Source organism: Barbus barbus (assembly GCF_936440315.1).
Source record: "Barbus barbus genome assembly, chromosome: 7".
Taxonomy (NCBI): domain Eukaryota; kingdom Metazoa; phylum Chordata; class Actinopteri; order Cypriniformes; family Cyprinidae; genus Barbus; species Barbus barbus.
The window spans coordinates 38473113-38545201 of NC_136735.1; the positions used below are offsets into that span (position 1 = coordinate 38473113).

The following is a 72089-nucleotide window of genomic DNA, read 5'->3' on the forward strand; positions in this document are numbered from 1 at the left end:
GGGGGAATTGGTGATCCTCTTGCCATCTTGACTTCTGAGAGACACTGCCACTCTGAGAGGCTCTTTTTATACCCAATCATGTTGCCAATTGACCTAATAAGTTGCAAATTGGTCCTCCAGCTGTTCCTTATATGTACATTTAACTTTTCCGGCCTCTTATTGCTACCTGTCCCAACTTTTTTGGAATGTGTAGCTCTCATGAAATCCAAAATGAGCCAATATTTGGCATGACATTTCAAAATGTCTCACTTTCAACATTTGATATGTTATCTATATTCTATTGTGAATAAAATATAAGTTTATGAGATTTGTAAATTATTGCATTCCTTTTTTATTCGTAATTTGTACAGTGTCCCAACTTTTTTGGAATCGGGTTTGTATTTATATATTGCAGAACCTTAATATGTTTAACTTATGGCAAGATTTGGTAATTCTGTATGTTGTCTGAGCGTTGGCATCCTCTGAGGTCCTCTGAGGGGTTGGCATCATCTTTTCTCAGGTGTTCGGTCATCTCAGATCATTTAAGGGTTGGATCCAGACTGAAGCTTCTGTCATTCCTAGTTACCACGGGATGTTAATCAACAGAGAAACAAATAGAGACATAATTAGCGTAGCTGCTGTTCCATCTAAGCAAAAATGATTTGTTCAACCCAAGCTAAAGAATAATAATAATGTACATTTGATCAGATATAACTGCAGTACAAGATTATAAGATGCATTATGTGAATGCTTGGCTAAAGAGATGTGTCTTTAATCTAGATTTAAACAGAGAGAGTGTGTCTGAACCCCGAACGTTATCAGGAAGGCTATTCCAGAGTTTGGGAGCCAAATGTGAAAAAGCTCTACCTCCTTTAGTGGACTTTGCTATCCTAGGTACTACCAAAAGTCCAGAGTTTTGTGACCTTAGAGAGCGGGTTGGATCGTAGCGTGGTAGAAGACAAGTTAGATACGCAGGTGCTAAACCATTTAGGGCCTTATAGGCAAGTAATAATATTTTGTAAATGATACAAAACTGAATAGGTAGCCAGTGCAGAGACTGTAAAATTGGGGTAATATGATCATATATCATATCATATCTGGTAAGAACTCTAGCCGCTGCATTTTGGACTATCTGTAGCTTGTTTATTGAAGATGCAGGACAACCAGCTAGCAGTGCATTACAATAGTCCAGTCTAGAGGTCATGAATGCATGAACTAGCTTTTCTGCATCAGAAACAGGTCGCATGTTTCGAAGCTTGGCAATGTTTCTAAGATGGAAGAATGCTGTTTTTGTAACATGGGAAATATGATTTTCAAAGGACAAGTTGCTGTCTAATATAACACCCAGATTTTTGACTTTAGAGGACATAACAGTGCATCCGTCTAGTTGCAAATTATAATCCAAGAGATTCTGTGTCCTGTTTTTTGGTCCAATAAGTAATATCTCTGTCTTATCTGAATTTAATAGGAGGAAATTATTGGTCATCCAATCTTTTACATTTTTTACACAATCTATTAGCTTAGTTTAGAAGTTTCATCTGGTCTTGTTGAGATATATAGTTGAGTATCATCAGCATAACAATGAAAACTAATCCCGTATTTTCTAATAATATTACCAAGAGGCAACATGTATATTGAAAATAGCAGAGGACCTAGGACAGATCCTTGTGGTACTCCATACTTTACTGGTGATAATTGTGATGACTCTCCATTTAAATGAACAAAGTGGTAGCGATCGGACAGGTAGGATCTAAACCATCTTAAAGCCTGCCCTTGAATACAGTATAGTTTTGTAATCGATCTATGAGTATATCATGGTCTATAGTGTCGAACGCAGCACTAAGGTCAAGTAATACTAGCAATGAGATGCAGCCTTGATCTGAAGCAAGAAGCAAGTCATTTGTAATTTTAACAAGTGCTGTTTCTGTGCTATGGTGAGGCCTGAAACCTGACTGAAATTCTTCATAGAGATCTTTTTTGCAAGAAGGAGCACAATTGAGCAGACACAACTTTTTCTAAAATTTTAGACATAAATGGAAGATTTGAAATGGGTCTGTAATTTGCCAGTTCATTTGAATCTAGTTGTGGTTTCTTAATAAGAGGCTTAATAACCGCCAGCTTGAATGGTTTTGGGACGTGACCTAAAGATAACGATGAGTTAATAATATTGAGAAGCGGTTCTTCTGCTACAGGTAACAACTCTTTCAGTAGTTTAGTAGGTACAGGATCTAATAAACACGTTGTTGGTTTAGATGTACTGATAAGTTTATTTAGCTCTTCCTGTCCTATAGTTGTAAAGCACTGCAGTTTTTCTTTGGGTGCGATGAATGAAGCTGAAATACTAGACGCAGTAGAATCTACATTTGATATTGTATTTCTGATGTTATCTATTTTATCAGTAAAGAAATTCATAAAGTCATTACTATTAAACTGTGAGGGAATATTTAGATCGGGCGGTGTCTGTTTATTTGTTAGTCTAGCCACTGTGCTAAATAAGAACCTTGGATTGTTTTGGTTATTATCTATGAGTTTGTGGATATGCTCTGCCCTGGCAGCTTTTAGAGCCTGTCTATAGCTGGACATACTGTTTTTCCACTCCCAGACTAATGTGATTTACTGCCTCATTCACAGAGTAATTCCTTACAGAAACAAATTATAGCACTGAGCGGCTGAGAGCGTGACATACACACACCATCACTCTTACTCACTCACTCTCACACACACACACACACACTCACACACACACGTTGGTTTTTGTGGTTTATGGGGACTCTCCATAGGTGTAATGGTTTTTATACTGAACAAACTGTGTGTGCTATTGCCCTACACCAACCCTACACCTAAACTTAGCCCTCACAGGAGACTTTGCATTTCTACTTTCCCAAAAAAACTCACTCTGTATGATTTATAAGTGTTTTGAAAAGTGGGGACATGGGTCAATGTCCTCATAAATCACCTTCACCTTGTAATACCTGTCATACCTGTGTTATTATACACATTTATGTCCTCATTTGTCACAAAAACGCACACACTCTCTCTCTCTCTCTCTCTCTCTCTCTCTCTCTCTCTCTCACACACACACACACACACACACTCTCTCTCTCTCTCTCTCTCTCTCTCTCACTCGCACACACACTCTCTCTCTCTCTCTCACACACACACACACACACACACACTCTCTCTCTCTCTCTCTCACACACACACACACACACTTCACTGCGCTCACTGAACTCTAACCAGATCCAGTAGAGAAGCCGAGGTGGGAAAGTGTGTCTTTACTTTCTCTCTGAGAACGACCATCTCATCTGAGGTCAGAGGTCAAACCACAACTTCCTCTGATCCCCGTTACTTCCTCAAATACTTTTACATTCATGCATTTGGTGGATGCTTTTATTCAAAACAACGTACACTAAATCATAGACATACATTTTATTAGTTCATGCCTTCCCTGGGAATCGAACCCATGGCTTTAGTGTTGCAAGCAGCAGGAGTGACTACATACATACAGATGTGTTTAAATTCATAACTGCATCTAATTCTACTAAATTATAAAATATATAATAAATAATGACATTTTATACAATAAAATTATAAAATAATAAAATGATAAATGTTTAAATTTTAATAAATTATCAAATTATAAAATAATTTTAATTAGTGTCCCTGCAGCACAAAAGCAGTCATGAGTAACACAGGTATATCTGAAGCAATAGCCAACAATACATTGTATGGATCAAAATTATACATTTCTCTTTTATGACAAAAATCATTAGGATATTAAGATCATGTTCCATCAAGATATTTTGTAAATTTCCTACCGTAAATATATAAAAACTTCATTTCTGATTAGTAATATGCATTGCTAAGAACTTCATTTGAACAACTTTAAAGGAGATTTTCTCAATATTTAGATTTTTTTGCTCCCTCAGATTCCAGATTTTCTAATAGTTGTATCTCAGACAAATATTGTCCGATCATAACAAACCATACATCAATGGAAAGATTATTTATTCAGCTTCAGATGTATAATGTATAATTTCACAAGTAATTTTTAATGTTTTTTTAAACAGCAAGAAATCAACTGTAGACTATCTACAAACAATAAATATAAACATGCATTAATAAATATAGAATGTCTGCAATAAACTGCTAATACTCTACAGCTGGTTGCTTGCTGTTAATGAAAAATCACAATAAACCAGACGTATTAATATTATATAAGGTCTTGAAATCGACGCGTGACATTATATCATCATCATAAGCCGCACCTATATGTATCTGGCTGGTATTAATGTAGTTTCAACAGCATTATAATAACACTCAAACGGACATGTTTTAATATTAACGTATATTATTAATACACACTTTATATTAAGAATAAACAGAATGAGTCATCATCACATGACTCCAAGTGGGCGGGGCTAAAGCGCTGTCATCACATGACTGGAACATTCTGCCTCATGACGCCGTGACTCCGCTGCAGACACCGAACAAACACCGGTTTATCACGGACACACGCGCATATAAACAGCACAGATCTGCTGGACTCGAAGCATGAGGGTCAAACGGAGCTCCGCGGCAGGGGTCTGCTGGACTCTACTGATGGGTAAGTCATCATAACTCAGACAAATCATCATTAAACATCAGAAACTAGTCTGTACGCCTCGCTAACGGCAGCTATTTTACTCCGTTTGGTGTGTTTTAGTCAGACTGCGTGTTTGTTTCAGTCACGTACTGCTTCAGGTCGTTTTTTACTAGTTTAATGACGTGGTCAGTGTGTGTTTTTCTTTCCTTTGCGTTGTTTTGGACGCGCTGGGTGACGTCACGCGATCAGCACAATACGCGCGCGTACAGCAGTGCTTGGGTCCAGATCATACTGCGTGCTGATTGGCTGGATTTATCTCACTTCCTCGAGAGCAGCATCGAGCTGGTCATTTCAATGCATGTTGCTCGGCTGGAGCAGGTCCTCTGGAGGCATGTGACCAATCAGCTGATCCGTAGATGTCACGTGACTAGTCGATCGCTGTATACAGCGTGTGTTGGAAGTACACTGCAATTATTTTCTCAATAGGATAATTGATTTTTAACAACTTATTTTATAGTTTAACAGAGGAATATTTGATGGAAAAACTACATTATTCATGATTCTGCACAAAATTCCACCTGCGACAAACAAATAGTGCCATAAGCTTTAATGCTTTAGCTCCGCCCACTCCGCTAATGATGTAATCCTATATTTAAACTAAGTATTATATTATATTTTGCAATAAACAAACTGTATTGTTTATTAGGGCTGTCAAAATAGCTGAAAAACTAAACTGAAATGTTACACTTAAATATTATCGATATTGGAATTTAAAAGGCATAATTTCAGTAGGGGGGGGCTTTGTCTTCTCTCTTGAGGCCACAAGAGGCGCATCCAGCAGAATATTACTAATGCACATTTCTTCAAAGCAATAAATAACACGACTATTTGTGAAAAAGTACATAATGTTAATAAACCAAATATAATTATGTTGCTTAAACAATTAGAAACAAAACCGCATCATGCATGCATAGTTTAATACAAAGTGATGAAAGCCAATCACACAGAGTGCTTTTCATTTAAAAACGTGAGATGGGGAAAAAATGACATGTTTTTTAAAAGTTGCATTAATTTTGCATGGTTTTCTAAGCATGCAGATCTCTTGTGCGAGACGTGAGAGCAACGCTGATGGGTATCTCTCTAGAAAATGTGATAAATATGTGTTCTGTGTGAACGGCTTCGTTTCAGTTTTGATGTAGTCTTCTCCGCACTTGTTCTGTTTTTCTGCAATATTTTGAATGAACAAAGGACCAGCGCCGCATCTAGTGGCTTCAACTGAACGAGCAACGATACTTACATCGTCGTTGTATTTCGCCTGACGCACACCTAAAATACAATTCTGAATTTTAAAATTGAATCGAATGTGGATTTTTATTTGACAGCCCTATTGTTTATTAATAATCAGCATCTTTAGATGTTTTTTATTTGGATAATGTCATTGGTAGTGCTTCATGGGATTGTAAGTTCACAGTCCTGTCCAATTTTCTAATACGTTTTTGCTTCAAATCAAAGTTTGTAATGTTGTGGTTCGCATCGTAGCTGCGTGGTTTGGTTCATGAATACGGTCAAATGAAGAATAAATAAAATGCCAAAAAAATAAAAGCAGTCTCTTGCGGAAGCAGGAGCCGTTAGATCTAATTACACATTTTTGCTCTCCAAAACATCTACTATAATATGAAATGTTGGCTTTTTGAGTGCTGTCCCTTTATAGCACTGTGGGTAGCGGTAACACCTAAACCAGGCTCCCCAGCAGCGCCTTGACCTCCTCTGCGGTTCTGCACACTCGATCTGTGAAACACAGAGGATCAGTGAATGTAGTGCACTGCTCTGATCACTAGTGTTACTGCAGACTCCTGTGAGCGGCTGCAGATGTTCATCATCTCACGCATGATTCACGAGGAACCGTGTGAGGTGTCTTCTGCTCTGAAGCTGCTTCAGATGATCATTGCACAGCAGAATCAGGTGCTGCCAGGCTCTAGTGATTGAGCTCATGCTAAAGGAACTCTGCTCAGAGTTATCTATCGTTGGCTTATTTTTCTCTTATATCAGAGTTAATCTGTGGGAGTGTGTGTGTACTAGTTTATACTTGTTAGGCAATGCAAGGAAGTTTATTTATATAGCACATTTCATACACAATGGCAATTCAAAGTGCTTTATATTAAAGGGAAGTAAAATAATAAGCACATCTGATCTCTTCTGGAAGCTGGTTCCAACTGCGGGCAGCATAATAGCTAAAAGCAGACTCCCCTTGTTTTGTGTGAACCCTTGGTATTTCTAACTGACTCGATCCTAATGATCTGAGTGGTCTGTTCGGTTTATATTCAGTGAGCATATCAGCAATATATTTAGGTCCTGGGCCATTGAGTGACTTATAAACAAGTAAAAGTACTTTAAAATCAATCCTAAATGTAACTGGAAGCCAGTGTAAGGACCTGAGGACTGGTGTGATATGCTCAGATGTTCTGGTTCTAGTCAGAATCCTGGCAGCAGTGTTCTGGATGAGCTGTAGCTGTCTAATGGTCTTCTTGGGAAGGCCGGTGAGGAGACCATTACAGTAATCCACCCTGCTGGTGATAAAGGCATGCACAAGTTTCTCCAAGTCTTGACTGGAAACAACACATCTAATTCTTGCAAAATTTTTACATGACTACTGAAACTAAGGTCTGTCTCCAGAATCACCCCAAGATTTCTGACTTGATTTTTAGTTTTGACCCCTAGAGTCAAGGTATGCATTCACCTTGAGAACTTCATCTTTCTTTCCAAATGCAATGACTTCAGCTTTCTCCTTGTTTAACTGAAGAAAGTTCTGGCACATCCAACTGTTAATTTCATCAATGCATTGGCAGAGGGAGTCAATGGGGCTGTAGTCATTTGGAGATAAGGCTAGGTAAATCTGGGTATCATCAGCATAGCTGTGGTTTGCCAATTAGGGCCAAATGTCCTCACTTATATAGTGAAATAATATACCAACCCACTAGGGGTTTGGTTAGATAGGGAATAGAAAATATAATTAACCTGATAGAAAATCAGTGGAAGTCTATACAATGTCCTCACTAAGATAACCGTGTGTGTGTGTGTGTGTGTGTGTGTGTGTGTGTGTGTGGTCAAACACTTCATGATTTCACAAACTCCTTCAGTCATGCTGGGATTTCACAAGAGTTCCTCTTCACAGTTATTTACTCTGCTTCAACTGCAGTTTACAGCAAAATCATGACACAGTTGAGAAAAGATAAATAAAAGGGATGTAACGGTATTATCAATATCATCTGGATATTATCGTGGTCACGTGACGATATGAAACGATAGGTCTTTCGGGCGAAAAGTGTCGTTTTTAAAATAAATATAAATTTCTTATTCTAACATAAGTTGTGTTTTGGGTCATTATGGTTTCAAACGAACTCAAACTGAAAGCACAATTTAATCTCTTCATCAAGTCTGTTTTGACGGAGTGTTTTAAAGCGAAGCTGCACTTGTTTCAGACGATCAGCTGGTGATCCGGTGTTTCCTGCGTCTCAGAACGGCTCGGTTCACACTGAATGAATGCAGTTTATTACACGTTCTGTGAGTTTAGCACACGTTTGGGAACAACAGCCACCAGTTCTGCTTTATTTCAGCGGTAGATGATTACAGCGTTTCACTAGATTTGTAGCGAGACGTGTTTTTGTGCCTGTTTTCACTGAAGCTGGAGCTTTCCTTCAAAATAAAAGCTTAAAGTGCTGCATGAATTACTGACAGCTAGCGGTTTAAATGCAGTCTAAATTAAAAATATCTGTTTCAAGTGGGGCTGGGACGCGGTTTATCACACTATGACTTTTGATCAAGAACGCATGCAGCTTGTAAATGAACATGGACATGAATAATAATAAAGTAGTCATTATTAAAACAGCAAATTATATTAACATAAAATAATATTTATTTCTATAACTTTGTTGTTTTTCTGATCTGTTTTGAGTTTAATAGGAATTATGGAACAGTCTTTGTCATCATTTGTAACCCATTCTTTGTACAATAAATGATTAAAAGAATAACAACCTGAGAAAGCTGCAGAAAGAACAAGCCGAGCTCAGCATGCTCCAGCATTGCTTAGTTCTGCTGAGTTGTGCTAAACTTTGATTCCTATTTCTTTAAACATTGTTTCTCAGGTAAGAGTCCGTGGATATAAACGCACTGGTCCAAACGCAACTTAAAACTTCTGAATAATTCATCGTTTGTAACAGCAAATTATCATTAATATTATTTAACTATTAATTGGGCTACATTTATAATAACAACCTTTTTTAAAGGGCAACGTAAGAGTGTTTTATTCTGATTTGCAACATTAAAAGGGAACATCAGGCTGTACAAGCTTATATTCCACACCCGCTCCTGCTATATATTCACTCTGTTCAGCCGCTGTTCGCTTAGAATAATTCTCTTCCTGACCCGACCGTTCCTGCTCAATGCAGATCTAGTTTCAGTAGTTCCACTCTCTTTCAGTAGTCACATCCACTGACGACGACGATGATGATGATGATGATGATGATGGTTGTGTTTCAGGGAGTGTGTTTGCAGCTCATGCGCTGACGTTTGAGGTGATGGATGGAAACTCCACCTGCATTAAAGCAGATCTCAACGCCAGCTTCAGCATCAGCTACAACACCACCAATGGAACGGTACAATACACACACACACACACACACACTCACGCACACATACTCATTCATACACGCGCGCACACACACACACTCACGCACACATACTCATTCATACACGCGCGCACACACACACACTCACGCACACATACTCATTCATACACGCGCGCACACACACACTCACACACACACTCATTCATACACGCGCACACTCACACACACACACACTCATTCATACGCGCGCGCACACACACACACACACACACTCATTCATACACGCGCACACACACTCACACACACTCATTCATATGCGCGCACACACACACACACACTCATTCATATGCGCGCACACACACTCATTCATACACGCGCGCACACACACACATACGCGCACACACACACTCACACACACACTCATTCATACACGCGCACACTCACACACACACACTCATTCATACGCGCGCACACACACACACACTCATCATAAAATAGACTTTTTATATAAAACAATTTGCATATAAATTCACTATATTTCCATAAGGTTTAAAGTTCAATGTAATAAGTATGCAAAAACTGTAATCTCCTAGAGACTTATAGACCATTATGTTTTTTATCTTAATTTTAATGTTATTGACAATATATTATTCAAGTTGTCAGACATATATGTCAGACTGCATATGGGTCACTATATTATTTATATATTTGCATAATAATCCTTACATAAAAACTCAATTCATTTACTTGAAAAGAGACAAGTTGTATAACTACATGATCTACACAAGCCAATAGTGCTTGAATCTCGATGATCGGCTGAAGTTAAACTGCGTTGTTCTAATTACCTTCAGTGACAGTGACAGGGCTTAAATAATAATCAGGAAAAACAATAAAACTTGCATCGCATTCTGATCTCCATGATCTGTATTTGTATTTTATTTTTTTCTTCATTTGAATGCCTTGTGAAAGGTTTTTTTGTAAAGTTAAAATCGAATTTACTTTCATCTCGGAAGAGAGTTTGTGTCTATTTGACAGTCGAGAACAGTCCAATCACATGAGGCCAAAATATATAAAAAATGATATTGATTCGCTAAGATCTAAAGTGTCTGAGGACAATCTGAAACAAGCCAATTAGAGCTCAGCCTCAAGTCACATGTGTTTCAGAAGTTTACAGACCTAATAGACACCCATTAGTCAGGCACACAAACAAAATGGTTTTGATGATTTTTTTTTTTTTTAATAGGTGCTAGCATGATTACCAGTCGAATAGTACAAATAAACAAAGCAATTTCATGATTAATTTGCAATATATATTTAACTTATTTTAAACATGTTGAAGTCTGCTTCTTCCCTGGCTAACTTGATGATGGGGGCGGCACCCCAGCGTCCCCTATTGACCAGCCGCCACTGCACACACACACACACACACACACACACACACACATACTCAGACACACACACACATACTCAGAAGCAACCACACGCACAACCACACCCGCGCACACACATTCATTCACGCACGCACACATACACTCATACACAAACCACCAACGGAAGGATACAGTACACACACACACACACACACCAATGAAACTACCCCTCACACACTCATACAGACATACATATACACATATATATATATATATATATATATATATATATATATATATATATATATTAGGATGTATTTGTTTTTTTTATTTAGTCTTAGTCCTGTGTCACATGACTTATTTAGTTTGTGTTTTGGTTAAGTTTTAGTTGACTAAAAGTCTGGGAATTTAGTCATGCTTTATAAAGGTTACACTGATAATCAACATTTTGTTCAAAATTGTGATTACTGATTATTGTTGTTGTCATTGAGAGACTATTATATTTATTTACACTAGTTTAGTTTCCTGATTTATTATATGTGACCCTGCAGCACAGAAGCAGTCATGAGTAACACAGGTATATTTGTAGCAATAACCAACAATACATTGTATGGATCAAAATTATACATTTCTCTTTTATGACAAAAATCATTAGGATATTAAGATCATGTTCCATGAAGATATTTAGTAAATTTCTTACCGTAAATATATCAAAACCTAATTTTTGATTAGTAATATGCATTGCTAAGAACTTCATTTGAACAACTTTAAAGGGGATTTTCTCAATATTTAGATTTTTTTGCTCCCTCAGATTCCAGATTTTCTAATATTGTCCTATCATAACAAACCATACATCAATGGAAAGATTATTTATTCATGATGATGTATAAATCTCAATTTCATCAAAAAATCCAGGGTCACAAATGATCTTGTACATTAACAGACTCTCTTCTTTATTAATAAAATGGTAAAGCTCAAAAGCTAAAACAGATGAAGTAAAACACTCTGTCCTTCTAAAAGAAAAGCTCTTATTGGGGGATTTGATACTTTGACATCTGGCAACCTCAAGCATGAAAAACAACCTATACTATTTTTTCCCTTTTTGTTAAAGAAACCATGAAGGTATTTTGATGAAGTTTGGTGAAAAAGTTTTTATTTTTTAAACTTCTTTGTCAACAGTTTTGCAGGTTGATATAGTAAAGTTTCTCAGCATGGTGTTTGTGTGTTTGCTGTGTCAGAGCGCGGCGAGGTTTGCGCTGCCGTCCTCAGCAGCAGTGGGCAATGGCAGTTCCTGCGGCGGCGCTGGTGTTCCTCCAGAGCTGCTGGTGTCGTTCGGCGCGGGTCACGCTCTGATGCTCCGGTTCTCCAGCGACGGACGGCTCTACCGTGTGGCCAACATCAGCCTGCAGTACAACCTCAGCGACACCAGCACCTTCCCACAGTCCTCCAGCACAGGTGAGACTCACTCACACACACACACACAGGTCGTTACGGATGCACCGGCGTCCGCTCACATGCGTTTCTCTCGCAGGACTCGTGATGGTGATGACGAACGCTTCGGAGATCTCGGCGAGGTTGAACAGCACCTACAGGTGTGTGAGCTCCTCCACCATCAGCCTGAGCGCCGAGGTCAACATCACCTTCTCTGATGTGCGCATGGAGGCTTACATGAGCGGAGCCAACCGCAGCACAGACGGTACCTTCTTGACATTCAATTAAGTGTCGTTTTACTTGTTCTTGTTGATCCCACATCATAAGTTGGTTTCCCAGCATGCACAGTGGCTGCAATCAGGTCAATGAATCATCCTTTTGAACTGGTTATTTTCAGTGAACCGGTTGAGCAGGTTATTGAATTGCACTGAACGGTTCATTCTTGAATCGGACCAACTGAACTCTGAATAGGTCTTTCATTCATGTGTGACTGCTAATGGGGCTGCTGGGTAATCTGATGCTCAGAGCCTAAGAGAACAGAGCTTCTGACTCATGAGGGAAAATAAACAAATTACTCTTAATAGATCCACCCAGCAGCTGAGTGCATAAGTTTACACACCCCCCTCCCTCAGAGTCTGTAAAGTGTTCATCATTTAAAAAAATGATAATAACAACAGAGCAGTGCCGTTATCAACTAAAACTATTAAAAACACGTTAATTCAAATATACAGCTAAAATAAAATATAAATATTAGATGAAAAACTTAAATGGAGAAATGTTGCCTTAGCAAATAAAAAAATAGTTTTATTCAAAAGTTTCAAATGATTATTAAAACGTAAACTGATGTAAAATTTTATTTAAAGTAAATAGAAATATTAAAAACTATAAAAATGACAAAAGTACATAAAATTACTAAAACCTAAATTGAAGTGAAAACTGAAAATATGAAAATAAAAGCTAGTTCAAAATATAAATTTTTATAAACTATTTATTTTCATAACAGGTAACAATAGACAATATGTTCTAATATTACATGTCAGAAATTAATCCTCATCATGCCGTCTTTAAAAATAAAATAAATATTGAAGTCATGCATCAATAAATAATGACAGCTATAAAAACCTAATTATAATTAAAACTGATAAACTAATACTAAAGCTCTGCTAGTGGAGAAGGTCAGTGTCTAGGTGGGTTTCTTCTGGGTTTAGTCTGTCTCAGTTTCTTCAGACAGACTGGATGATCATCAGATCTCAAAAATATCACTGGATTATTACAATTAATGGCTAAATCAATGTTTGGAAAATTAGAAATAACATTAAAGATTAAAGAAAGAACTGACTTAAAACCATTTTTAGCTGGTGAAAAAATATAGCGTTCTTATACTTTTAGCCACCACTGTATATAATGCAAAATATTAATAAATACTATAATAGTGTGTAAATAATACTGAAATGACACTGCTAAAGAGGGATGGGTGTAAAGGTGCTGTTAGTTAGTGTTTAGTTATACATCACTAGCTGGTTTGTGACTCTGTCATTGAACTGAATAATGACTCTACTGTCTTCTGTAGAGCTGCTGTACAGCTGGAACTGAATTAGTTTTTAGGAATTTTGCAACCTTAACACTGTATTGTTTCCTGTCCACAGTTTATGACTGTGAATCTGCGTTGAATCTGTGGTGTGTCTCGTGTGTGTGTGTGTGTGTGTGTGTGTAGAGAGTGTTTGCAGTGCTGATCAGACAGTTACGACCGCTGCCCCGACTCAGTCGCCCAGAACCACCGCCGCCCCGTCTCCTGTCCCGCCGCCCGCTCCGGAGCGAGGAAACTACACCCTCACCAACCGTAACGGCACCACCTGTCTGCTGGCGCTCATGGGGCTGCAGCTCAACATCACACACCGCTCCAGATCCCTGAAACAGGTGACGCACGCACACGCTCACTTCCTGCTGCTGTCCCTTGTTTGACCGCCGCTGACCTTTGATCTGATCCTCCGCAGACGGTCAGCGAGGTCATGAACCTGCAGCCCAACAGAACCACAGCCTCGGGGTCGTGTGGGGTCACAGTTGCCACGCTGGTGCTGACGGAGGATCTCACCAACCTCACCTTCACCTTCACACTGGTGCGTGTGCGTGTGTGTGTGTGTGCACATGAAAGTGTGTGTGTGAGAGAGAGCATGTGAGAGTGTGTGTGTGTGCGCGCGTGCATGTGACCGTGTGTGTGTGTGTGAGAGAGCATGTGCGAGTGTGTGTCTGACTGTCCTGTAATGATAGCATGATGATAATGGAGGTGTTTTGTGTTGCTGCAGAACTCCACTACACAGAAGTTTTACCTGAGTGCTGTGAACGTCTCTGCCTTCTGGCCCGATATGACAGGTACAGCTGTTCAGTGCACTAGATCATCAGCACAGGCTTCTAAATCTGCTGATTTAATATCTGATGCACAGATTCAGCTGCAGGAACAGGACATCCACCGATCCTTAGAAAGCTTTCAAATGTCTAAAATTCATTTTTCAAAATTTAAAGTTATAGTTCACCTAAAAATGACAAAAACAAGCAACTATCGGTAGCCATTGACTTCTATAGTATGGAAAATAGTATGGAAGTCGATGGCTACCGTTAGCTGTTTTTTTTTTTTTTAAACAACATTCTTTAAAATATCATCTTTTATGATCAACAGAAGAAACTCACACAGGTTTGGAACTTGAGGGTGAGAAAATGCTTATTTTTGGGTGAACTATTAATTTGATGCCATAAAACGTCATTCACAGAGCTCTTAAACATGTTGACAGAAAGGAGGTTCATTATAGTAATTTAACACTGATTTATTAAGTACTAGATGAATAAATGTGATCATTAGCATTTGATCAGTCAGTCTTCTTATAGTAATATTTCTTATTGAACGTTTTGAATGCATCATGTAACAGAAAACAGCTTGTCTCTGGAGAATAACCGCGATCATCCAGAATACTCCCAGAGCTTCAGTTCGATCAAATGCTGTGATTGATGGTGTTTCCTCACACGACTGATGTCACTAATGAATGTGTGATTGCTGCAGGTCTGTTCTCGGAGGGAAACGTCTCTCTGAACCTCCTGCAGTGCAGCGTGGGCCGCTCGTACATGTGCAGCGCGGAGCAGACGCTCCCGATCCTTCCCAGCTTCTCCATCAACACCTTCAGACTGCAGCTGCAGCCCTTCAACGTCACGGCCGGCCGCTTCTCTGCAGGTACTGACCGATCAGTCAAACACTGGCTTCTGTGCAGATCTTAAACTCTTATTTAATGGGGTCATGAACTGCCTTTTGTTTTTGTGTTGTACTGTTTTCTGAGCTCCGCTTATAATGTTATCAAGATTTTTTACATCAAAAACATCATCATTTAAAAGTAATGTTATTGTTACAGTTTTTAACCCCCCCTCATCAGAACGCTCTGTTTATAAAAGTGTGGCGGATTCTCACTGCTGTGATTGGCTAACAGTTGTGTGTGTTTAACAGCGTATCTTCCTCATATACAGACGCTGCTGTGATTGGCTAACAGTTGTGTGTGTTTAACAGCGTATCTTCCTCATATACAGACGCTGCTGTGATTGGCTAACAGTTGTGTGTGTTTAACAGCGTATCTTCCTCATATACGGACGCTGCTGTGATTGGCTAACAGTTGTGTGTGTTTAACAGCGTATCTTCCTCATATACGGACGCTGCTGTGATTTAGGTTGCTGTTTAACAGACAAAGCAATAGTGATCCCGTAATGAATGTGTGTTGCGACATTACTGTCGGATCCAATATAGTCGCACCGCATCGTCTTTGTTTCATTCTTTCTCAGGTAAATGAAGTGAAGAAATGACACAGCAAACTCTTTCCTAATGTTGGGAATCAGGAGGAAGGCAATGCAAGCACAGTTTTGGCTCTGAACAGCATCTTGTTGTCTTGAGAGCATCTGTATCGTTTGGTTTCTGTGTAGACCTGTGCGTTCGCTTCTCTCGTAAACACTGCACATGCATGAATCGGTGGGCGGGGCTAAACAGGCAGTGCTGTCAATCCTCTGTGGGGGCGGGGTTTATCCACACTATTACATCATAGAGTAGATCATTCCACAAGCTGTTGTTTGGCAGACTTCAATATGAGCTGTTTTTAGACTAACGAGAATTGTTTTGAGTTCTGAAACTTACAGGATGCTTTTATAGCACAATGACCTCTTATATGTCAAAAGATCAAGGGAATTTAGTTTTCTCAGTTCATGACCCTTTTAAAAAAAACTGTCTTCTGATTTGAAAAACTGTGTGTGTGTGTGCAGTGGAGGAGTGTCGCTTGGATCAGGAGAACATGCTCATCCCCATCATCGTGGGTGTGGCTCTGGCCGGTCTGGTGCTGATCGTCCTCATCGCGTATCTGATCGGCAGGAAGCGGACACACGCTGGATACCAGACCATCTGATCATCTTCATCATCCTCCTCCTCCTCCATCTGCGCTGCGATCGACTGCAGCTGCACGCATTGGTGTGTGAGTGTGTGTGTTCGCTGTGAGGTCAGGGGTTAGCTGCAGTGGTCTGTGTGTGTGTTTCTGTGCTGTGAGGTCAGAAGTGTGTGTGTGTGAGAGAGAGTGTTCACTGTGAGGTCAGGGGTTAGCTGCAGTGGTCTGTGTGGGTGTGTGTTTCTGTGCTGTGAGGTCAGAAGTGTGTGTGTGTGAGAGAGAGTGTTCACTGTGAGGTCAGGGGTTAGCTGCAGTGGTCTGTGTGGGTGTGTGTTTCTGTGCTGTGAGATCAGAGGTGTGTGTGTGTGTGTGTGTGTGTGTCAGTTGAAAGCCGTTCTGAATGTGTGTTTGTGTGAATGATGATGATTGTTGGGAGTCCAGACGTTCAGCACAAACTGGACAAACCTTCACTCACGGACGTCCTCATCCAAATCACTTTTTTAATTTTTTTTTATTTTTTATTATTACTAATGTTCTTTGTTTTTTTTATTCTAAAATGCTCAACGTTTTAGTGTTTGTACTGATTTTGATTGGCTTTATGTAAAAACTTTGACATCAGCTCATTTACATAAGTGTGTGTGTGTGTGTTTTAGTTTCAGGTCCCCATAATTCAAATGGCTAAATAAACATACTAAACTATTTTTATTTACATATATAAAAACACAAAACATTTGCTTTTTTTTCATTATGATTGCATGTAGGGTTAGGAAATGATTAGCTCTGATGATGATTAAAACCATCACGCTGTGTGTGTGTGTGTGTGTGTGATGCTGGCATTAAATGACACCTGATGTAAATAATTAATGTTTGTCCTTGTTTTTTGGATCATGAAACCTGAATAGAGCCGCTGGTGAATTACCCATGATCCTCCACACACACACTTCAGCAGCTATAAGGGCCGTTCACACAGAGCACATTTGTTCCAAACCTGATTTAAACTTAAGCAGTGTTTCATGAGCGAGACGCTGAGGAAGACACCGATGCAGTGATTCTGTGTGAGCATGAACCCTAAAAACTGATGATGATGATGATGAAGGTTCAGTTGCTCGAGTGAAAAGGGAAATGAATGAATGCGAGTCTGAAACTGTATCTTGTGCTTTTCTAAGACATGTCAGTGATGTCTTCATCATCCTCAGCAGCAGCATCTTCCTGACACACTGATGAGGATGATGATGAAGCCCATCGGTCATGTCTGGTGGGTTTGAGGCTCCTGGTGATTTGATTGGTCACATGACTGCTCGTGTCACTGACATTGGCTGGTTTCTGCTGCGCTCTGTTATTTTTGTAGTGAATGTTTGGTTATTTTTATGCTTCAGGGTTTGAGGTTAAATAAAAGAATAATGACTTCCACTCGTCAGTGTTTCATTAATGACAACAACACTCGTTATGAGCAGCAACATCCGTCCACATCATTCATGTTTCTTGTACATAGCTACAGTTACTAAGTGCCGTTTTAATATTATTTATATTCTATAATAGCTTTTCATATTTTAGTATTTTATTTTATGGTTTTTAGTTTGTTTATACATTGCTGTTTGAGATCAGTAATGTTCTTTAAAGAAGTCTATTATGCTCAGAAAAAGCACTAATATTGTTAAATATTATTACAATTAAAATAGTTTTCTATTTTAATTAATTAATTCTGACGCAAAGCTGAATTACGCCAGGCTTCAGCGTCACATGATCCTTCAGAAATATATAGCTTTAGTTTTATTTTAGTAATTTATAACATTCATAATAATAGTAATCAACATTTCTAATTGTTTGTTTCTTAATCTAATATTTTATTTTATTTCAGTTAACAAAGTTGATTCTAAGTTCAAATTACAATTTTGTTTGAGCATTTTAAGTTTTAATTGTTTGATATTAACATTTTATTTGAGCATTTATTTTCTTGTTTTTAGTATTTTGCATATTTATATTAAAACAAAATGCTAAAAACAAGATTATTTAACTTTTAAAAATAAAACAAAAGGCTAAAAAAAAAAAAATTATAGTTCCAGTTAAGAATAACAACAGTGTTAGGAGTTTATGATCTTTTTATTTTTTCCAAAGGTGTTTGCATAAATTATTTAAACTAGTTTTGTAAACAAATATCAGCTATGCTTATGTATATGTATTTCTCGACTATTCAGCTTTAATGAGTGAGTTGTAGAGTTGAAGATCTCATCCTGAAGCTGCTTGTGCTCAAACACATCAGTCTGGAAGAGCTGGAAGTCACAGTATTATTGGTCTTAAACTAAGAAGAGGAAGTATTAAAGACATCAAGTCCAGCATCTCTGATTCTTCTACATCTACAAATATAAGAAAATACATCTTTATGACAGAGTCTGTGAGCGCACACGATCAGAGGGAATGTTTGAGCGTCAGGATTCTCCGGCCGTGATCCGAGCCCGGCAGCTCTGACGCAGTTTAGTGACCGTGGACCTGGAGAGACTCCCAGGCTCCTGAAAGATCCTCTGAGACCAGCAGAAGAAGAGCAGACTTCAGCTCAAACACTCACATGAGGTTAAGAAAGAAACGTGATCAAACGTTTGGGATCTGCATGAGTTTGATGTTTCTGAAAGTCTCTTCTTATGTATTTCTGTGATCTGCAGCTGTATTTTCAGCATCATTACTCCAGTCTTCAGTGTCACATGATCTTCAGAAATCATAATAATATACTGATTTACTGCTCAACAAACATTTCTGATTATTATCAATGTTGAAAACAGTTGTGCTGCACAATATTTTTGTGAAAACTGATGCATTTTATTTTTCAGGAATCATGTGACACTGAAGACTGGAGTAATGATGCTGAAAATACAGCTTTGATCACAGAAATAAATTACAGTTTAACACATATTCACATAGAAAACAGCTGTTTTACATTAGAATAATATTTCAGAAACTTTTACTGTATAAATGCAGCCTTGCTGAGCAGAAGAGACTCTTTCAAACATTAAAAATCATACTGACAGCAAACAGCAGTATATATGCTGGAGATCCAGATTTCCTGCTCCTGGAGGTCTTCAGGTAAACTCAGCAGGAAGTTGGATCTCCAGGAACAGGAAGTGGACAGGTGCGCTGTACCTGCATGAAAGCGTGGCAGTCCTCCACGAAGGCTCCTCTGGTGATGCGTTTGAAGCATTCGCAGACGTCTGGCAGGTTTTGCGCCTGCACGATCTGGTCCTGATGATGGTGGATCAGCGTCAGAGCCACACGGAACAGGATCTTGGATCCCTCGTAGAACAGACAGTCCCAGATCCGCAGAACCGTCTGAGGAGCACAGACACAGGGTCAGGACACTGCTAAAAAGCCTTACCTTGCTCAGTATTCTTGTCTTGTTTCTAGTCAAAATAACTCCTAAATCAAGATGCATTTGCTAGAAAAGCTCAATTTAAATGAAGTGCATTTTGCTTAAAACAAGTAAAATCCACCTCAACCGGCAGAACGTCGATGAAGAGGCAGATGAACCAGCGCGAGACCACCAGAGTCCACATGACACCGTGATCCTGCAGGATCCTCCAGACCGCCGGAACCTTGATCCGGACCAGCTCGCCCAGAACCTCCTGATCCACCTTCAGACCCAGCATCGCAGGAGTGTAGTAATCTGAGACCGGGGTCAGAGGCCACAGTGAGGTCTGATTCAGAGGTTTTAATAGTACTTTCACTGCTTCAAGAGTAGTTTGTGAAGGATTCTCAACCAGGGCCTCAGGATGACTTTTAAATTATTTAATTAATAATAAAAAACTTAAAAAAAAAATGCTAAAAACACAAAATATTAGTTAAGTATATCAAAAATTCTTAAAATGCTAAAAACAAATTAAAATATTTTAATTAAAATGCTGAAAACACAATAGATATTTAAAATTAAAACTTAAAATGTTGCAAACTAAAAATTACTTTATATTAGCAATAACTTAAAATGCTTTATTATTTAATTATATTATGAATAATTAACTTAAAATGCTAAAAACAAAAAATTGATTTATCTATATTAAAAATAATTAAAATGCTAAAAACAAAACAAAATTTGAAGTGCTAAATAATGCAAATTATTTAATCATATTAAATAAAACAATTGAATGTTAAAAACAAAACATTTTATCATCATTTATTTAAAAAAAATAAACAATTAAAATACTTAAATCATATTTATTTTTCCCTTCAATAACTGTTATTTTTATTAAAGAACATACAGGATCACATCCTGTACACACACACACACACACACACACACACAGAGCATTAATGTTTCATGATGATCATCTGTCAGTCAGACGTGGATCTGAGCTCTAGCAGGAACAGGAAGTGCAGTGCTGTAGGATCAGACCATGTGACCTGAGCTGAGTTTATTCATAGACGTGAGCTCAGAATACATCTGCTCATGTCTCACACACACACACACACTCTGTGACCTCTAATGAGAGTGTGTGTGTGTGTGTGTGTGTGTGTGTCTCTGTTCACATGAGTAAGCACTGGTCAGTGATCAGGAGGAAACAGAAACACACCTGGCAGGATTCTGTCCAGCAGCGCCTCCATCAGCCAGAACGATGTCTCCTCGTCCTTACTGATGATGAGCAGATATCCTGCGATGAAGTTCATTCCCTGAGAGAGTGAGAGTGTCAGAAACTCTCCGTCATACTGACAGGACGAGCGAACGGCTTCATGTGTGTTTCCACTGACTCAGTCACTTCATTTGCATTGGAAATACTGTGCAAATTTACACTGAAGAAACAAACTGACACAATGACTGACTTCATGAGAACATGGATGGACACCAGCTCTACGTATCCCATCAGGCACTCATCTGAACATGACTGATTCACCTGAACTGGACTGATTCACCTGAACTCGACTTATTCATCTGAACTCGACTGATTCACCTGAACGAGACTGATTCATCTGAACGTGACTGATTCATCTGAACGTGACTGATTCACCTGAACTCGACTTATTCACCTGAACTCGACTTATTCATCTGAACTCGACTGATTCACCAAAAACGAGACTTATTCATCTGAATGTGACTGATTCATCTGAACGTGACTGGTTCATCTGAACGTGACTGATTCATCTGAACGTGACTGATTCACCTGAACTCGACTTATTCATCTGAACTCGATTTATTCATCTGAACGTGACTGATTCATCTGAACGTGACTGATTCACCTGAACTCGACTTATTCATCTGAACTCGACTGATTCACCTGAACGAGACTGATTCATCTGAACGTGACTGATTCATCTGAACGTGACTGATTCACCTGAACTCGACTTATTCACCTGAACTCGACTTATTCATCTGAACTCGACTGATTCACCTGAACGAGACTTATTCATCTGAACTCGACTGATTCACCAAAAACGAGACTTATTCATCTGAATGTGACTGATTCATCTGAACGTGACTGGTTCATCTGAACGTGACTGATTCATCTGAACGTGACTGATTCACCTGAACTCGACTTATTCATCTGAACTCGATTTATTCATCTGAACGTGACTGATTCATCTGAACGTGACTGATTCATCTGAACGTGACTGATTCACCTGAACTCGACTTATTCATCTGAACTCGACTTATTCATCTTAACGTGACTGATTCATCTGAACGTGACAGATTCATCTGAACGTGACTGATTCACCTGAACTCGACTTATTCATCTGAACTCGTCTGATTCACCTGAACGAGACTTATTCATCTGAACGTGACTGATTCATCTGAACGTGACTGATTCACCTGAACGAGACTTATTCATCTGAACGCGACTGATTCATCTGAACTCGACTGATTCACCTGAACTCGACATATTCATCTGAACTCGACTGATTCACCTGAACGAGACTTATTCACCTGAACGAGACCTATTCATCTGAACTCGACTGATTCACCTGAACGAGACTTATTCACCTGAACGAGACCTATTCATCTGAACTCGACTGATTCACCTGAACGCGACTGATTCATCTGAACTCGACTGATTCACCTGAACAAGACTTATTCATCTGAACGTGACTGATTCACCTGAACGTGACTGATTCATCTGAACATGACTGATTCACCTGAACGAGACTTATTCATCTGAACGTGACTGATTCACCTGAATGAGACTTATTCATCTGAACGTGACTGATTCACCTGAACGTGACTGATTCATCTGAACTTGACTGATTCACCTGAACGTGACTGATTCATCTGAATGTGACTGATTCACCTGATCATTGATTCATCTGAACTCGACTGATTCACCAAACGAGACTTATTCATCTGAACTCGACTGATTCACCTGAACGAGACTTATTCATCTGAACGTGACTGATTCACCTGAATGCGACTGATTCATCTGAACTCGACTGATTCACCTAAACGAGACTTATTCATCTGAACGTGACTGATTCACCTGAACGTGACTGATTCATCTGAACATAACTGATTCACCTGAACGCGACTGATTCATCTGAATGCGACTGATTCACCTGAACGCGACTGATTCACCTGAACGCGACATTCACCTGAACGAGACTTATTCATCTGAACTCGACTGATTCACCTGATCATTAATGATTCATCTGAACTCGACTGATTCACCGAACGAGACTTATTCATCTGAACTCGACTGATTCACCTGAACGAGACTTATTCATCTGAACGTGACTGATTCACCTGAATGTGACTGATTCATCTGAACATGACTGATTCACCTGAACGCGACTGATTCATCTGAACATTAATGATTAATCTGAACTTGACTGATTCACCTGAACGCAACTGATTCACCTGAACACGACTGATTCACTGATTCCCCTGAACACAACTGATTCACTGATTCCCCTGAACAGCATTGTGTTTAGAGTTCAGGTGTGTGATCATGTGACCGTACCTGACAGTAACCGACTGCTTTATTGTGCTGTCCGTATGCCAGCAGCACGTTAAACAGCTCCTTCTGCAGACACGGATTCGCCGACTTACGGAAGTGAACGTTATCTGGGAAAGTTCTGTGCAGATCTGCAGGAAATCACACAGTACAGAGTAAACTAACATACATCAGCTGACTAATCTACAGACATGGAAAGATAAAGTGACTCAAGCGTATTGCTGTTACACTGATCATCATCACAGAGCGGTGTGTGTGTGTGTGTGTGTGAGGTCTGACCAGTGCGGATGGTCTCCACTAGTCTGGGGTCGTGTTGAGCATCCAGCAGAGACTGATAGTAGCCGGGGTTCCTCTCCTGACGCTCCTGCGCTCCACTCGCTGTCATCCACACCAGCGGACGATGCTCGTTTGGGACGCCCTTCCGTACGTACCGCTTCACTGCACACACACACACACACACACACACACACACACACACACAAACACAGAGAGTGACACACACACACAGACACACACAGAGAGAGAGACACACACACACACACACAGACAAACAGACAGACACACACACATGAACACACAAGAATAACCATCAGCAGCAGTACTGCAGGACGGACATGTTTACATTTCTGTATTTACATTTCTCAGAATCAAAAGACTGAATGAAGGTTCATTATGACAGTAAGAAGAAAGAAAGAAAGATTTTCAGTCACGCCCTCACAGCAGTGTTCACTAGTTCTGTGGAACTCAAAGGTCAAAGACGGTGTGTAAATGTACAACTTTTAAAAACAGTCATTTTTATTAATAATACTAAAATATATGATATATATTGTAATATATAATTTCTATATTAAATGTGATTCAACAGCTTTACATTTCAACTATTAATAACTATAAGAATATATTATTTATATAAATAATTTAACATTGTAATATATAAATTGTATAAATGTAATTTTAATATATTTTAAAAATAAGTGCAATTTTATATATGTTTAGTAGTATTTAATAATAATAAGGTAATATACAGTTATGTATTTTGAATATATAAATAATTTTTTAAAACATTTACTACATAAATTATTAAACGTAATTCCAATTTTTTTTATTTTACCATCTATTTTCTATATATAATGTAATTTAATATATTTTAAATATATTATAAAAGCAATTTGTATATACATTTAGTAGTATTTAATAATATTAATAATAATAATAAAAATAAGGTAATATATTATGTTTACATATGATATGAGGTGTAAATAACCACCGCATTATGGAGGATGATCAGAAATTTCTTTAGATTTTATTACTAATTTGTGTTTACATTGCTCAAAATAGCGCGATTAGCATGCTACGGAGAAACTAGCACCCAGGCAACAGACAAGTGATAGATCCTAAGTGGCGACGTCACGCACATGCAGTCTACTATGATTACTATATAATATTATTATTATTATTATTATAATTGCTACTATATAGGTTTACTATGTTGAGAGTTGCTGAAATCGCATTTGGTCTCGTACTGTATCGCGTATCTTGTCAGTGTCTGCACTTGCTTGGCCATTTTTAGTGATTAATAGGAAAGTGGGTCCAGCTGAATTCTAGCAGTGATTTGTTAGATAGGTATAAAAAAGGTTATTATACCGCGGCAGCCCTCGTGTGAAGCCCTCTTAGTGTGAAGCCCTCTTAGTGTGAAGCCCTCTTAGTGTGAAGCCTCTTAGCATGAAGCCTCTTAGTGTGAAGACCTCTTTGCCCTCTTAGTGTGAAGCCCTCTTAGTGTGAAGCCCTCTTAGTGTGAAGCCTCTTAGTGTGAAGCCTCTTAGTGTGAAGCCTCTTCGTGTGAAGCCCTCTTAGTGTGAAGCCCTCTTAGTGTGAAGCCTCTTAGTGTGAAGCCCTCTTAGTGTGAAGCCTCTTAGTGTGAAGCCCTCTTAGTGTGAAGCCCTCTTAGTGTGAAGCCTCTTAGTGTGATGCCCTCTTAGTGTGAAGCCCTCTTAGTGTGAAGCCCTCTTAGTGTGAAGCCTCTTAGTGTGAAGCCATCTTAGCATGAAGCCTCTTAGTGTGAAGACCTCTTTGCCCTCTTAGTGTGAAGCCCTCTTAGCGTGAAGCCCTCTTAGTGTGAAGCCTCTTCGTGTGAAGCCCTCTTAGTGTGAAGCCCTCTTAGTGTGAAGCCTCTTAGTGTGAAGCCCTCTTAGTGTGAAGCCCTCTTAGTGTGAAGCCTCTTAGTGTGATGCCCTCTTAGTGTGAAGCCCTCTTAGTGTGAAGCCCTCTTAGTGTGAAGCCTCTTAGTGTGAAGCCATCTTAGCATGAAGCCTCTTAGTGTGAAGACCTCTTTGCCCTCTTAGTGTGAAGCCCTCTTAGTGTGAAGCCCTCTTAGTGTGAAGCCCTCTTAGTGTGAAGCCTCTTAGTGTGAAGCCTCTTAGTGTGAAGCCCTCTTAGTGTGAAGCCCTCTTAGTGTGAAGCCCTCTTAGTGTGAAGCCTCTTAGTGTGAAGCCTCTTAGTGTGAAGCCTCTTAGTGTGAAGCCCTCTTAGTGTGAAGCCCTCTTAGTGTGAAGCCCTCTTAGTGTGAAGCCCTCTTAGTGTGAAGCCTCTTAGTGTGAAGCCCTCTTAGTGTGAAGCCCTCTTTGCCCTCTTAGTGTGAAGCCTCTTAGTGTGAAGCCCTCTTAGTGTGAAGCCCTCTTAGTGTGAAGCCTCTTAGTGTGAAGCCCTCTTAGTGTGAAGCCCTCTTAGTGTGAAGCCCTCTTAGTGTGAAGTCCTCTTTGCCCTCTTAGTGTGAAGCCCTCTTAGTGTGAAGCCCTCTTAGTGTGAAGCCTCTTAGTGTGAAGCCCTCTTAGTGTGAAGCCTCTTAGTGTGAAGCCCTCTTAGCGTGAAGCCTCTTAGTGTGAAGTCCTCTTTGCCCTCTTAGTGTGAAGCCTCTTAGTGTGAAGCCCTCTTAGTGTGAAGCCCTCTTAGTGTGAAGCCCTCTTAGTGTGAAGCCCTCTTAGTGTGAAGCCTCTTAGTGTGAAGCCCTCTTAGTGTGAAGCCTCTTAGTGTGAAGCCCTCTTAGTGTGAAGCCTTAGTGTGAAGCCCTCTTAGTGTGAAGCCTCTTAGTGTGAAGCCTCTTAGCGTGAAGCCCTCTTAGCGTGAAGCCCTCTTAGCGTGAAGCCTCTTAGCGTGAAGCCTCTTAGTGTGAAGCCCTCTTAGTGTGAAGCCTCTTAGTGTGAAGCCCTCTTAGTGTGAAGCCTCTTAGTGTGAAGCCTCTTAGTGTGAAGCCTCTTAGTGTGAAGCCTCTTAGTGTGAAGTCCTCTTTGCCCTCTTAGTGTGAAGCCTCTTAGTGTGAAGCCCTCTTAGTGTGAAGCCCTCTTAGTGTGAAGCCCTCTTAGCGTGAAGCCTCTTAGCGTGAAGCCTCTTAGCGTGAAGCCTCTTAGCGTGAAGCCCTCTTAGCGTGAAGCCCTCTTAGCGTGAAGCCCTCTTAGCGTGAAGCCTCTTAGCGTGAAGCCCTCTTAGCGTGAACCCTCTTAGCGTGAAGCCTCTTAGCGTGAAGCCCTCTTAGCGTGAAGCCTCTTAGCGTGAAGCCCTCTTAGTGTGAAGTCCTCTTTGCCCTCTTAGTGTGAAGCCCTCTTAGTGTGAAGCCCTCTTAGTGTGAAGCCCTCTTAGTGTGAAGCCCTCTTAGCGTGAAGCCCTCTTAGCGTGAAGCCCTCTTAGCGTGAAGCCTCTTAGCGTGAAGCCTCTTAGCGTGAAGCCTCTTAGCGTGAAGCCCTCTTAGCGTGAAGCCTCTTAGCGTGAAGCCTCTTAGCGTGAAGCCCTCTTAGCGTGAAGCCCTCTTAGCGTGAAGCCTCTTAGCGTGAAGCCTCTTAGCGTGAAGCCCTCTTAGCGTGAAGCCTCTTAGCGTGAAGCCTCTTAGCGTGAAGCCCTCTTAGCGTGAAGCCCTCTTAGTGTGAAGCCCTCTTAGAGTGAAGCCCTCTTAGTGTGAAGCCTCTTCGTGTGAAGCCTCTTAGTGTGAAGCCCTCTTAGTGTGAAGCCCTCTTCGTGTGAAGCCTCTTAGTGTGAAGCCCTCTTAGTGTGAAGCCCTCTTAGAGTGAAGCCCTCTTCGTGTGAAGCCTCTTCGTGTGAAGCCCTCTTAGTGTGAAGCCCTCTTAGTGTGAAGCCCTCTTAGTGTGAAGCCTCTTTGTGTGAAGCCCTCTTAGAGTGAAGCCCTCTTAGTGTGAAGCCCTCTTAGTGTGAAGCCTCTTAGTGTGAAGCCCTCTTAGCGTGAAGCCTCTTAGCGTGAAGCCTCTTAGCGTGAAGCCCTCTTAGCGTGAAGCCTCTTAGCGTGAAGCCTCTTAGCGTGAAGCCTCTTAGCTTAGTGTGAAGCCCCTTAGCTTAGTGTGAAGCCCTCTTAGTGTGAAGCCCTCTTAGCGTGAAGCCCTCTTAGCGTGAAGCCCTCTTAGCGTGAAGCCTCTTAGCGTGAAGCCCTCTTAGCGTGAAGCCCTCTTAGCGTGAAGCCCTCTTAGCGTGAAGCCCTCTTAGCGTGAAGCCTCTTCGTGTGAAGCCCTCTTAGTGTGAAGCCTCTTAGTGTGAAGCCCTCTTAGTGTGAAGCCCTCTTAGAGTGAAGCCCTCTTAGTGTGAAGCCCTCTTAGAGTGAAGCCCTCTTAGTGTGAAGCCTCTTAGTGTGAAGCCCTCTTAGTGTGAAGCCTCTTAGCGTGAAGCCTCTTAGCGTGAAGCCTCTTAGCGTGAAGCCTCTTAGCGTGAAGCCCTCTTAGCGTGAAGCCCTCTTAGCGTGAACCCTCTTAGCGTGAAGCCCTCTTAGCGTGAAGCCCTCTTAGCGTGAAGCCCTCTTAGCGTGAAGCCTCTTAGCGTGAAGCCTCTTAGCGTGAAGCCTCTTAGCGTGAAGCCTCTTAGCGTGAAGCCTCTTAGCGTGAAGCCTCTTCGTGTGAAGCCCTCTTCGTGTGAAGCCTCTTAGTGTGAAGCCCTCTTAGTGTGAAGCCCTCTTAGTGTGAAGCCCTCTTAGTGTGAAGCCCTCTTAGAGTGAAGCCCTCTTAGTGTGAAGCCTCTTAGTGTGAAGCCCTCTTAGTGTGAAGCCTCTTAGCGTGAAGCCTCTTAGCGTGAAGCCCTCTTAGCGTGAAGCCCTCTTAGCGTGAAGCCTCTTAGCGTGAAGCCTCTTAGCGTGAAGCCTCTTAGCGTGAAGCCCTCTTAGCGTGAAGCCCTCTTAGCGTGAACCCTCTTAGCGTGAAGCCCTCTTAGCGTGAAGCCCTCTTAGCGTGAAGCCTCTTAGTGTGAAGCCCTCTTAGTGTGAAGCCCTCTTAGTGTGAAGCCCTCTTAGTGTGAAGCCTCTTAGTGTGAAGCCCTCTTAGTGTGAAGCCTCTTAGTGTGAAGCCTCTTAGTGTGAAGCCTCTTAGTGTGAAGCCTCTTAGTGTGAAGCCCTCTTAGTGTGAAGCCTCTTAGTGTGAAGCCCTCTTAGTGTGAAGCCTCTTAGTGTGAAGCCTCTTAGTGTGAAGCCTCTTAGTGTGAAGCCTCTTCGTGTGAAGCCCTCTTAGCGTGAAGCCCTCTTAGCGTGAAGCCCTCTTAGCGTGAAGCCTCTTAGCGTGAAGCCTCTTAGCGTGAAGCCTCTTCGTGTGAAGCCTCTTCGTGTGAAGCCCTCTTAGTGTGAAGCCTCTTAGTGTGAAGCCCTCTTAGTGTGAAGCCCTCTTAGTGTGAAGCCCATCGACTCTACCGTGCGACTCCGACACCGGTTTTATTTTATTAATTTATTTTTTCCTTTATATGTTTACTATTGAAATGTTGTTGTTGTATGCATTTGTCAATTTTATTTAATTTCTGTATTTTCTTAAATGTGTGGGTATAGAGTATTTACAGAGTGTTAACTTTTAGTTTTAGTTACTTTTTCTTATTTGTAAGTCGCTTTGGATAAAAGCGTCTGCTAAATGACTAAAAGTAAGTAAATATTATGTATAAATAATTGTTTTAATTGTTAAATATAAATTATATATTAAATGTAAATCCACAGCTTATATATATATATATATATATATATATATATATAAATTGAATTCCACAATGACTTTCTTCTTTCTGTGGAACATAAAAATAAAATTTTGATTGATGATGATGATGATGATGGTACACAAATACACTGCGCTGACGTCACACACCCTTCAGGTTCCTGTCCACTCGCCGCTTGCCCTGCAGAAGTTTGGACCACTTGATGGACCTCCTGGTGAGAACGGCCAGATACTCGGACATCAGCTCCTCGTAGGACTCATAGTCGAAATCATCGGAGCGCTCGAAGCCGTACGGATCCACACTGAAACACAAGACTCCTCAGGTGTGTGCTCAGGTGAGAGACTCCTGAAGGAATCTCAGCCCTGAGGCCATGTTTACAGCCGCTCATCTACCACGGGTTAACCAGCTAACCAGATAAACACACACTAACAGTCCAGCAAACAGGGCTATGAAGGTCGTTTTAAGACCAAGTTAAGAAAATATACAAAAAAAACTGAATAGAACACAATACATCCGTATGATTTCTACATCTACATGTCTGTAAATGAGTTAGCAACACTTCATTATAAATGCAATACTATATTGAATTATAGTAATTATGATTTATTATGTATATATATGTGTGTGTTAAGTATAAATTTATATAAATATATAGTTAAACATTTAATTTAAATATTAATTGTATGATATAAAAATTGTATTTGTTTATTTTTCAAAATGAAATGAGTTTACAGTATGATTAAAACAAGAACAAATACCTGCTATTCAAATATTATTCAAATATTATTCTAATATTATTTCCCGCTGACATTTCTTCTGGTCTTTAGCGTAAACTCCCTTCATTTTGCTCAATATTTCAGAAAACAAGACTTCATTCGTTCATTTTGCATCTCAAGTAAATGTATTTTGATTTGAATTTGTCCTGCAAAAAACGACATTTAATTCTGCGATACATTCAACATGTAATACACTGACTTTAAGACCTTTACATTAACTCTTTTAAAGAACCTGAACAAAGATCTGTCATCAGGACACACCTGGGAAAACTGACACCTGCGTGCGTGTGTGTGTGTGTGTGTGTGTGTGTGTGTGTGTGTGTGAGAGAGAGTGAGAGAGTGTGTGTGTGTGAGAGAGTGAGAGTGTGTGTGTGTGAGTGAGAGAGAGAGTGTGTGAGTGTGTGTGTGTGTGTGAGAGTGTGTGTGTGAGAGAGAGAGTGTGTGTGTGCGTGTGAGAGAGTGTGTGTGTGAGAGAGAGAGAGAGAGAGAGAGAGAGAGAGAGAGAGTGTGTGTGTGAGAGAGAGAGTGTGTGTGTGCGTGTGAGAGAGTATGTGTGTGAGAGAGAGAGAGAGAGAGAGAGAGAGAGAGTGTGTGTGTGAGAGAGAGAGTGTGTGTGTGCGTGTGAGAGAGTGTGTGTGTGAGAGAGAGAGAGAGAGAGAGAGAGTGTGTGTGTGTGTGTGTGTGTGTGTGTGTGTGTGTGAGAGAGTGAGAGAGTGTGTGTGTGTGAGAGTGAGAGTGTGTGTGTGTGTGTGTGAGAGAGAGAGAGAGAGAGAGAGAGAGAGAGAGTGTTAGTGTGTGTGTGTGTGTGTTTCTATTCTTATTATTTAATTCCCATATTCCATCAAAGTAAAAAAGGGCTTCCTAAAATATGTGTGAGAGCGAGTGTTGTATAGTTAGTGTAGTGTGTAGTGTAGTGTGTATAGTTAGTGTAGTGTGTAGTGCGCACCTGGCCGCTCTCTCTCGCGCGGTGCTCGGCGCGTTGATGCGCAGCTGCGGCGGATTGGAGCGTCGCGTCCCGTTGCGCTGCTCCATAATCAGACCTCAGAGCTCCGCGACTCCATTCACAATCACAGCCGCTCCGCGTTGCTCCGTTGTTGCATGGACGCCGATTATTCCGAACGCGACGCGACAACGCGTCACGTAAGAGAAACTTTTCCCACTCCGCCACAGCAATGTCCCGTTCCGTTCTCCCGCGGGACAGCGATAATCCGGTAATCACACCGACACCGAGCTCAGCAGCACGCCGACTTCTGATCGCAGCGCGCGTTTGGACGCGGCATCCATAGCAAACACTGCGATTAATTTCTCCAGAGAACTCGAGGACACACGTCCATCAAGCCGAGGGGGCGGGGCTACGAGCGTGGAGTACACGCCCCTCCGCACGCAATCGTTCGCACGTCAGTCAAACCGAGGGGCGGGATTTGTGCGTGAAGGCCACGCCTCTTTGTCACGCAGTGTTTTACCAGAAGCAGTAATTAGAGCCTCTTGTCTGAGCCTGTCTTTAATTAGGATCATATAGCGAGTTTGTAAACAGCTCCTGCATGAATAAAAGACTTCACTACACACATGGACCATGCAGGTATTATTTTAAGCACCTTTACAGAACATGGTAATCTTTCAGGATACAGGAGCGTCCAAAGACTGATACTGACATAACAAATGAGACTTTTACAATGTTGACAAATGTAATTATGACATTTAAAAAGGACATGCATTTTTAATATTGGGTTTCAGACTTTTGGGCTCCTCTGTGTGTCAAACATCACTGCATCATCAGAATCAGAAATATGAATATTGCATATACAGGGCATTTGTTTTAGTGCCATAAGCTTCCAGTTCACAGAGACCACAACGACACAGACAATAAAAATAAGAATATATAGAATATACACAGATAATAAAAATAAATCACTAAAGTTTGTGTGAGCAGTTAACATGACTTTATTTATATAGGTTTATTACTTGAATAACTATCCTCAGAAATGATTTTTATGATGAAACTAGTTATATACACACAGAAAACCACTGGCAAAAACATATTTTCACAAATACACACAAAATGCCCAAAATATATTGATGTAAATATATATTTTCTACTAATTTATGTATTTTTTGCAATTCTTGGTGTATTTTTTATGTATTTTAAGAATATAAATATATAAATGTGCATTTTTATAAGCATTTAAAAATATATTTTGCTCTCCATATGTTTCAATTCAGGAAAATACATTCACATCAGGGTTATTATGGTTAACAAACTAAAAAAATACATTTTATCTTTTGAAATAAAAAAAAAATACTCAAATATAAAATCTCTATTTATTTCAGATACTTTTAATTTTCATTTAGTTTAACTTGATATAAAAATAACTAAGATTAAATATAAAACTAAAATCTAGTAAAGAGTATTTCAGTGATACTAAAATCACAGTGAAAATGGCATGTTCAAGAATGTATTTAATTGAGTTTGACTGTCTACAGCATATATTTAAAGTATATGCTGGCCAGATTATTTGTTATTGGTTGTGTCCTGTAGTAAATCCTGCTGATCCGGTGAAACACAGACCCGCTGGTCCATCCGTGACGCTTGATTATTCCAAGAACACAGACTCACGCTCACTGGATCCAAAGAGAGATGTTTTGTGATGTAAATCTGCTGCAGGAAGGAAATGAGTGTTATTTAAGGGCAGGCTTGTTCCATGTTTACCTGGCCTGTTTTGATCAGACTGAATTATCCAGCTCACACTGTTTCCACGACTCGTTTCATAAACAGGTGAAGTGAGGTCGCTCGGTTGAACATAGAGCATATGCAGCACTGCCACCTTAAACTAGTCCCTAAACTAATCCTGATCAGATTAACTAGAGCACACGGTGAGATCTGACCGATCCGCAGCATGTTTGGAGAATCATGAAGCTCTCTGACACACACACATGCAAGACTCAAACGCTCCTGTCGGTGTTTCGTGGGTAAATCACGTGATGCTGTTGTTCCTGACACACCTGCATGAGTTTAACCCGTTTACCATCTGATGCTCTGTTTGCATACGCCTCCAGCTCAGATCATACACACTACATTTGAAATAATCAAGGATGCTTTCAATAATGGAGAAAATTCAAATAAAAAAAATAATGGAGAAGATCACATCATTTTTGTCATGTTTTACAGTATTTTAGGTCCAAGCCTGCAGCAGTTTGACCAGTAAAGAAGATTACTCATTATAATTCACCTGGAGGACCACACAAGAGCATTTCTCTAGATACTGATACATTTTTGTGGTTTAAAATCATAAATATTCTTGTGTAGAATGACCCTGCAGCACAAAAGCAGTCATGAGTAACACAGGTATATCTGTAGCAATAGACAACAATACATTGTATGGATCAAAATTATACATTTCTCTTTTATGACAAAAATCATTAGGATATTAAGATCATGTTCCATGAAGATATTTAGTAAATTTCCTACCGTAAATATATCAAAACTTAATTTCTGATTAGTAATATGCATTGCTAAGAACTTCATTTGAACAACTTTAAAGGAGATTTTCTCAATATTTAGATTTTTTTGCTCCCTCAGATTCCAGATTTTCAAATAGTTGTATCTCAGATAAATATTGTCCTATCCTAACAAACCATACATCAATGGAAAGATTATTTGTGACCCTGGAGCGCAAAACCAGTCTAACGGTACATTTTTGGAAATTGAGCTTTATGCATCATCTGCAAACTGAATAAATAATCTTTCCATTGATGTATGGTTTGTTAGGATCGGACAAAACACATCAGTTGTGTGGACTGCCCATTTAATTTAATCACCATTCAACTAGCCTCATTTAATCAAGCAATGTAAGAGTTTTACAGGCTGTTTTGATGACGAAATCATCTCCGTACATCAGACATATTAAATATAGGCTATTAGAAGTTGTGCCATTTTAGCCTAGACATCCTTTACAAAATAAGAAAACTTGTATTAGTAAAACGAAAGACACCATTATGTTATTTAGATCCCTGAAACTGCAGTAAATTGGTTGGACATGCTTCTGGGTTTCCCAGGTGAGGGACGTGGAATCATCACACGGTGACGTATTAGACAGGGGCGTGGCCTCTGACGCCACATTTGGCTTCTTCTTTTTTCTTCATCTTTTTTCAATTCTCTGAATGTTTATGGTCACGTTATAATGTTAACATCCTTTATGTATATTTGTTGAAATTTGATGTTAACTTTGTTTGAATTAATAAATAATAATATATATATATATATATATATATATATATATATATATATATATACATACATACACACACACACACACACACACACACACACACACACACACACACAGAAGCCACTTTATTAGGTACACCTGTTCAATTGCTTGGTAACACAAATTGCTAATCAGCCAATCACATGGCAGCAACTCAATGCATTTAGGCATCTAGATGTGGTGAAGACGACTTGCTGAAGTTCAAACCGAGCATCAGAATTTTTTATCTCAAAATTACAGTAATTACAACAAGAACAAGAAACAACCACAGAGTGTTTAAAAACATTATGTATGCGGAACTACTTCCTTCAGCCACGGATTCAAACCTTAGTTTGACAGCCTCTGTTGCTAATTCACAAACATCACTTTAGAACTAGTAACGAAGGAACGCTGAGTCGCTTCATTGAAAGCTTATTGTATTAAAAGCTCACTGTATAATGTAGAGTCGAGTATTATGAGATTATGAGACTGAGCAAGTGGGATTACCTGCATCTGATACATTCATTATTCATCTCAATCTCATATTCACAATAAAACATCATAAAAATTTTAAGATTCCGAAAAAGAAAATAATTGCAACTTTTTTTAAATTGCAACAATTCAGTTTTTCTTGCAATTGTGAGTTCATATATATATATATGAAGAGTTTATTTGAGAAAACAAATAACAAATTTTTCAAAAATGCTGTCATGCTGTAATGTTTTTATTGTGTTTTATTGTGTTAGTTAGCTAGTATTTTTTTGTAATTTTGTACCTAATCAAAGTAGCCCAACCCAATTAACTGGAATGCACAATGAAAAAACTAGTTTTTTGAACATTTTTAAATCTGTTTTTGCAAATGAACTCTTCATTTATTTATTTATATATATATATATTGCAATTCAGAATTGCTATAAAAAATCCAGTATTGTGAGATATAAATTCAGAATGGCAAAAAAAAATAATAATTGTGAGATAAAAAGTTAAAATTATATATATATGTTTTTTATCGTGCTGTGTAAACAAGCTTCCACACTTACAAATAAAGGCATATGTTTATAAGCCTCACAACTGTTGTTTTTTGTATGAAATATATTGTCTGATGTGGATAAATTAGTTCTGACATAACCGTGATGAAACCTGGATGTTCTGATAGTAATAAATCATGATCATGAGCACAGCAGGTCTTCAGAAGTTGAAGGTGTCGGGGAATCGGATGGTTTTGGGGATATAGGCGAGTCTCGCTGAAGGATCGCAGTAATTCATGCTCCGGTACTTTGGAGTTTCTTCTGTTTTCTCCTGTGTTTGATGGACCTTCGGCTCAGGTGGAATCTGATCAGCAGAAGCTGAGCTGGAGGACTGGTGTGCTGTGATTCGTGTCTGTTCTGGGTTCCTCAGGGCTCTGGGTTGCTGTAGGATCTGTGTGTTCATGTCTAATGTCTGTATGAGAGGTTTTGTTGAGTTCATGTCTAAAACCTCAGGAGAAGAACTGATCGAGTCCAGATGCATCATGACTCCATTGAGAAGCTGATGTCCTGATCGTTCCTCAGCTCGACTCTTTCTCAGAGTCACATCAGCAACACATGAATCCTTCAGTACTGGACTGCAGGTCTCACTCAGGTCCTGGAGTCTGAGCTCTTTCTGTCCCGCTGAGCCTTTGTCATGTGTTCCTGTTGTCTGACATCTGTGTCGCTTTAGTGATTCTTGTGAATCAGTTGATTCGTTCTTGTGTTGCATTAGTGATTCTTGTGAATCAGTTGATTCGTTCTTGTGTTGCATTAGTGATTCTTGTGAATCAGTTGATTCGTTCTTGTGTTGCTTTAGTGCTTCTATTGAATCAATTGATTTGTTCTTGTGTTGCTTTAGTACTTCTTGTGAATCAGTTGATTCGTTCTTGTGTTGCATTAGTGATTCTTGTGAATCAGTTGATTCGTTCTTGTGTTGCTTTATTACTTCTTGTGAATCAGTTGATTCGTTCTTGTGTTGCTTTAGTGATTCTTGTGAATCAGTTGATTCGTTCTTGTGTTGCTTTATTACTTCTTGTGAATCAGTTGATTCGTTCTTGTGTTGCTTTAGTGATTCTTGTGAATCAGTTGATTCGTTCTTGTGTTGCTTTAGTACTTCTTGTGAATCAGTTGATTCGTTCTTGTGTTGCATTAGTGATTCTTGTGAATCAGTTGATTCGTTCTTGTGTTGCATTAGTGATTCTTGTGAATCAGTTGATTCGTTCTTGTGTTGCTTTATTACTTCTTGTGAATCAGTTGATTCGTTCTTGTGTTGCTTTAGTGATTCTTGTGAATCAGTTGATTCGTTCTTGTGTTGCTTTAGTACTTCTTGTGAATCAGTTGATTCGTTCTTGTGTTGCATTAGTGATTCTTGTGAATCAGTTGATTCGTTCTTGTGTTGCTTTAGTACTTCTTGTGAATCAGTTGATTCGTTCTTGTGTTGCATTAGTGATTCTTGTGAATCAGTTGATTCGTTCTTGTGTTGCATTAGTGATTCTTGTGAATCAGTTGATTCGTTCTTGTGTTGCTTTAGTACTTCTTGTGAATCAGTTGATTCGTTCTTGTGTTGCATTAGTGATTCTTGTGAATCAGTTGATTCGTTCTTGTGTTGCTTTAGTACTTCTTGTGAATCAGTTGATTCGTTCTTGTGTTGCATTAGTGATTCTTGTGAATCAGTTGATTTGTTCTTGTGTTGCATTAGTGATTCTTGTGAATCAGTTGATTCGTTCTTGTGTTGCATTAGTGATTCTTGTGAATCAGTTGATTCGTTCTTGTGTTGCATTAGTGATTCTTGTGAATCAGTTGATTCGTTTCTTTGTTGATTTAGTACTTCTTGTGAATCAGTTGATTCGTTTCTTTGTTGCTTTAGTACTTCTTGTGAATCAGTTGATTCGTTCTTGTGTTTCTTTAGTGATTCTTGTGAATCAGTTGATTCGTTTCTTTGTTGATTTAGTACTTCTTGTGAATCAGTTGATTCGTTCTTGTGTTTCTTTAGTGATTCTTGTGAATCAGTTGATTCGTTTCTGTGTTGCTTTAGTGATTCTATTGAATCAATTGATTCATTCTTGTGTTGCTTTAGTATCTCTTGTGAATCAGTTGATTTGTTCTCGTTTAGTGCTTCTTGTGAATCAATTGATTCATTCTTGTCTTGCTCTAGTGCTTCTTGTGAATCTGTTGATTTGTTCTCATGTTGCTTTAGCACTTCTTTTGAATTGTTTGATTTGTTCTTGTGTCGCTTTAGTACTTCTTGTGAATTGGTTGATTCATTTCTGTGTTGATTTAATGCTTGTTGTGAATCAGTTGATTCGTTCTTGTGTTTGTTGATCTTGTGTATCGAATTGTTTCTGCTGTTCTCCATCAATAGAGTCTCAAATCTCTTGATTAGGCAGCTAAACACGGATCCGCCTGTTCGTCTGTGTGTTTGAGGTTTCTTCATGTCGTTGTTCTCGGCTGCTGTGAATCTGTCCAGCATGTCCTGAACTCTGGAGGTTTTTCTCTTGGCCGCAGGTCTTGAATCGTGTGTGTGTTTAACACGCCATGGTTTGGTGTTCAGAGAGCCCACCTCTCGTCTGTGGGTCAGTGCTGGCTTCGGCACGCTCTTTACAAACCTGGATCTGAGCAGCTGGAAGGCGGTGAGACGCAGACTGGCTCTCCCCATGCCTGCTGACCGAGGGTTTGCATCCGGGCTTTGGTAAAGCAGCAGATTCTCCAGGATGTCCCTGACCTCTGGATGAGTCGAGCGGTCCAGGATCAGCCGTTTGACGGCTCGCCGGTCCAGGGTCGGGATGATGGAGATCTGACGGCCGTCTCTCTGAGCTCTGTGGAATACAAGTGTGTTTCTGTGCACTCAGATGTGACTCCTTACATACAGGATCACAGTCAATCAGCCAAAGGGAACTGTTTATGACTATAGGATCAGGTGGTGGGCTTTATTCAGAATGATTAACAAAGCCAGCTAAAAGTCTTTAGGATTGTAGGGAAAGCGTTGCATGTGCATTAGAATCACTGAAGTGAAGAGCTCATAAAAAAAGACTTTAATCTTTAATCTGTGAATGAATGCTCAGGATGAACTCTGTGAGTGTTAGTCACTGAATTAGACCCGCCCACCTTTGCTTTGACCACACCCTCTATCATAAGCCACACCCCCTCCATCATAACAGCCAACCCAGAAAACATGATTGATGGGTAGAGAGCATGTCTGATTGGCCAAAGAGACTCTTAGTGCTGTTTTCATCATTATATATGTTTGTTATTATGAAAACCTCACTTACGGCAGAATTAAGAGCAAAAGTCACTTATTGAGTTTCTTTAAACATAAACAGGTTGCATAACCTGGTGATATTTCATATGCTAAAAATGCTGATAAACGATTGATTTGTTTTATTATTATTTAATTGAATGATGTTTAAACATCCAGCTGATTATAGTAAAGTATAGTAATATCCAAAAAGCATTTCATTTACCAGGTTAACAACACAGTTAAGAGTTTGGCTCCACCTTGTGTAAGTCACATGTAAAGCAATTCAGAATCACAAGATTTCTGGTAAAACTTCACATTAGTTCAAATGAACTAACAACAGACAATTCTTCTCAAGCATTTATTAATCCAAATTAGTGTTCATTTCAACATTTTTCACTGCAAAGTTGCAAATAAAATGTATTGAAGTATGTTTTACAAGAAAATACTTTTTCAGTTTTTCTACTATCTACTTCTTTTCAGTGTATTAATGCATTATTAAAATAGAAAGTTATATCTCTTAATATTACTTAATGGACCTGAGCTAACATGAACTAAAAATGAACAATTGTATTTATTTTTAACAAAGATGGTAACAAATGTATTGTTCACAGAGAATGCATTAACTAACATTAAATAATGGGACGTTATTGCAAAGTGTTACCAGATATCTACTGTCTTGTTCCTTTGAAACGTTCATGTAGGACCAGAAATATCAGCTTTATTATTTTTGAGTCCATATAAACGTGTGCTGAGCTCTATGTTTGTTAATGCAGGCGGTGGCTCAGACGTCAGTGCTTTACTTCTCTACTGCTGCTGCTCGGTGCAGGCGTTCTCCCAGATCTTCCAGCTTCTGTCTCTTGTCCAGATCCTGATAGAGTCCAGCAGGAACCTGGTGGATCCCATAGAGAAGCCCATAGAGACAGCCGGCGATCAGACCCGTCGCACTGCTCTCACCTGAACACACATTCACAGCCAATCTATGTGTGAATTACCAAACAAAACTCTTCCGTTCAAATCTTAATGTAGGATTGTTCAGTAGTTTTTAATTACGCTACCAGCCAGAAGTTTTTGAACCAAGGTTATTATAGTTTTGAATTTTTAAATTTGTTTTATTTGAATATCGTTTTCAAATTTGCTATGAAATTCAGTTTAGTTTTTATTAGTTTCATTAATGTTTTTGTTAGTTTTAGTTTAGTTTTTATTTTGTGAACACATTTTTATTTAGTGTTTATATAGTTTAGTTTCATAAATCATAACTGTGTGGGACGAATTAAATTCAATAATAACGGCAATCGTATTTAAAAGCTCACATTTGAACATTTTATTTTCTTTATTTCTGAAGAATTATAAGTGTGTATGATGTGATTTAGCCTATGCATATTTATTTGATCTAAAGTTTGGCAGTGATCAGATGCTAGGGCAAGTTTTTCGTTGTTTACAGAAAGGTGCGTTCTTGTCTTTGTTTTCTGTTAATTATTATGTTGCGTGTCTGTTTTTCTTCGAAGCACCAACTTGTCTAATGTTGGTTTGATTGCTTGTGTTACATGAGAAAATTAATAATAAAATTAATAATAATAGGGTAACGGGTAAAGGGTAACGGGTAAAAGGTAACGGGTAACGTATAAAGGGTAACGGGTAACGGATAAAGGGTAACGGGTAACAGGTAAAGGGTAACGGGTAACGGATAAAGGATAAAAGGTAACGGATAAAGGGTAACGGGTAACGGATAAAGGGTAACGGGTAACGGATAAAGGGTAACGGGTAACGGATAAAGGGTAACGGGTAACAGGTAAAGGGTAACGGATAAAGGATAAAGGGTAACGGATAAAGGGTAACGGGTAACGGATAAAGGGTAACGGGTAACGGATAAAGGGTAACGGGTAACGGGTAACGGATAAAGGGTAACGGGTAACAGGTAAAGGGTAACGGATAAAGGATAAAGGGTAACGGATAAAGGGTAACGGGTAACAGGTAAAGGGTAACGGATAAAGGATAAAGGGTAACGGATAAAGGGTAACGGGTAACGGATAAAGGGTAACGGGTAACAGGTAAAGGGTAACGGGTAACGGATAAAGGATAAAGGGTAACGAATAAAGGGTAACGGGTAACGGATAAAGGGTAACGGGTAAAGGGTAACGGGTCGGTGTTGTGTAAAGTACTGCTGCTGCATGTTTATCAAACAGGATCCGTGCAGGACTCTGCTTTAAACTGCTTTGCGTCAGAGAGCCACACAGATCATATATCTTTCAGCCGAGGGATGAGAACGTAATGATTACGAAAACAATTATTTATTTTTGTTCATTATTATTTTATTTCAGTTAGTTTTTCAATAACTGTTGTTAGTTTCGTTTCGTTTTAGTTTTTCAAATATTTTTACATTTTTATTTTATTTCAGTTTAAGAAATTGTTTTTTCATCAATCGTTTTCGTTTTAGTTTTCGTTTACGAAAATAACCTTGTTTTGAACAGTACGATTTTTAAAGAAGTCTCTTCTGTTCAAGCTTTCATTAATTTGATCCAAAATACAGCAAAAACAGTAAAATTGTGAAATATTATTCTAATGTAAAACAGCTGTTTTCTGTGTGAATATGTGTTAAAGTGTAATGTATTTCTGTGATCTGCAGCTGTATTTTCAGCATCATTACTGCAGTCTTCAGTGTCACATGATCTTCAGAAATCATAATAATATACTGATTTACTGCTCAACAAACATTTCTGATTAGTATTATTATTATTATTATGTTGAAAACAGCTGAGTATAATTTTTTTCAGGTTTCTTTGATGAATAGAAAGTTCAGAAGAACAGCATTTATCTGAAATAGAAATCTTTTGTAACATTATAAATGCCTTTATCATCACGTTTGATCAATTTAAAGCATCTACCTCCAAACTTGAATGGTGTAGTGTATGATGTTACAAAAGCGTTATATTTCAGATAAATGCTGATCTTTGGATCTTTCTATTCATCAAAGAATCCTGAAAAAAAAATGCACTCAACTGTTTTAAATATTGATAATAATAATAATAATAAATGTTTGTTGAGCAGTAAATCAGTATATTATTATGATTTCTGAAGATCATGTGACACTGAAGACTGGAGTAATGATGCTGGAAATACAGCTGCAGATCACAGAAATAAATTACACTTTAACACATATTCACAGAGAAAACAGCTGTTTTAAATAGTAAAAATATTTCACAATGTTACTGCTTTTGCTGAATTTGGATCAAATAAATGCAGGCTTGGTGAACAGAAGAGAATTCTTTAAAAAACATAAAAAATCTTACTGTTCAAAAACCTTTGACTGGTAGGGTATGTTATTAATTTTGTACTTTTTTAAAGTTATGGCTAATGCATAATTTGCATTGGACAGTGAAAGAAAAACCTCCATTTGTTTTCATGCCTTCACTATTATTCTAAAATTTGAAAAATAGAAAAATATCATAATAAAAACAGGTGTGTGCACACATTTGTTCGTGCACATTAATGCACATACACACAAAAGCACTTCTGAGTCACAAGTCCAAACTGAACAGCTGATGTTTCTGCTGTGTTCCTGACCTCCGTGAAACATGGCCCGCTTGCACAGCTCCTCCCAGCTGGATCCGGCCTCCAGCAGAGCATCGTACGCAATCATGGGAGCGTCGTGACCCCTGCGTCCGGGACAGCCCTCTGAACTCCAGCGCTTGTACATCTGAACACACACACACACACACATTTTGAGATACTAAGTTATAATTATAAGATAAAGACAAATAAGTATAAGAGATACATATTAGATAAAAAGTTATAATTATGAGGTTAAAGTCAAAATTCTAAGATACTAAGTCACAGCTAAAACAAATTCAAAATAATATATATTTTAAATGATATTATTCTATAAAGTTATAATTATGAGATAAAATAAAAAATTATGAAATATAAAATATAAATAATGAAATTAAAATGGCATAATTATGACAAAAAGTTGGGATTTTAAGATATTAAGTCATAATTATAATATAAAGTAAAATTATGAGATTTAAAAGTCATAATTAAGAGATCAAATTTCTTGATAAAATGAGATTAATTTTGAGATATTAAATCATAATTCTAATGTAAAGTCAAAATATGACAAACAGTCATAACTATGGGATAAAAAGTTTAAATTATTAGATAAAATGACAATTATGACATAAGTCAAAATATGACAAAGACAAATTGACATTAAAAAAGTTGGAATTTTGAGATACAGTCATAATTATAAGATAAAGATAAAGTTATAATTATAAGATAAAGTCAAAATACAAGATAAAAAGTCTCAATTATTAGATTATTAAATAAAATATAATTAAATAAAGTCATAATTATGACATAAAAAGTCAAAATTCAAAGATACTAAGTCATAGCTAAAACATAAAGTCAAAATTTTTTGATATTTTAAATGTTTTGATTAGATAAAAGTTATAATTATGAGATAAAATTCTAAATGATTAAATATAAAATCTAAATAATGAAATTAAAACGGCATAATCATGACATAAAAAGTTGGAATTTTGAGATATTGAGTCATAATTATAATATAAAGTCAAATTATGAGATAGAATGTCTTGATAAAATTAAATGAAATTAATTTTGATTTAATTTAGTCATAATTCTAATGTAAAGTCAAAATATGAGATAAACAGTCATAATTATTAGATAAAAAGTAGAAATTATTAGATAAAATATAAATTATGACATAAGTCAAAATATGAGATAAAGATAAATTATGACATTAAAAAAAGTTGGAATAAAGTTAAAATACAAGATAAAAAGTCGTAATTATGAGATTATTAAATAAAATATCGTTAAATAAAAAGTCCTAATGAAATGAATTTTGAGATACTAAGTCATAATTCTAATGTAAAGTATATAAGATAAAAAGTCATAAATATGAGATAAAATATATTTTGATAAAGTAAGATACAATTAATTTTAGGATAGTAAGTCGTAATTATAAGATATAGTCAAAATTTGAGATGTAATTTTTTATGTCATAAATCAAATAAAAAAAAATCAAATTTGAAATGATGACTTTTGTTTCTCTCTCTCTGTGTGTTTAGCTGTTTTGGTCAGTTAATGTGATTCATCCAACAGACTGCGGGGGGATAAGTGTGAGTGCTTTACCTTGTCTGTCTCTTCAGCGTCGTATCGGTCAGGGAATATGGGTTTACTCTGACCATCTTCTATTCCTCTCTCCTCCAGATAAAACTGCCATTTGGCCTCAAAGTAGAACCACTTCTCCTGGTATTCTAGAGGAAACACAACATCAGACTTTCTGTCCTCTTGTTCATACCCTGTAAGTGTTGAGATGGGCTCACCTGCCATGTGCCGGATGGTCTTCCTGCAGTATTCCTCCGCTTTGGGAATGACCGTCATGAGGTCACGACCCCAGCTGACCAGGGGCTTTCCCTGGATGGCGTATGAGGCGAAGAGAGCCGTACACAGCGAGCCCAGGAACCCTGCGCACAGAACGAGACGTGTCGTGAAGGACTGATGGAGAACAGACGGATGCTCATGTGAGGATGAAGCACCTATGGGGTGATTGTGGGTCATCCGGCCCGTCTCTATGCTCACTTCCACCAGACTGTCCAGCCGCTGGGGCTGCCAGTAGCGCATGCCCACACACATGGCTTTAGTCGCAGCTCCGTGACCAGAACCTGCAGGTACAACACACACATCCATCACTGAGTGCTTCTGTCATAAACTGATCTGAGATCAGAACCGGAACAGTCTCATTCCTGCAGATCTACACATTCCCTCCCCTCACATGTATGTTCACTCAAGATTGTGACATCAGTTTAACACGTTTGACCATATTTCATTTTCATCCTTAACACTTGGCCATCTTCAAAAAAACGGCTAAAAACACATCTCTTCCATCTTTATTTGACCCTCTAACACCCTCTAATTCTAGCACTCTCTATTCGTTTTCTAACTGCTTGTTTCCTCTAACACTAGCTTTCTCCATTCTTTTTCTATTCTATCTACTTGTTTTCATTTTGATATATATATATATATATACACACACACACACACACACTCACTGGCCACTTTATTAGGTACACCTTGCTAGTACTGGGTTGGACCCCCTTTTGCCTTCAGATCTGCCTTAATTCTTCGTGGCATAGATTCAGCAAGGTGTTGAACACATTCCTCAGAGATTTTGGTCCATATTGACATGATAGCATCACGCAGTTGCTGCAGATTTGTTGGCTGCACATCATGATGCGAATCTCCCGTTCCACCACATCCCAAAGGTGCTCTATTGGATTGAGATCTGGTGACTGTGGAGGCCATTTGAGTACTTATTTTACAGAGGAATTTACCAATTAATTCATTAAAAATCCTACAATGTGATTTCCTGGATTCTTTCCCCTCATTCTGTCTCTCATAGTTGAAGTGTACCTATGATGACAATTACAGGTCTCTCATCTTTTTAAGTGGGAGAACTTGCACAATTGGTGGCTGACTAAATTCTTTTTTGCCCAACTGTATGAGATAAGTCATAATTATGAGACAAGTCATATTTATAAAAAAAGTCAGAAAAAAGACAGAAAGTCAAAATGCCATGTATTAAGTAAATTATGGAATAAAAAGTAATAATTATGAAAAAAGTAAAAAATAAAAATAAAAAAAAGAGATACAATGTAAATTGTGGGATAAAAAGTCAGAATTATGAGACACTTAGATGAAGTCTACATTATTAGATAGTCATAATTATGACAAAGTCAAAACCATGAGACAGCAAGTCCTAATTATAAGATAAAGTCTACATTATTAGATAAAATGTCATAATTATGACATAAAAAGTCAAAATTATGAGACACTAAGTCATAATTATGAGATGAAGTCCACATTATTAGATAAAAAGTAATAATTATGACATAAAAAGTCAAAATTATGAGATACTAAGTCATAATTATGAGATGAAGTCTACATTATTAGATAAAAAGCCAAAATTATGAGATACTTAGATGAAGTCTACATTATTAGTCATAATTATGACATAAAATGTCAAAATTATGAGATACTAAGTCAAAATGTTAGAAAGTCATAATTATAACAAAGTAAAAAAAATTATGTAAAAATTCATAATTATGATTTACCAAAGCATTTTTTTTTGTGCTTAAAATTGGCTTCCATAGTAAATGGACAACGTCCTGTGTGCTGTGGCCAATGCTATTCAGATTCATGGTGACTCTGAATGAAATACTGCATTCAGTCCCTCAGCGTGACTGACCGTGAGCGTGTGTGTGTGTGTGTGTGTGTGTACCTTTCTCATTGAAGGGTGTGTGCCAGGCTAACAGGAAGTTGTGTGGCTTGAGGTTGACGCATCCCTCCACAGTGCTGGGCTCTGGAGCTCGACCCTGCAGACACACCATGGCTTCCACATAGAGCCGCACCAGCTCCCGGTACAGATCCTCCAGACACCAGTAATCTGAGCAGACACGATCAGATGCTCAGGCATCCGCAGGACCAGTTTAGCCATGATTAACCGCAGCTGATTAGAGTGTTTGTGTGAGGCGGATGGAATGCATTCTGAGGGCATTAGTGCTCCTCTGGGGCTTCCACAGCAACAGATGAAGGCCACATGAACGCTCGTGTGTCCATGAACCAGAGACGACAGGAGCTGTTAGTAAATCTGGCTAAATCCTGCAGACTCAACATAATCAATATGTGACAGAGATACACTCTCCAGCTGGAGTTTGCTTTATTTCCAGTGCTTGTTTTTGTCTTGGTGGTCAAACGGCGATGTAGTGTGGATAAGAAATGCTTTCGATTAAAAAAATTAGAAATAAAAATTCTATAATTATGACAAATTAAAAAATTAAAATTATGATATAAAAAGTTGAATTTATGACAGAGTTTTGGCAGTCAAACAGTGTAGGAGTATGGATAAGAAGTGCTTTTTAAAAACGATAAAAAGTTATAATAAAGTAAAAATATTACAGTAAAAGATAAAAATTATGACTTCCAGTTTTTTGTCATAATTATGCCTTTTTGTAGATTCAAAATAATTAGAAAAGAAATCATAATTGACATAAAAAATCAATTATGACATTAATTGAATTTTTGTCATAATTTTGACTTTTGTCGATTTCTTTATTGTCAGTGTAACCAAATTATAACAAAAATGTTATATGGTTATAAAAGTTGTCAAAATTGTGTTGGAAAAATTGCAATTATTGGATAAAAAGTCATAACTGCATAAAAGTCTTTATGAGATAAAGTCCAAATCTAAGATTAACAGGCATAATTAGGAAAAAAAAAATCAAAATGCTGATGTAAAAAGTTGACATTACGACGTGAAAATTCATAATTATGACAAATGGATGTTTATGTCATAATTAGGACTTTTTGTCGATTTAAATGTATTTAAATTTAAATTAAGTGTAACAAAATTACAATGAAATTGTGTATGTCTCAATCCAGTCAGCAGCTTCTAAATGTTGTATTTGTCTCAGAGGTCAAACAGTGTTCAGTGTGACCTTTTTTATGATGTAGTATCTCATAATTTCACAAATCTCACAATTTGACTACAAATTATGACTTAAATTTCATTAATTGAAATTATGAGATACTATTCCAAAATTATGAGAAAAAGTCTAAATAAAGACATACTAAGTAATAATTATGAGAATTCCTAATGCTAAAGTAAAATGTCACAGTTATGACAAAAAAAGTCAGAATTATGAGATAAGTCACTATGATACTAAGTCATTATGAGATTTATGAGATAAAAGTCATAATTAAGACAAAGTCGAAATTATGTAAAAAGTTGAAATGATGACAAAAATTCGCTGTTGTCTGTGGTGAGGATCACGGTCACTCGGGTCTATTTAGGGTCTTCTGGATCGGGACAGAAGCAGCTCGGTGGTCCAGCTGGATTACAGCTCTGTGGGACCTCACTAAAGCTCCTGTTATTTACGAACTCTCGGAGATTAGCGTGTGTCACGGTGCATTAGCGTGCAAACGGATGGCTGTGACCCACAGCTCTATTCTGGGTCTGTTATCAGGACGTGTGTGTGAGTCATGTGGAGGAAAGCATCCTTGTCACGTCTGTGTGAGGAAAGACAGATCGCAGTATTATCATCAATTCACATTTCAGAGAGTTAGTGAGGGACGCCACGGCCAGCCGAGGGATTTCACATGGATTCATCCCTATTCTGAGAGCAAACACAAGCAGAAAGAGCTTACACATGAACTTCGGTGTTACATTTATAGATATAGAACAAATACACTCACAGTGTTCTGAAATCACAATGGAAAGTTTCCCAAATTAGTAACAGTTGATGTTATTGACTAACATACCCAATCAAAGTCTCTTCTGCTCACCAAGGCTGCATTTATTTGATCAAAAATAGAGTAAAAAATTCATATTTTCTATATGAATCTATATTAAAATATAATTTATTTCTGTGATCTGCAGCTGTATTTTCAGCATCATTACTCCAGTCTTCAGTGTCACATGATCTTCAGAAATCATTCTAATATACTGATTTACTGCTCAACAAACATTTCTGATTATTATCAATGTTGAACACAGTTGTGCTGCACAATATTTTTGTGGAAACAATGATACATTTTATTTTTCAGGATTTACAGATGAATAGAAAGTTCAGAAGAACAAAATTATTTTTTTATTTTCACTTTTTCTCATATGGTGTACTATCTCAATTTTGACATGTCATGAATATGACTTTTTATCTCATGAGTTGAAATTATGAGATACTACACCATAATTTTGAGAAAAAGTCAAAATTATAAGATTACAATTCGGAATTATGAGATAATATGTCTTAATTATAAAATTAAAAGTCACAATTATGAGATAAAGTCAATTATGAGATCAACTATTTTAAAGTTATGAGCCAAAACATTAATTATAAAATAAAAAGTCACAGTTGTGACAAGTCAAAGGCATGAGATAAGTCACAATCATGAGACAAAAAAACAAACAAAATTGACATGAAAAGTAACTTTTCATGTCATATAGTATATTATTAGATTAAAAAGTCAAAATGATAAGATAAGCCAATTATGAGATTCTTTGATGAATAGAAAGTTCAAAAGAACTGCATTTATTTGAATAGAAATCTTTTGTGACATTATAAATGTCTTTACTGTCACTTTTGATCATTTTTGATTTCATGCATCCCTGATGAATAAAAGCATTCATTTCTTTTTTTTAAAAACCTTTTGAACCCTCATGCACATTGTTTTGTCTCAGTCTGCCTCACCGGTGATCAGCGCCTCTGCAGTGGTCATGTGCATCAGGACTCCATCACTGAGGGGCCAGTTATCAGCGTCCAGCTTTAGGGCCCCGAGGCCCCCGAGAGCGGCCAGTTCCTGCTGAATCTGTTTCCCTGAGATGCACATTTCCCACCGGCTCTTGCGGTATCCCAGCGCGTCTCCCACTCCTCCGAGAACCATCGCAGCCTGGAACTTTTCCATGAAGGAGCCGGAGATCCTACAGCATGGAGGTGACCTTCTTCAGCGCAGACACAGTGAGTGTGAGTAAGTCCAGCCCTCTGTTTACTCCTGCATGGCTTCATCATCTGAACTCACTCCAGCAGTTATCAGCAGCTCTTTGTGTGGCGGCGCTGAGCTGCGATCAGGTGTCTCCTAAAAAGGCAATGGCTGTGGCACCAGGGTATGAGGGTCTGTCATCTGCTCCAGGACCCTCAGTCTGTCCCTCAAACACTCAAGATATACTGACGGATTATTCAGTTTATAACACAGCTGGATTCTGTTCTTCTCACAGTCAAACCAAAAATTATTCAGACACCAGATATCATTTTTGATTTTTTTTACTAGTGGGTGCAGGACACTATATATATATATATATATATACACACATAATTTGACACAATGTGTATTGTTAAAAGTGCTATATATTTATAAAGGAGACTATAGTTCATTTCTGTAAGTGAGGAGAGCAAAATAAAGTAAACTGTGCCATATTATACCCAGAAACTCTTCATACAGTGGACTACCAGTAACATTTGGGAGCAAAACATATTCAGACACTTTGATCTGAGCATGTTTTGTGTTTTTCTTTAATTGCTAATGTGATCTTTTCCACCACAGACTGAACTAAATGAAGCACTGCTTGGTGATTGGTCGAGATAAATTGGTTTTATCTTAAATTTAACAGCTGACAGCAATTCAACTGAATTCATTACATACCTTTCTATCAAAGTTATCTGATATTAGATGAGCTTGTTCTGCAGTTTAACTCTGAGTTCTTCTCATATTTTATTACCATTTCTAAACTATAGTGAATAAACTGATATAAAGTGAGAAATGTTGAAGGTGTCTGAGTAAGTTTTGGTTTGACTGTATATTAGGGTGACCATACATCCTCTTTTTCCTCCACATGTTCAAAAATGTCCAGGTTTTGGCTTTGTTTTCCTATTGACTGTCTTTCAGGACATGCTTGGGGGGGGAAAAGGATGTATGGTCACTTATTATTGTGAATGAATCATTAGTGTTTGTTATTCTAATCAGAATATAATGACTTGCTCCGCCTTTTCAGCTGAACTCCTCCAATCATGTGACTCCATTCCGGAAACGCCCACTTTTCTCAACCTTCTCCCTTCCTAAATTTTTCCTCATTCAGTGTCACTCAGACACACGTTACAGAAGTTAGATTGGTTACAAACGTTGTTTTGTGTTGATGATAATGTGAATTTGGACTATCAATTCATACTTGGGCCAAAGCATTAATAGCAGCCTGGGCTTCCGTTACACCTGAGCAGTGCCACAGACTGACCACCTCCACGCCACGCCGCACTGAGGCAGTAATTACAGCAAGAGGAGGCCCAACCAAGTATTGAGTGCATATACAGTAAATGAACATACTTTCCAGAAGCCTGACATTTCTGTTTAAAATATCCTTTTTTTATTGATCTTATATAATATTCTAATTTTCTGAGGCACTGAAGTTTGGGTTTTATTATCTGTAAGCCATAATCATCCAAATTTCAAGAAATAAAGCTTGAAATATTTCACTCTGTGTAATGAATCTATATAATATATGGCTTTCACTTTCTGAAATGAGTGACAAAAAATATTGACCTTTTTCACGATATTCTCATTTTTTGAGATGTACCTGTAATGTCGGTGGAGAATGAGTTTCGTTAAATAATCTTTATTTACATACATAATAACACTGATGTGATGATCTGAACCGATACCCAGCGATGTGACGGATATCACACATGTACCAAACCAAAATCAGCGTTAGAAACGGTCCAGACTAACAGCAGAAACTATCAAACAATGTGAACAAACAAAAGCAATCAGGATCTCATCAGCGTTTGAAAGAAGGCTCATATCCTCATTTAATCCATGAGAAATCAGTCTGAGTGACCGTATTCTTTTAGAAACTCATGAGAATGAAGTTCACTAGCGTTCTAATAGAGATCGAATGATCCAGCCACATATTAGTTTAGAGCTCTTCTGGACTGGCATCTGTGCAGATTTCTCTCCTGATTCAGACCAGAACACTTTTTCACTGGAGGAAGAGTTATTATGGACTCATATTTTAGTTAAAAACATCTTAATGCTGGATGTGTTTCAGCTTTTGTCTTCTCCAGATGTTAACTGATGGACTGGAGTGGTGTGGATTATTGTGATGTTTTTATCAGCTGTTTGGACTCTCATTCTGACGGCACCCATTCACTGCAGAGCATCCATTGCTGAGACACTGATGCAGAGACACATTTATACAAACCTGATGAAGAAACACACTCATCCTGATCTCAGATGGACTGAGGGTGAACACATTTTCAGCTCAAGTTCATTTTTGAGTCATCTATTATTTTAAACAGTGAAATTTCAAGACACAAATTTCACAACAAATGCAAACTGACATGTTTGATTGTCGACATCACATGACTATATGAAGCTTATTTGCTTGTTCTCGAGGTGACGTTCTGCACGATTAATACTAACAAACAACCAGACATGCACCTGTGTGTTGAGCTCGTGACATCCCAGACAGCAACAGTGTTGGCCCAGGTCCGGCCCACATCTGGCCCGTGTGAAATCCATCGCCAACACTGCTTGCTGTCTGGGATGCTGTTCAAAACACACTGGTGTAAGATGTTCAGTGATCACATAATACCCTGGAGCACAAAACCAGTCATGAGGGTCAATTTTTTTAAAATTGAGATTTCTACATCATCTGAAGCTGAATAAATGATCTTTCCATTGATGTATGGTTTGTTAGGATCGGACAATATTTGTCTGAGATACAACTATTTGAAAATCTGGAATCTGAGGGAGCAAAAAAATCTAAATATTGAGAAAATCTCCTTTAAAGTTGTTCAAATGAAGTTCTTAGCAATGCATATTACTAATCAAAAATGAAGTTTTGATATATTTACAGTAGGAAATTTACTAAATATCTTCATGGAACATGATCTTAATATTCTAATGATTTTTGTCATAAAAGAGAAATGTATAATTTTGATCCATACAATGTATTGTTATCTATTGCTACAGATATACCTGTGTTACTGATGACTGCTTTTGTGCTGCAGGGACACAGATGTAGTTCAGTCGGGGACGCCGCTGATCTCAACAATATACAAACTCTCTCTGTGTTTAATAATAGATTTATATATATATATATATATATATTTTTTTTTTTATTTAAAAAAGTCAGTGTAGAGTGATTGGGCCTCCTCATTAGCACTCGTTATAGAGTCTTGTGATTTCCCGCCATCACAACCGGCCGAGCGAATTCCACAAAGTCATCGATGAGCACCGGCCATGCACCTGATGACAAAACAAAATCACCATTAAACACTGACATAAAATCACAAATAACCTTTGAATTCATGTTATGAATGACAAAACAACGAGGCATGCTTCTGTATGTTGAATCAGTCTTCCTGAAGGTCATGGGTTTGATTCCCAAGGAATGAATGCAATGTACACAAAACCAGTCAAAAGAAGTCTCTTCTGCTCACCAAGCCTGCATTTATTTGATCCAAAATACAGTAAAAACAGTGAAATATTTTTACTATTTAAATCAGCTGTTTTCTATGTGAATATGTGTTAAACTGTAATGTATTTCTGTGATCTGCAGCTGTATTTTCAGCATCATTACTCCAGTCTTCAGTGTCACATGATCTTCAGAAATCATAATAATATACTGATTTACTGCTCAACAAACATTTATTAGGGCCCAAGCCAGTAAGGCGCAGGGCCCTATTGTTCCCCTAAGGATTATTATTTTTAGGGCCCAAGCCAGTAAGGCGCAGGGCCCTATTGTTCTTCTAAGGATTATTATTTTTTTTTTTTTTTTTTTTTTTTTTTTATTTCAATCATCCGGGCACTTTTGGGGGCCTTAACGTGCCCGAAAACTCTCGAAAATTGGCACGCACATTGGAACCTGCGGCCATTAGGACGCCGCTGAGGCTGGGACCCGGGCGTGGCACAGGGGCTCTACGGCGCCCCCTGGAAAATTGTCAGAAAACTTGATGTATAGCTCACACATACTTGCACGTATTCATATGAAACTCGGTACACATATAGAACTCATTGAGCTGAACAACTTTCACGCAGCATGTCTTAGGCTCCGCCCAACAGGAAGTCGGCTATTCAGGGCTGTTTAAAAAGCGCATGCTCTGGAATTTGATATACTCCTCTGAGGATTTCCATACGATTGCCACCAAACTCGGTGAACATGATCTCAGGACATTGGGGACGCTAAATTGCGAAGATATTTTTGATATGTCGAACGGTTTGCCCGTGGCGAGGCGATGAAGTTATGGCGAAAAATGAGACCCAGGAAATGCCTAATAACGTCCACACACATTGTATGATGTTGATCAAACTTCAGTGATTTGTTCGTTGTATGATGCCGATCGGATAGATGTGACTATTATGACTGAAAGTTATAGCGCCACCAACTGGCTGCAGGAAGTGTGTCGTTTTCAAAATGCTTTGAATTCAGCATCTTATTTTTACTCGATTTGCTTCAAACTTCACCAGAATAATGTCAAAACACGGCCGATGTAAAACTGTGAAGGGAATATTGATATCTAAAATTATGTTGCCATGGCAACGTGTCAAAGTTGAAAATTCGTTTCTGGTGATTTTGAGGCAGATAACATGTTTAGAATGTCATGAAACTCAACACACATATGAGTATTAATGATAGTTAGACACTGGAAAAAGCTCATAAACGGGCGTGGAAGAGGCACTCTATAGCGCCACCTTTTGTCAAAAATGAGGGGGTTAGTTTTAGCTACAGACCCCAAACTCGGTACATAAATTGTTCTAATTAATCCGGACAACTTTCTAATTTACAGTCATTAGCTACGACCAACAGGAAGTCGGCTATATTTATTTTAATGTGGGTTTTTTTTAAAAACGGGCTGTAAACAAATTAATACTCCTCCAAGCAGAAACACGGAAATCACACCAAACATTTTTTATCATGATGCCAAAATACTGAAGATGCTAAATTGCGGACGGATTTAGGATATCTTGAACGATGATTTAATGGCAATTTATTAAAGTTACAGTAAAAAAGATCATTTTTATTTTTTTTTTATCTTTTAAGAGCAGCTTCCAAACACTTCATAAAAAATTACATACACAGAACAATACAGTCTGACGATATGTGATTAATTTCATGAATTTACAATACACTATGCAGAGGAGAAAATTTGAAAACTATCAGAGAGTTAGACTTAGACTGCTTCTGAGTGAGAGATCCCTGTCAGCCTGCAGCTGAGTGAGGGGTGGGGGTGGGGGTGGGGTGTGAGTGACTGTGTGGATTGAGCCAGTGGGTGAGAGAGAGAAAGAGAGAGAGAGGGTCTGTTTTTTAAAATCTTTAAAAAATGCTTATAAATCATTAAAGATTTTGATAACACTTTATAATAAGGTCTCAATTCTTAACATTAGGAAATGCATTAATTAACGTGAACTAACAATGAAAAATATATTTTTTACAGCATGTTAATTCTTCATTGATAGTATGAACTTACAATGAACTAACAATGAACAAAATATTTTTAATATTAGAAAAATAGTCATGTTCAAAAGATAAAACTTTAAAATGTAATAATATATTAACACATTTTGGAATTGATTTTGATCAACATTAAATGGTATATATTTATTAATGATGTTAACTAACAACAGTTAAATAATGTTGTTTTTTAACATTGGTTAATTCACAAATAACATTAAATATTAACAATATATTTTTTACTTTATTCATTTGTGTTAGAAAAAATTATTCATGTTAGTTAATGGAAAAATAAATCATTAAAAAATGCTTATAAATCATTAAAACCTTTGGTAACTATAATAATTTCTCATTTGTTAGCATTAGTAAATGCATTAACTAACATCAACTACCAATGAAAAATATATTTTCACAGAATTTAAAGTTTTATATGTTGTTCTGTGTGTGTGTGTGTTTCACAGAGTTGATGGTTTGGATTAACCCTTTAATTGCCGTATCCCTTAAAATCAAACTGCCAGAGGGTTACTGTGATGCTTGTGCTCGCTGGGCACCGTTTTATCGATGCCACCGGGGTGGCGTATGCTGACGGCTTGGGCCCGTCATCGCTGCTCGCAGCTATATTTTTTTTTTTTTTTTTTTTTTTTTTTTTTTTTTATTTCAATCATCCGGGCACTTTTGGGGGCCTTAACGTGCCCGAAAACTCTCGAAAATTGGCACGCACATTGGAACCTGCGGCCATTAGGACGCCGCTGAGGCTGGGACCCGGGCGTGGCACAGGGGCTCTACGGCGCCCCCTGGAAAATTGTCAGAAAACTTGATGTATAGCTCACACATACTTGCACGTATTCATATGAAACTCGGTACACATATAGAACTCATTGAGCTGAACAACTTTCACGCAGCATGTCTTAGGCTCCGCCCAACAGGAAGTCGGCTATTCAGGGCTGTTTAAAAAGCGCATGCTCTGGAATTTGATATACTCCTCTGAGGATTTCCATACGATTGCCACCAAACTCGGTGAACATGATCTCAGGACATTGGGGACGCTAAATTGCGAAGATATTTTTGATATGTCGAACGGTTTGCCCGTGGCGAGGCGATGAAGTTATGGCGAAAAATGAGACCCAGGAAATGCCTAATAACGTCCACATACATTGTATGATGTAGATCAAACTTCAGTGATTTGTTCTTTGTATGATGCCGATCGGATAGATGTGACTATTATGACTGAAAGTTATAGCGCCACCAACTGGCTGCAGGAAGTGTGTCGTTTTCAAAATGCTTTGAATTCAGCATCTTATTTTTACTCGATTTGCTTCAAACTTCACCAGAATAATGTCAAAACACGGCCGATGTAAAACTGTGAAGGGAAGATTGATATCTAAAATTATGTTGCCATGGCAATGTGTCAAAGTTGAAAATTCGTTTCTGGTGATTTTGAGGCAGATAACATGTTTAGAATGTCATGAAACTCAACACACATATGAGTATTAATGATAGTTAGACACTGGAAAAAGCTCATATACGGGCGTGGAAGAGGCACTCTATAGCGCCACCTTTTGTCAAAAATGAGGGGGTTAGTTTTAGCTACAGACCCCAAACTCGGTACATAAATTGTTCTAATTAATCCGGACAACTTTCTAATTTACAGTCATTAGCTACGACCAACAGGAAGTCGGCTATATTTATTTTAATGTGGGTTTTTTTTAAAAACGGGCTGTAAACAAATTAATACTCCTCCAAGCAGAAACACGGAAATCACACCAAACATTTTTTATCATGATGCCAAAATACTGAAGATGCTAAATTGCGGACGGATTTAGGATATCTTGAACGATGATTTAATGGCAATTTATTAAAGTTACAGTAAAAAAGATCATTTCTTTTTTTTTTTTATCTTTTAAGAGCAGCTTCCAAACACTTCATAAAAAATTACATACACAGAACAATACAGTCTGAGGATATGTGATTAATTTTATGAATTTACAATACACTATGCAGAGGAGAAAATTTGAAAACTATCAGAGAGTTAGACTTAGACTGCTTCTGAGTGAGAGATCCCTGTCAGCCTGCAGCTGAGTGAGGGGTGGGGGTGGGGTGGGGTGTGAGTGACTGTGTGAGTGACTGTGTGGATTTAGGCAGTGGGTGAGAGAGAGAAAGAGAGAGAGAGGGTCTGTTTTTTTAAATCTTTAAAAAATGCTTATAAATCATTAAAGATTTTGATAACACTTTATAATAAGGTCTCAATTCTTAACATTAGGAAATGCATTAATTAACGTGAACTAACAATGAAAAATATATTTTTACAGCATGTTAATTCTTCCATGATAGTATGAACTAACAAAGAACAATTTTTTTAAAGCATTTATTAATCTTTTTAATGTTAGAAAATTAGTCATGTTCAAAAGATAAACTTTAAAATGTAATAATATATAAACACATTTTGGAATTAATATTGATCAACATTAAATGGTATATAATTATTAATGATTATATATATATATATATATATAATGATAGCTACAGACACCAAACTCGGTACATAAATTGTTCTTATTAATCCGGACAACTTTCTAATTTACAGTCATTAGCTACGACCAACAGGAAATCGGCTATTTTTTTTTTTTATGTGTTTTTTTTTTTTTTAAACGGGCTGTAAACAAATTCATACTCCTTCAAGCAGAAACCAAAAATTCACACCAAACATTTTTTCACATGCTTCCAAGATACTGAAGATGCTACATTGCGGACTGATTTAGGATATCTTGAACGGTGATTTAATGGCAATTTATTAAAGTTACAGTAAAAAAGAACACTTTTTTTTTTTATCTTTAAAGAGCAGCTTCCAAACACTTCATAAAAAATTACATACACAGAACAAGACAGTCTGAGATATGTGATTAATTTCATGAATTTACAATACACTATGGAGAGCAGAAAATTAAAACTATCAGAGTTCTCCTGTCTCTGTGCTTCTAATGTGTGCGGTGGGTGACTGGGTGGGTGACTGACTGTGTGAGTTCAGTGAGTGTGGAGGGGGAGAGAGAGAGAGAGAGAGAGAGAGAGAGGGTCTGTTTAAACTTCTCAATAAAATCCTTAAAAAATGCTTATAAAGCATTAAAGGTTTTGATAACACTTTATAATTAAGTCTCTTTTGTTAACAGTAGGGAATGCATTAATTAACATGAACTAACAATGAAAAATATATTTTTTACAGCATGTTAATTCTTCATTGATAGTATGAACTTACAATGAACAAAATATTTTTAATATTAGAAAAATAGTCATGTTCAAAAGATAAAACTTTAAAATGTAATAATATATTAACACATTTTGGAATTGATTTTGATAAACATTAAATGGTATATATTTATTAATGATGTAAATTAACAACAGTTAAATAATGTTGTTTTTAACATTGGTTAATTCACAAATAACATTAAATATTAACAATATATGTTTTACTTTATTCATTTGTGTTAGAATAAATTATTCATGTTAGTTAATGGAAAAATAAATCATTAAAAAATGCTTATAAATCATTAAAACCTTTGGTAACTATAATAATTTCTCATTTGTTAGCATTAGTAAATGCATTAACTAACATCAACTACCAATGAAAAATATATTTTCACAGAATTTAAAGTTTTATATGTTGTTCTGTGTGTGTGTGTTTCACAGAGTTGATGGTTTGGAATAACCCTTTAATTGCCGTATCCCTTAAAACCAAACTGCCAGAGGGTTACTGTGATGCTTGTGCTCGCTGGGCACCGTTTTATCGATGCCACCGGGATGGCGTATGCTGACGGCTTGGGCCCGTCATCGCTGCTCGCAGCTATATTTTTAGGGCCCAAGCCAGTAAGGCGCAGGGCCCTATTGTTCCCCTAAGGATTATTATTTTTTTTTTTTTTTTTTTTTTTTTTTTTTTTTTTTTTTTTTATTATTTTTTATTTCGACTATCCGGGTACTTTTGGGGGCCTTAACGTGCCCGAAAACTCTTGAAAATTGGCACACACATTGGAACCTGCGGCCATTAGGACGCCGCTGAGGCTGGGACCCGGGCGTGGCACAGGGGCTCTACGGCGCCCCCTGCAAAATTGTCAGAAAGCTTGATGTATAGCTCACACATACTTGCACGTATTCATATGAAACTCGGTACACATATAGAACTCATTGAGCCGAACAACTTCCGTGCAGCATGTCTTAGGCTCCGCCCAACAGGAAGTCGGCTATTCAGGGCTGTTTAAAAAGCGCATGCTCTGGAATTTGATATACTCCTCTGAGGATTTCCATACGATTGCCACCAAACTCGGTGAACATGATCTCAAGACATTGGGGACGCTAAATTGCGAAGATATTTTTGATATGTCGAACGGTTTGCCCGTGGCGAGGCGATGAAGTTATGGCGAAAAATGAGACCCAGGAAATGCCTAATAACGTCCACATACATTGTATGATGTAGATCAAACTTCAGAGATTTGTTCGTTGTATGATGCCGATCGGATAGATGTGACTATTATGACTGAAAGTTATAGCGCCACCAACTGGCTGCAGGAAGTGTGTCGTTTTCAAAATGCTTTGAATTCAGCATCTTATTTTTACTCGATTTGCTTCAAACTTCACCAGAATAATGTCAAAACACGGCCGATGTAAAACTGTGAAGGGAATATTGATATCTAAAATTGTGTTGCCATGGCAACGTGTCAAAGTTGAAAATTCGTTTCTGGTGATTTTGAGGCAGATAACATGTTTAGAATGTCATGAAACTCAACACACATATCCATTTTAATGATAGTTAGAAACTGGAAAAAGCTCATAAACGGGCGTGGAAGAGGCACTCTATAGCGCCACCTTTTGTCAAAAATGGGGGGGTTAGTTTTAGCTACAGACACCAAACTCGGTACATAAATTGTTCTTATTAATCCGGACAACTTTCTAATTTACAGTCATTAGCTACGACCAACAGGAAGTCGGCTATATTTATTTTAATGTGGGTTTTTTTTTTAAACGGGCTGTAAACAAATTCATACTCCTCCAAACAGAAACACGGAAATCACACCAAACATTTTTTCTCATGATGCCAAAATACTGATGATGCTAAATTGCGGACGGATTTAGGATATCTTGAACGATGATTTAATGGAAATTTATTAAAGTTACAGTAAACAAGAAAAAACATTTTTTTTTTTATCTTTTAAGAGCAGCTTCCAAACACTTCATAAAAAATTACATACACAGAACAATACAGTCTGAGGTTATGGGATTAATTTCATGAATTTACAATACACTATGCGGAGGAGAAAATTTAAAAACTATCAGAGCTGCTTTTGAGTGAGAGCTCCCTGCCAGCCTGCCTCTGAGTGAGAGCTCCCTGTCACTGCTGCTGAGTGAGGGGTGGGGTGGGCTGTGAGTGACTGTGTGAGTGACTGTGTGGATTGAGTGTGGATTGAGGCAGTGGGTGAGAGAGAGAAAGAGAGAGAGGGTCTGTTTTTTAAAATCTTAAAAAAATGCTTATAAATCATTAAAGATTTTGATAACACTTTATAATAAGGTCTCATTTCTTAACATTAGGAAATGCATTAATTAACGTGAACTAACAATGAAAAATATATTTTTACAGCATGTTAATTCTTCCATGATAGTATGAAATAACAAAGAGCAATTTTTTTTAAAGCATTTATTAATCTTTTTAATGTTAGAAAAATAGTCATGTTCAAAAGATAAACTTTAAAATTTAATAATATATTAACACATTTTGGAATTAATATTGATCAACATTAAATGGTATATAATTATTAATTTGTATATATATATATATATATATATATATATATATATGATAGCTACAGACACCAAACTCGGTATATAAATTGTTCTTATTAATCCGGACAACTTTCTAATTTACAGTCATTAGCTACGACCAACAGGAAGTCGGCTATATTTATTTTAATGTGTGTTTTTTTTTTTTAAACGGGCTGTAAACAAATTCATACTCCTCCAATCAGAAACACGGAAATCACACCAAACATTTTTTGTCATGATGCCAAAATACTGATGATGCTAAATTGCGGACGGATTTAGGATATCTTGAACGATGATTTAATGGAAATTTATTAAAGTTACAGTAAAAAAGAACACTTTTTTTTTTTTTTATCTTTTAAGAGCAGCTTCCAAACACTTCATAAAAAATTACATACACAGAACAAGACAGTCTGAGGATATGTGATTATTTCATGAATTTACAATACACTATGGCGAAAAGAAAATTTTCAAACTTATCAGAGTTCTCCTGTCTCTGTGCTTCTAATGTGTGCGGTAGGTGACTGGGTGGGTGACTGACTGTGTGAGTTTAGTGAGTGTGGAGGGGGAGAGAGAGAGAAAGAGAGAGAGAGAGAGGGTCTGTTTAAACTTCTCAATAAAATCCTTAAAAAATGCTTATAAAGCATTAAAGGTTTTGATAACACTTTATAATAAGGTCTCATTTCTTAACATTAGGAAATGCATTAATTAACGTGAACTAACAATGAAAAATATATTTTTACAGCATGTTAATTCTTCCAGGATAGTATGAACTAACAAAGAACAATTTTTTTTTAAAGCATTTATTAATCTTTTTAATGTTAGAAAAATAGTCATGTTCAAAAGATAAACTTTAAAATTTAATAATATATTAACACATTTTGGAATTAATATTGAACAACATTAAATGGTATATAATTATTAATGTTTATATATATATATATATATAATGATAGCTACAGACACCAAACTCGGTACATAAATTGTTCTTATTAATCCGGACAACTTTCTAATTTACAGTCATTAGCTACGACCAACAGGAAGTCGGCTATATTTATTTTAATGTGGGTTTTTTTTAAACAGGCTGTAAACAAATTCATACTCCTTCAAGCAGAAACACAGAAATCACACCAAACATTTTTTCTCATGATGCCAAAATACTGAAGATGCTAAATTGTGGACGGATTTAGGATATCTTGAACGATGATTTAATGGCAATTTATTAAAGTTACAGAAAAAAGAGAACTTTTTTTTTTTATCTTTTAAGAGCAGCTTCCAAACACTTCATAAAAAATTACATACACAGAACAATACAGTCTGAGGATATGTGATTAATTTCATGAATTTACAATACACTATGGAGAGGAGAAAATTTAAAAACTATCAGAGATCTCCTGTCACTGCTTCTAATGTGTGCGGTGGGTGACTGGGTGGGTGACTGACTGTGTGAGTTCAGTGAGTGTGGAGGGGGAGAGAGAGAGAGAGAGAGAGAGAGAGAGAGAGAGAGAGAGAGAGGGTCTGTTTAAACTTCTCAATAAAATCCTTAAAAAATGCTTATAAAGCATTAAAGGTTTTGATAACACTTTATAATTAAGTCTCATTTGTTAACAGTAGGGAATGCATTAATTAACATGAACTAACAATGAAAAATATATATTTTACAGCATGTTAATTCTTCATTGATAGTATGAACTTACAACGAACTAACAATGAACAAAATATTTTTAATATTAGAAAAATAGTCATGTTCAAAAGATAAAACTTTAAAATGTAATAATATATTAACACATTTTGGAATTGATTTTGATCAACATTAAATGGTATATATTTATTAATGATGTAAATTAACAACAGTTAAATAATGTTGTTTTTTAACATTGGTTAATTCACAAATAACATTAAATATTAACAATATATTTTTTACTTTATTCATTTGTGTTAGAAAAAAATATTCATGTTAGTTAATGGAAAAATAAATCATTAAAACCTTTGGTTACTATAATAATTTCTCATTTGTTAGCATTAGTAAATGCATTAACTAACATCAACTACCAATGAAAAATATATTTTCACAGAATTTAAAGTTTTATATGTTGTTCTGTGTGTGTGTGTTTCACAGAGTTGATGGTTTGGATTAACCCTTTAATTGCCGTATCCCTTAAAACCAAACTGCCAGAGGGTTACTGTAATGCTTGTGCTCGCTGGGCACCGTTTTATCGATGCCACCGGGGTGGCGTATGCTGACGGCTTGGGCCCGTCATCGCTGCTCGCAGCTATATTTTTTTTTTTTTTTATTATTTTTTATTTCGACTATCCGGGTACTTTTGGGGGCCTTAACGTGCCCGAAAACTCTTGAAAATTGGCACACACATTGGAACCTGCGGCCATTAGGACGCCGCTGAGGCTGGGACCCGGGCGTGGCACAGAGGCTCTACGGCGCCCCCTGCAAAATTGTCAGAAAGCTTGATGTATAGCTCACACATACTTGCACGTATTCATATGAAACTCGGTACACATATAGAACTCATTGAGCTGAACAACTTTCACGCTGCATGTTTTAGGCTCCGCCCAACAGGAAGTCGGCTATTCAGGGCTGTTTAAAAAGCGCATGCTCTGGAATTTGATATACTCCTCTGAGGATTTCCATATGATTGCCACCAAACTCGGTGAACATGATCTCAAGACATTGGGGACGCTAAATTGCGAAGATATTTTTGATATGTCGAACGGTTTGCCCGTGGCGAGGCGATGAAGTTATGGCGAAAAATGAGACACAGGAAATGCCTAATAACGTCCACATACATTGTATGATGTAGATCAAACTTCATTGATTTGTTCGTTGTGTGATGCCGATCGGATAGATGTGACTATTATGACTGAAAGTTATAGCGCCACCAACTGGCTGCAGGAAGTGTGTCGTTTTCAAAATGCTTTGAATTCAGCATCTTATTTTTACTCGATTTGCTTCAAACTTCACCAGAATAATGTCAAAACACGGCCGATGTAAAACTGTGAAGGGAATATTGATATCTAAAATTATGTTACCATGGCAACGTGTCAAAGTTGAAAATTCGTTTCTGGTGATTTTGAGGCAGATAACATGTTTAGAATGTCATGAAACTCAACACACATATCAGTATTAATGATAGTTAGACACTGGAAAAAGCTCATAAACGGGCGTGGAAGAGGCACTCTATAGCGCCACCTTTTGTCAAAAATGGGGGGGTTAGTTTTAGCTACAGACACCAAACTCGGTACATAAATTGTTCTTATTAATCCGGACAACTTTCTAATTTACAGTCATTAGCTACGACCAACAGGAAGTCGGCTATATTTATTTTAATGTGGGTTTTTTTTAAAAACGGGCTGTAAACAAATTCATACTCCTCCAAGCAAAAACACGGAAATAACACCAAACATTTTTTCTCATGATGCCAAAATACTGAAGATGCTAAATTGCGGACGGATTTAGGATATCTTGAACGATGATTTAATGGCAATTTATTAAAGTTACAGTAAAAAAGAGATTTTTCTTTTTTTTTTTTCTTTTAAGAGCAGCTTCCAAACACTTCATAAAAAATTACATACACAGAACAATACAGTCTGAGGATATGTGATTAATTTCATGAATTTACAATACACTATGCGGAGCAGAAAATTAAAAAACTATCAGAGCTGCTTCTGAGTGAGAGCTCCCTGTCACTGCTACTGAGTGAGGGGTGGGGGTGGGGTGTGGTGTGAGTGACTGTGTGAGTGACTGTGTGGATTGAGCCAGTGGGTGAGAGAGAGAAAGAGAGAGAGAGGGTCTGTTTTTTAAAATCTTTAAAAAATGCTTATAAATCATTAAAGATTTTGATAACACTTTATAATAAGGTCTCAATTCTTAACATTAGGAAATGCATTAACATGAACTAACAATGAAAAATATATTTTTACAGCATGTTAATTCTTCCATGATAGTATGAACTAACAAAGAACAATTTTTTTTAAAGCATTTATTAATCTTTTTAATGTTAGAAAAATAGTCATGTTCAAAAGATAAACTTTAAAATTTAATAATATATTAACACATTTTGGAATTAATTTTGATCAACATTAAATGGTATATAATTATTGATGTTTATATATATATAATGATAGCTACAGACACCAAACTCGGTACATAAATTGTTCTTATTAATCCGGACAACTTTCTAATTTACAGTCATTAGCTACAACCAACAGGAAGTCGGCTATATTTATTTTAATGTGGGTTTTGTTTTTAAAACGGGCTGTAAACAAATTCATACTCCTCCAAACAGAAACACAGAAATCACACCAAACATTTTTTCTCATGATGCCAAAATACTGAAGATGCTAAATTGCGGACGGATTTAGGATATCTTGAACGATGATTTAATGGCAATTTATTAAAGTTACAGAAAAGAGAAAACTTTTTTTTTTATCTTTTAAGAGCAGCTTCCAAACACTTCATAAAAAATTACATACACAGAACAAGACAGTCTGAGGATATGTGATTAATTTCATGAATTTACAATACACTATGCGGAGGAGAAAAATTTAAAACTTAGAGATCTCCTGTCTCTGTGCTTCTAATGTATGCGGTGGGTGACTGGGTGGGTGACTGACTGTGAGTTCAGTGAGTGTGGAGGGGGGGAGAGAGAGAGAGAGAGAGAGGGTCTGTTTAAACTTCTCAATAAAATCCTTAAAAAATGCTTATAAAGCATTAAAGGTTTTGATAACACTTTATAATTAAGTCTCATTTGTTAACAGTAGGGAATGCATTAATTAACATGAACTAACAATGAAAAATATATTTTTTACAGCATGTTAATTCTTCATTGATAGTATGAACTTACAACGAGCTAACAATGAACAAAATATTTTTAATATTAGAAAAATAGTCATGTTCAAAAGATAAAACTTTAAAATGTAATAATATATTAACACATTTTGGAATTGATTTTGATCAACATTAAATGGTATATATTTATTAATGATGTAAATTAACAACAGTTAAATAATGTTGTTTTTTAACATTGGTTAATTCACAAATAACATTAAATATTAACAATATATTTTTTACTTTATTCATTTGTGTTAGAAAAAATTATTCATGTTAGTTAATGGAAAAATAAATCATTAAAAAATGCTTATAAATCATTAAAACCTTTGGTAACTATAATAATTTCTCATTTGTTAGCATTAGTAAATGCATTAACTAACATCAACTACCAATGAAAAATATATTTTCACAGAATTTAAAGTTTTATATGTTGTTCTGTGTGTGTGTGTTTCACAGAGTTGATGGTTTGGATTAACCCTTTAATTGCCGTATCCCTTAAAACCAAACTGCCAGAGGGTTACTGTGATGCTTGTGCTCGCTGGGCACCGTTTTATCGATGCCACCGGGGTGGCGTATGCTGACGGCTTGGGCCCGTCATCGCTGCTCGCAGCTATATTTAGGGCCCAAGCCAGTAAGGCGCAGGGCCCTATTGTTCTTCTAAGGATTATTATTATTTTTTTTTTTTTTTTTTTTTTTTTTTTTTTTTTTTTTTTTTTATTTCAATCATCCGGGCACTTTTGGGGGCCTTAACGTGCCCGAAAACTCTCGAAAATTGGCACGCACGTTGGAACCTGCGGCCATTAGGACGCCGCTGAGGCTGGGACCCGGGCGTGGCACAGGGGCTCTACGGCGCCCCCTGGAAAATTGTCAGAAAGCTTGATGTATAGCTCACACATACTTGCACGTATTCATATGAAACTCGGTACACATATAGAACTCATTGAGCCGAACAACTTTCGCGCAGCATGTCATAGGCTCCGCCCAACAGGAAGTCGGCTATTCAGGGCTGTTTAAAAAGCGCATGCTCTGGAATTTGATATACTCCTCTGAGGATTTCCATACGATTGCCACCAAACTCGGTGAACATGATCTCAAGACATTGGGGACGCTAAATTGCGAAGATATTTTTGATATGTCGAACGGTTTGCCCGTGGCGAGGCGATGAAGTTATGGCGAAAAATGAGACCCAGGAAATGCCTAATAACGTCCACATACATTGTATGATGTTGATCAAACTCCAGTGGTTTGTTCGTTGTATGATGCCGATCGGATAGATGTGACTATTATGACTGAAAGTTATAGCGCCACCAACTGGCTGCAGGAAGTGTGTCGTTTTCAAAATTATTTGAATTCAGCATCTTATTTTTACTCGATTTGCTTCAAACTTCACCAGAATAATGTCAAAACACGGCCGATGTAAAACTGTGAAGGGAATATTGATATCTAAAATTATGTTGCCATGGCAACGTGTCAAAGTTGAAAATTCGTTTCTGGTGATTTTGAGGCAGATAACATGTTTAGAATGTCATGAAACTCAACACACATATCCATTTTAATGATAGTTAGACACTGGAAAAACCTCATAAACGGGCGTGGAAGAGGCACTCTATAGCGCCACCTTTTGTCAAAAATGGGGGGGTTAGTTTTAGCTACAGACACCAAACTCGGTACATAAATTGTTCTTATTAATCCGGACAACTTTCTAATTTACAGTCATTAGCTACGACCAACAGGACGTCGGCTATATTTATTTTAATGTGGGTTTTTTTTTAAAACGGGCTGTAAACAAATTCATACTCCTCAAAGCAGAAACACGTAAATCACACCAAACATTTTTTCTCATGATGCCAAAATACTGAAGATGCTAAATTGCGGACGGATTTAGGATATCTTGAACGATGATTTAATGGCAATTTATTAAAGTTACAGTAAAAAAGAGATTTTTTTTTTTTTTTTATCTTTTAAGAGCAGCTTCCAAACACTTCATAAAAAATTACATACACAGAACAATACAGTCTGAGGATATGTGATTAATTTCATGAATTTACAATACACTATGCAGAGGAGAAAATTTAAAAACTATCAGACAGTTGTTACAATGCTTCTATGAGTGAGAGTTCCCTGTCAGCCTGCAGCTGAGTGAGGGGGTGGGGGTGGGGTGTGAGTGACTGTGTGAGTGACTGTGTGGATTGAGGAGCTGGGTGAGAGAGAGAAAGAGAGAGAGGGTCTGTTTTTTTTAAATCTTTAAAAAATGCTTATAAAGCATTAAAGGTTTTCATAACACTTTATAATTAAGTCTCAATTGTTAACAGTAGGGAATGCATTAATTAACATGAACTAACAATGAAAAATATAATTTTTTACAGCATGTTAATTCTTCATTGATAGTATGAACTTACAATGAACTAACAATGAACAAAATATTTTTAATGTTAGAAAAATAGTCATGTTCAAAAGAGAAACTTTAAAATTTAATAATATATTAACACATTTTGGAATTAATATTGATCAACATTAAATGGAATATAATTATTAATGATTATATATATATAATGATAGCTACAGACACCAAACTTGGTACATAAATTGTTCACATTAAGCCGGACAACTTTCTAATTTACAGACATTAGCTACGACCAACAGGAAGTCGGCTTTTTTTTTTTTATGTGTTTTTTTTTTTCAAAACGGGCTGTAAACAAATTCATACACCTCCAAGCAGAAACCACAAATTCACACCAAACACAGAACAAGACAGTCTGAGGATATGTGATTAATTCCATGAATTTACAGTACACTATGGCGAGAAGAAAATTTTAAAACTTATCAGAGATATCCTGTCACTGTGCTTCTAATGTGTGCGGTAGGTGACTGGGTGAGTGACTGACTGTGTGAGTTCAGTGAGTGTGGAGGGGGAGAGAGAGAGAGAGAGAGAGAGAAAGAGAGAGAGAGAGAGAGAGAGTCTGTTTAAACTTCTCAATAAAATCCTTAAAAAATGCTTAAAGCATTAAAGGTTTTGATAACACTTTATAATTGAGTCTCATTTGTTAACAGTAGGGAATGCATTAATTAACATGAACTAACAATGAAAAATATATTTTTTAAAGCATGTTAATTCTTCATTGATAGTATGAACTTACAATGAGCTAACAATGAACATAATATTTTTAATATTAGAAAAATAGTCATGTTCAAAAGATAAAACTTTAAAATTTAATATATTAACACATTTTGGAATTGATTTTAAACATTAAAACATTGATTTCAACATTAAATGGTATATATTTATTAATGATGTAAATTAACAACAGTTAAATAATGTTGTTTTTTAACATTGGTTAATTCACAAATAACATTAAATATTAACAATATATTTTTTACTTTATTCATTTGTGTTAGAAAAAATTATTCATTTTAGTTAATGGAAAAATAAATCATTAAAAAATGCTTATAAATCATTAAAACCTTTGGTAACTATAATAATTTCTCATTTGTTAGCATTAGTAAATGCATTAACTAACATCAACTACCAATGAAAAATATATTTTCATAGAATTTAAAGTTTTATATGTTGTTCTGTGTGTGTGTGTTTCACAGAGTTGATGGTTTGGATTAACCCTTTAATTGCCGTATCCCTTAAAACCAAACTGCCAGAGGGTTACTGTGATGCTTGTGCTCGCTGGGCACCGTTTTATCGATGCCACCGGGGTGGCGTATGCTGACGGCTTGGGCCCGTCATCGCTGCTCGCAGCTATATTTTTTTTTTTTTTTTTTTTTTTTTTTTATTATTTTTTATTTCGACTATCCGGGTACTTTTGGGGGCCTTAACGTGCCCGAAAACTCTTGAAAATTGGCACACACATTGGAACCTGCGGCCATTAGGACGCCGCTGAGGCTGGGACCCGGGCGTGGCACAGGGGCTCTACGGCGCCCCCTGCAAAATTGTCAGAAAGCTTGATGTATAGCTCACACATACTTGCACGTATTCATATGAAACTCGGTACACATATAGAACTCATTGAGCTGAACAACTTTCACGCTGCATGTTTTAGGCTCCGCCCAACAGGAAGTCGGCTATTCAGGGCTGTTTAAAAAGCGCATGCTCTGGAATTTGATATACTCCTCTGAGGATTTCCATACGATTGCCACCAAACTCGGTGAACATGATCTCAAGACATTGGGGACGCTAAATTGCGAAGATATTTTTGATATGTCGAACGGTTTGCCCGTGGCGAGGCGATGAAGTTATGGCGAAAAATGAGACACAGGAAATGCCTAATAACGTCCACATACATTGTATGATGTAGATCAAACTTCATTGATTTGTTCGTTGTGTGATGCCGATCGGATAGATGTGACTATTATGACTGAAAGTTATAGCGCCACCAACTGGCTGCAGGAAGTGTGTCGTTTTCAAAATGCTTTGAATTCAGCATCTTCTTTTTACTCGATTTGCTTCAAACTTCACCAGAATAATGTCAAAACACGGCCGATGTAAAACTGTGAAGGGAATATTGATATCTAAAATTATGTTACCATGGCAACGTGTCAAAGTTGAAAATTCGTTTCTGGTGATTTTGAGGCAGATAACATGTTTAGAATGTCATGAAACTCAACACACATATCAGTATTAATGATAGTTAGACACTGGAAAAAGCTCATAAACGGGCGTGGAAGAGGCACTCTATAGCGCCACCTTTTGTCAAAAATGGGGGGGTTAGTTTTAGCTACAGACACCAAACTCAGTACATAAATTGTTCTTATTAATCCGGACAACTTTCTAATTTACAGTCATTAGCTACGACCAACAGGAAGTCGGCTATATTTATTTTAATGTGGGTTTTTTTAAAAAACGGGCTGTAAACAAATTAATACTCCTCCAAGCAAAAACACGGAAATCACACCAAACATTTTTTATCATGATGCCAAAATACTGAAGATGCTAAATTGCGGACGGATTTAGGATATCTTGAACGATGATTTAATGGCAATTTATTAAAGTTACAGTAAAAAAGATAATTTTTTTTTTTTTTATCTTATAAGAGCAGCTTCCAAACACTTCATAAAAAATTACATACACAGAACAATACAGTCTGAGGATATGTGATTAATTTCATGAATTTACAATACACTATGCTTAGGAGAAAATTTAAAAACTATCAGAGAGTTGATATAATGCTTCTGAGTGAAAGGTCCTGTCAGCCTGCAGCTGAGTGAGGGGTGGGGGTGGGGTGGGCTGTGAGTGACTGTGTGAGTGACTGTGTGGATTTAGGCAGTGGGTGAGAGAGAGAAAGAGAGAGAGAGGGTCTGTTTTTTAAAATCTTTAAAAAATGCTTATAAATCATTAAAGATTTTGATAACACTTTATAATAAGGTCTCAATTCTTAACATTAGGAAATGCATTAATTAACGTGAACTAACAATGAAAAATATATTTTTACAGCATGTTAATTCTTCCATGATAGTATGAACTAACAAAGAACAATTTTTTTTAAAGCATTTATTAATCTTTTTAATGTTAGAAAAATAATCATGTTCAAAAGATTAACTTTAAAATGTAATAATATATAAACACATTTTGGAATTAATATTGATCAACATTAAATGGTATATAATTATTAATGATTATATATATAATGATAGCTACAGACACCAAACTCGGTACATAAATTGTTCTTATTAATCCGGACAACTTTCTAATTTACAGTCATTAGCTACGACCAACAGGAAATCGGCTATTTTTTTTTTTATGTGTTTTTTTTTTTTTTAAACGGGCTGTAAACAAATTCATACTCCTCCAAGCAGAAACCAAAAATTCACACCAAACATTTTTTCACATGATTCCAAGATACTGAAGATGCTACATTGCGGACTGATTTAGGATATCTTGAACGGTGATTTAATGGCTATTTATTAAAGTTACAGTAAAAAAGAACACTTTTTTTTTTTTTTTTTCTTTTAAGAGCAGCTTCCAAACACTTCATAAAAAATTACATACACAGAACAAGACAGTCTGAGGATATGTGATTAATTCATGAATTTACAATACACTATGGCGAAAGGAACATTTTAAAACTTATCAGAGTTCTCCTGTCACTGTGCTTCTAATGTGTGCGGTGGGTGACTGACTGTGTGAGTTCAGTGAGTGTGGAGGGAGAGAGAGAGAGAGAGAGGGTCTGTTTAAACTTCTCAATAAAATCCTTAAAAAATGCTTATAAAGCATTAAAGGTTTTGATAACACTTTATAATTAAGTCTCATTTGTTAACAGTAGGGAATGCATTAATTAACATGAACGAACAATGAAAAATGTATTTTTTACAGCATGTTAATTCTTCATTGATAGTATGAACTTACAATGAACTAACAATGAACAAAATATTTTTAATATTAGAAAAATAGTCATGTTCAAAAGATAAAACTTTAAAATTTTATAATATATTAACACATTTTGGAATTAATTTTGATCAACATTAAATGGAATATAATTATTAATGATGTAAATTAACAACAGTTAAATAATTTTGTTTTTTAACATTGGTTAATTCACAAATAACATTAAATATTAACAATATATTTTTTACTTTATTCATTTGTGTTAGTAAATTATTCATGTTAGTTAATGGAAAAATAAATAATTAAAAAATGCTTATAAATCATTAAAACCTTTGGTAACTATAATAATTTCTCATTTGTTAGCATTAGTAAATGCATTAACTAACATGAACTACCAATGAAAAATATATTTTCACAGAATTTAAAGTTTTATATGTTGCTCTGTGTGTGTGTGTTTCACAGAGTTGATGGTTTGGATTAACCCTTTAATTGCCGTATCCCTTAAAACCAAACTGCCAGAGGGTTACTGTGATGTGCGTGCTCGCTGGGCACCGTTTTA

General features: G+C 37.2%; 4 protein-coding genes across 9 annotated transcripts in view; 1 reads left to right on the plus strand and 3 right to left on the minus strand.

Annotated features, from left to right (window-relative positions):
- Positions 1-4398: 4398 nt before the first annotated feature.
- Positions 4399-17803, plus strand: lamp1a (lysosomal associated membrane protein 1a). Of its 5 annotated transcripts, XM_079420903.1 has the most exons (11): positions 4417-4585; positions 9101-9216; positions 11798-12014; positions 12091-12255; positions 13705-13907; positions 13985-14107; positions 14294-14360; positions 15043-15210; positions 16278-16507; positions 16597-16657; positions 16749-17803. In XM_079420903.1, exons 1-9 carry the CDS (start codon positions 4534-4536, stop codon positions 16415-16417), a joined length of 1251 nt encoding a protein of 416 aa, XP_079277029.1. In that variant the 5' UTR covers positions 4417-4533; the 3' UTR covers positions 16418-16507; positions 16597-16657; positions 16749-17803. The 5 variants fall into 5 exon arrangements, with proteins under 5 accessions (XP_079277025.1, XP_079277029.1, XP_079277027.1 ...); XM_079420899.1 differs by lacking the exon at positions 16597-16657 and having other exon boundaries at positions 4399-4585; positions 16278-16524; positions 16708-17803; XM_079420901.1 differs by lacking the exon at positions 16597-16657 and having other exon boundaries at positions 16278-16570.
- A 673-nt stretch (positions 17804-18476) lies between these two features.
- Positions 18477-31371, minus strand: grtp1a (growth hormone regulated TBC protein 1a). The gene is made up of 8 exons (XM_079421130.1): positions 30994-31371; positions 29421-29572; positions 23593-23751; positions 23320-23444; positions 20947-21043; positions 19873-20045; positions 19526-19711; positions 18477-18912 (listed from the first exon to the last, which is right to left on the minus strand). The coding sequence occupies exons 1-8, from the start codon at positions 31077-31079 to the stop codon at positions 18820-18822; spliced, it is 1071 nt and encodes a 356-aa protein (XP_079277256.1). The 5' UTR covers positions 31080-31371; the 3' UTR covers positions 18477-18819.
- Positions 31372-31973: 602 nt separating this feature from the next.
- On the minus strand, positions 31974-49142 carry adprhl1 (ADP-ribosylhydrolase like 1). 2 transcript variants are annotated; one of them, XM_079421193.1, is made up of 9 exons: positions 48802-49142; positions 45834-45998; positions 44092-44217; positions 43879-44019; positions 43685-43809; positions 42098-42230; positions 39337-39490; positions 36161-38114; positions 34386-36078 (listed from the first exon to the last, which is right to left on the minus strand). In XM_079421193.1, the coding sequence occupies exons 1-9, from the start codon at positions 49013-49015 to the stop codon at positions 36070-36072; spliced, it is 3021 nt and encodes a 1006-aa protein (XP_079277319.1). In that variant the 5' UTR covers positions 49016-49142; the 3' UTR covers positions 34386-36069. The 2 variants fall into 2 exon arrangements, with proteins under 2 accessions (XP_079277320.1, XP_079277319.1); XM_079421194.1 differs by lacking the exons at positions 34386-36078; positions 36161-38114 and adding an exon at positions 31974-32703.
- A 3014-nt stretch (positions 49143-52156) lies between these two features.
- Positions 52157-72089, minus strand: part of LOC306872155 (DCN1-like protein 2) — a 27681-nt gene continuing 7748 nt past the window's right edge. Inside the window, exon 7 of the mRNA XM_079420587.1 lies at positions 52157-52348. Coding sequence (XP_079276713.1) covers positions 52269-52348 — 80 coding nt within the window. The 3' untranslated portion in view covers positions 52157-52268. The remainder of the gene's footprint in view (positions 52349-72089) is intronic.

Excerpts from the sequence above, each read along its gene's own strand:
- lamp1a (XM_079420899.1), top strand. The coding sequence starts at position 4,534 with ATGAGGGTCAAACGGAGCTCCGCGGCAGGGGTCTGCTGGACTCTACTG. Across the intron at positions 13,908-13,984 it reads GCTCCAGATCCCTGAAACAG|ACGGTCAGCGAGGTCATGAA; the intron begins GTGACGCACGCA and ends GATCCTCCGCAG. Across the intron at positions 15,211-16,277 it reads GGCCGGCCGCTTCTCTGCAG|TGGAGGAGTGTCGCTTGGAT; the intron begins GTACTGACCGAT and ends GTGTGTGTGCAG.
- grtp1a (XM_079421130.1), bottom strand. The coding sequence starts at position 31,079 with ATGGAGCAGCGCAACGGGACGCGACGCTCCAATCCGCCGCAGCTGCGC. Across the intron at positions 23,752-29,420 it reads AGTGGACAGGAACCTGAAGG|TGAAGCGGTACGTACGGAAG; the intron begins GTGTGTGACGTC and ends GTGTGTGTGCAG. Across the intron at positions 21,044-23,319 it reads AAGCAGTCGGTTACTGTCAG|GGAATGAACTTCATCGCAGG; the intron begins GTACGGTCACAT and ends TCACTCTCTCAG.
- adprhl1 (XM_079421193.1), bottom strand. The coding sequence starts at position 49,015 with ATGGAAAAGTTCCAGGCTGCGATGGTTCTCGGAGGAGTGGGAGACGCG. Across the intron at positions 45,999-48,801 it reads TGCAGAGGCGCTGATCACCG|ATTACTGGTGTCTGGAGGAT; the intron begins GTGAGGCAGACT and ends GTGTCTGCTCAG. Across the intron at positions 39,491-42,097 it reads GCGGGCCATGTTTCACGGAG|GTGAGAGCAGTGCGACGGGT; the intron begins GTCAGGAACACA and ends ATGTGTGTTCAG.